Here is a 66339-nt window from a genome sequence, read left to right as displayed (position 1 = left end):
GGGGGGGGGGGCATAGTAAGACTAGTCCTATTTTCACCAGAACTGCAGGTAACATTTTGAAGTACTCTATGATAGTAGCCCTCCTCTGGAGTAGAGCCTCTCCCTGCTGTGTCTATTGTCCTTTGTGCAGAAAATAGTCCCATGCCTATGCATTGCACAGAATCTGTGATGTAGCCCTGCAAAAAGCAGAAACCAGATTATCTGGCTTCTGCACTTGCCTCTACCCTTTGCTGATGAAAGACATTTTGCTGGCACCTGCAGGGTCTTTTGTCCTTGGAGAGGCATTATACCTTTTTCCAAATGGACTCAGGAAGGGCAATGTTCTCTCCTAGTGTGACCCAGGAGATCTCTATAGCATGCTATGCACTCCAGGGTCAGAGCCCCCCTTCTCCCCAGGAGTGCACATCACATCTTTGCTGTGGAGAATGTTGCACACTTCAAAAACCTCAGATTTTGAGGTCTTCCCACTGCAGAAAACCTGGGACACCCAGTACCTTTCACTCCCCAGTGCATGGTTCAGAGAGGTTTTCCTCCTGTGCTAACCTGATGCCACTCTCTGTCATCCCCCCTTTCTTTCTCTCTCTTTTGTCTCTGAACAGAAAGTGTTCCCTCCCCTCTGTGGCACTGCAGATTTTCTCTCCTCCAATTCACTTCCACACACCTTGCACCTGCCACCCTGCCTCCCTCCAACTGTGGAGATCCTCCTGCCACTCTGCAGATTGACTTCATGGGTATTCCAAGTGATCTGACCTCAATACAGCTGTGTTTGTGGGATGAGAAGAGAGCAGGTTTCCCCTACTTTTCTGCCATTTTAACTCTTATCCTTGACTGTTAAGAGAAGTTTGATAGAAGAAAAATATTTAAAAAGATAACAAATTAAAAATACAAAAAATAAAATATAAAAATTTGCTCCTCTTTGTCCAGGAAACAAACAAACAAACAAGCAAAAAAAAGAAAAAAACAAAGGAAGATCAATTGTTTCCTCTAGAGCCAAAGATTTGCACCAATCTATGATTAGTAGACCTAGTACATGGAAAGTATTTGTGCTATTTATCTTGGTGGGGGTTGCTGGTGCTCTGATTCTCAGGCCTTCTTGCCCTAGGGGAGATGTGCTTGGAGGATGCAGAGGGGTGGAGCTTGGTGTAAGGGCTCTTGTACTCCCCTTGATGGCACTGTTTAGCTCACAGAGGTTGGTGTTGGTGGGCTAGGGATGGAAAACCTGCCTTCATCCTGTCTGTATCTGAGCTGTCTGCCAGTCAGGTTGTGCTGCCCTCCTGGGTTCTATCTCATGTTTCTAAAGCCCACACTTCAGACACCCCTGTAGCCTGGACTCAAGCTGATCCTCTGGGAGAGGGTCTTGCTGCACTGTGGCAGGTACTGACTTGTCCCAGAAAGCAATTGTGCAACTGCACAGTGGCAATAGCTCAGAGTTTATGATAAATTGCAACACACAGCCAGTACCAGTGTTTGCTGCCCTCAGCCAGCGTCTTTGTTCCTATACTGGTGAACAGGACAGCACTATGGTGCCCACCATGTCTTATGCTTGTGGAGAGGCCTTACCACCTCTACCAAATGTACTCCAACAGGGGAACCGCTTCTCTTTTTGTGACCCAGAGGATCCTCAGAGCTTGCTGCCATTTTCGGGTTTCTACCCTGCTTCCTCACCAGAGCACTGCCAGATGCTGACCTCCAAAACTTTAGACTCTGCACTCTGCTGTTTATACAAAACTGGTAGTACCAAAACCCTCTCCTTTTTCCATGTCAATGGTTTTGAGGAATAATTTTCTTGTGCAGTCCCCTGCGTGTGTTTTTACTCTTTTTTCTTCACTCTTAACTCCTCTTCATGATCGGGGATCCCTTTGCACCCCAATGCCCACAGCTCTTTCTCCCCCAAATAAACTCTCTGCAGTTTCTACCTTCTATGGATAGTTTTTTTTCTGTTTGTAGTTGTGCAGCTTTGCTAAGACTTCGGATTAATTTCTTGGGTGTTCACAATGATTTGATATTTATCTAGCTGTTTGCGGGAGGAGGAAAGCTAGGGTCACCCTACTCCTGTACCATCATAAATCTATTTTGAGCAAATCCCTGCCTGTGGTTTCCTCTACATCTTTATTTAAGGGAGAATTCTACCATCTGTCATTTTGTCTAGGTTTCTGTCTTTTGTGTGTTATGAAAACTTGTTATGTTTCTTGCTCCTGAGTGTAATGATATATTAAGAAAGGGTTATACACTGTCCAGAGCCTGGTGCTGCAGGAAGAGTTTCTGGTGTGTGCTATGTGCAACTCTGCTGCTGTGATATGGCTGCTCTTTCCCCCAGTTCAGTCCTTTGCAGAGTTCCTTCTTGCTTACAGTGGGATGTTTAGACTTTTAACTAGTTGTTCTTTGATTTGCTTGTTAAAATAAGACTGATTTTTTTAAGTTCTGGTCCAAAAAAAAGAGAGAGAAAAGGAAAAGGAACAACAACAACCCAACAAAAAACTTTAAGACAAAAGAAAGAAAGAAATAAAGAAAGCAAAAAGAAGATAAATAAATAAATAAATAAATAAATAAATAAAGGAGCCTGATCCAAAAAAATCAGAAAAGGAAATAAAACAAGCAAAGAAAGAAAGAAAGAAAGAGAAAGAAAGAAAAGGAAAAGACAGGAAAGGAAAGGAAAGGAAAGGAAAGGAAAGAAAAGAAAAGAAAAGAAAAAAGAACAAAGAAAAGAAAAGAAAAGAAAAAAGAAAGCCTGGTCCTATTTCCACCAGAATTGAAGCTGATGCTTTGGAGTACTCTGTGATAGTAGACTTGGCACATGCAGGGATGGGGTGGGGGGGCTGTGTTGGCCCTTAGAGGGAGAGGCCCACTGCACTGTCTTATAGTCAGACTTGCACCAGTGAAGATGTCCCTGCAGGGCACAGCAGGGTGGATTTGGTGTAGGTGGCTCCAGCCTCCCCTGGGGATGCTGTGTTGCTCATTGTACTGTGACTGTTCTCATGGGTGGGGGAGAAGGGAAAGATGGCGTCACCCCATTCTCTCTTCCCAGGGGAAGGTAGGTCTTGTCTGCTGATATTCAGGGGGGTCCTCACAGACCAGCGAACGATCTTCCCCTCCTGTGTTTCAGGCTTCCATCAGATCCCTGTCCTCAACCTTTCTGTGCCTGGGCCACCAATATGCGTGATGCCACACTTCTTTTGTGTTTGTTTTATCTCTGGTGTGCAGCCAGGATTCAAAACTTCAAATCTTAAAAACAAACAAACAAACAAAAAAACAGCAAAGCCTGGACCCTCTCCCTTTCTCTGGAGGAGAGCATCACAGTTCTGCTCCTGGTGTTGTTCTGTCCCAGAAAAGCAATCGCATGCTGCACAGGTGCCTGGAGTTTATGGTGAAGCAAGGAGGAAAGCTGAAACCAGGTATCCACCCTTTGCTTGTGCCTCTGTCCCCTGCTGTTGAAGCACCACTCAAAGGTACTAGCCTTTTTTTTTTTTCTTCAGAGAGGCAATATAGCTTCTTCCAAATGCATTCCAGGAAGGGGAATGTTTTCTCCCAGTGTGACCCAGGGGATCCCCACACCACACTGTCCAGTGTGTGCTCTCAGGCCTCTGGCCTTCTTCTCCCCAGGAACACTGCTATCCCCTTGGTTCTACTTGGGAGAATGGTGCAAACTTTCAAAGCCTCCAAATTTTGGCTCAACTGTTTGCAAAAACTTGTGATAGTCAGTTCCTTCCGATTCCCCGGTGAATGGTTTCGGGTAGTGCTTTTCTTGTGTGAACTCAATGCACTGCTCTCTTCCTCTCTTCTCCTCTCTTTGGAAAGGGCTCCCTCCCTTTTGTGGCTCCATGGATTTTCATTTCCCCTTTTCATGCCCCCTCACTTGTACCTGCCACATTTTCTTCCTCAAGACATGAAGATTGTTCTCTTAATTCTCCAATTGATTTCCTAGGTGTTCAAATGATTTGGTGTTGATCTAGCTGTGTTTGAGGAGCAAGGCAAGTCCAGAGTCCCCCTAGTACTCTGCCATTTTAACTCCTTCCCAGTTATAGCATTTTAAAATTTTGCCTTGACTAGTGTTTAGTTTAGTTTTTTTTTTTTTAATCTGTCATAAGGGTTTCTCTAGTGTCTTCTGTGCTTTTCTCAAGCTCAGCTAGTAGTATGATTATTGTTTTAACTTCTGGTTCAGATATCTTACTTATATCTGTGTTGATTAAACACCTGGAGATGACTTCTTCATATTCTTTCTTTTGGGGTGAATTTCCCTCTCTTGTCATTTTGTCTGGATCACTGTTGTGTGTGTGTGTGTGTGTGTGTGTGTGTGTGTGATTGTTAGAAAAGCCTGTTTGTGCCTTCTCCTGAAAATAAAAGCTATATTAAGAAGAGGCACACACACAAAAAAGGTAGCTAGATCTTAGATCTTATTTCCCCTATATCTGGGGCTATGTAGCACTCTGATCGGTAGACTTTGTGGGTTTAGAGGGGTTTGTGCTGGGCTTCTGGGAGTGGAGCCTGCCGTGATTCTCAGGTGGACTCCCTCAAGTGGAGATGCACCTCCTTCAGGGGGCTGACGTTCAGTGTAAGCAGCTCCAGCCTCCCCTTGGTGGTGCTGTTTTGGTCACTAAAGTTGGTCAGTGCTTATGGATGGGGAGGGGGGAGGGGAAATGGCATTGCCCCACTCTGGTGCACAGAGCAGGGAGTTGACACTCTTTAGGAAGTTCTCACAGAAGAACCAGCAATCACTTCTCTTATGTCCTCAGCTTCCACCAGATCCCTGTCTTCACCCTGCCTGTGTCCATTGTTCTGTCTGCCTACCAGGTAGCACAACACTCCTGTTTTATCTCAGACACATGGCTGTGTTTCAAAACTGCAAACTCCAAATTTTAGGGACCCAGACAACAGGGGCCCACAGTGATCCTCTGGGGGAGAGTCTTGCTACGCTTACTCTGTTTGCCAGTTTGTCCTAGAAAAGTGATCACATGACTGTGGATCAGTTCAGAGTTTATGGTAAAGCACAGGATAAGCTAGCACCAGGTTTGCTGTCCTCAGCCAGTGTCTTTGTTCCTATGCCAGGGAACAGGACAGCCCAGTGGTGATGCTGGTTCCTTTCGTCCCCAGAAAGATCATGCCGCCATTCCCAAATGCACTCCAAGGAGGGGAAATTTTTCTCCCTGTGCGACCCAGGGGATCCTTAGACCACACTGCTTGCTTATGGATCTCTGCCCTCCTTCCCCATGAGAGCACCACTAAGCCTCCTGAAGCATGACCTGGCCAAAAAGTGGACTACTAAAACTGCAAATTTTGTGCTCCCTGCTTATAATAACTTGTGGTAATAGATTCCTCTCCTTTTCCTAGTCAATGGTTTTGGGGAAGAGTTTTTCTTATGCAATCACCTGCATGTGCTTTCACTCTTTCTTCCTCTTTCTCTTTTGCTCCTCTCTCTATGATCAGGACTCCCTCCGTTCCACAGCACTTGCCCTTCTTTTCTCCACCAACTCAGCTCTCTGCAGCTCCTACCTTCCATGATGTAGCTGTTTTCCTACCTCTAGATGTGCTGTTTGTTCTCTCAAACTTCAGATCAATTTCTTGGCCATTCAATATGGTTTGATATTTATCTGGCTGTATTCACAGGATGAGGCATGCATAGGGTTCCACTACTCCTCTACCATATTAACTCCTCTAATCTAAAAATTTTTCCAAAGTATACATACAGATGGATACAGACACATGAAAAGATGCTCAATGTCACTCATTATCAGGGAAACACAAATGAAAATCACAGTGAGATAACCACCTCATACCTCTCAGATTGGTTACAATTAATAACACAGAAAACAGCACATGTTGGCAAGGGTATGGAAAAAGGGTAACCATCTTCCATTGTTGGTGTGAATACAAACTAGTGCAGCAACTTTGGAACACAGTATGGAGGTTCCTCAAAAACTTAAAAATAGAAGTACCTTACAACCCACTGATTGCACTACCAGGTATTTTCCCAAAGGATGCAAAAACACAGATTCAAAGGGGCACATGCACCCCAATGTTTATAGCAGCACTAACAATAACCAAAGTATGGAAAATGCACAAATGTCCATTGACTGATGAATGGATGAAGATGTGTGTGTGTGTGTGTGTGTGTGTGTGTGTGTGTATCTATAATGCTAAATGAAGTAATTCAGTCAGAGAAGGGCAAATGCCATATGATTTCAGTCATATGGAATTTAAGAAATGAAACAGATGAACTTAAGGAAAGAGAAAACAAGATGGAGACAAACAATAAGAGACTCTTTGTTTATTTGAAAGAGGGGGGGGGGAGAAGGAGAGAGAGACAATCCTAAGCAGATTCCATGCCCAACGTGAAGCCTGATGTGGGGCTTGATCCCAAGACTCTGGGGTCATGATCTGACATTAAATCAAGAGTCAATGCTCAATCAAATGAGCCATCCAGGTGTCCTGACTCAATTATGTAGAATAAACTGAGGGTTGCTGGAAGGGAGGTGGGTGGGGGATGGTCTAAATGGGTGATGAGTACTAAAGAGGGCTTTTGTTGAGATGAGCAGTGCGTATTATATGTAAGGGATGAAACACTAAATTCTATTCCTGAAACCAATATTACACTATATGCTCACTAACTACAACTTAAATAAAAACTTTTAAAAAAGAAAAAAAATGAAAAATAAATAAAGCTACGTTTCATTGTCACTAAAAAAATAAGAAAGAAAAATTAAAAAAAAATCAAACTAGAGTCATCGCAATTCCAGACTTCAAGTCTTTTTTAGAAAGCTGCAGTGATCAAAATAGTATGATACTGGCCTAAAAATATACGTGTAGATCAATGGAACAGAATAGAAAACGTAGAAATAAATCCATAAATATATTGTCAATTAATCTTTGACAAAGCTGTAAAGAATATCTAATGGGAAAAAGGCAGTCTCTTCAACAAATTGTATTGGGAAACCGGGACAGCTACATGTGAAAGAATAAAACTGGACCACTTTTTTGTATCATACACAAAAGTAAATTCATAATTGATGAACAACCAAAATGTGAGATCTGAAACCAGAAAAATCCTAGAAGAGAACACAGACATTAACTTCTTTGACATCCGTCCTAGCAACTTGTTTCTAGATACATCTTCTGAGGTACAGGAAACAAAGGGGAAAATGAACTATTTGGATTTCATTCAAGATAAAAAGCTTCTGCATAACAAAGGGAAGGCTCAACAAAACCAAAAGGCAACAATCAGAATGAGAGAAGTTATTTGTAAATAATATATCTGATAAAAGGTTAGTATCCAAAATATATAAAGAACTTATGAAACTCACTCAAAAAGCAAATGACCCAATTAACAAATGGATCAAAAGACATGAACAGACGTTTTTCCAAAGAAGACATCCAGATGGCCAATGGACACGTGGAAAGATGCTCCACATCACTCATCATAAGGGAAATACAAATCAAAACCACAATGAAATACCACCTCACAACCTGTTAGTATGGCTAAAATTACAACATAAGGAACAACAGGTGTTGGTGAGGATGTGGAGAAAGGGGAACCCTCTTTCACTTTTGTAGGGAATGCAAACTGGTTTGGCCACTACTGAAAATAGTATGCAGGTTCTTCAATAAGTTAAAAACAGAAGTATATGACAGATCATAGAAGCTCTATGATCCAGCATGTACACTACTATGTATTTACTCAAAGAATACAAAAATACTATTTCAAAGGGATACATGCACACAGAAATTTATAGCAGCATTATCTACAATAGTCAAATTATGGAAACAGCCCATATGCCCATTGACTTTTGAATGGAGAAAGAGGATATGTTATACTTATTTATATTTATATATAATGGAATATTACTCAGTTGTAGAAGGAATGAAGTCTTGCCATTTGCAATGACATGAATGGAGCTAGAGATCATTATACTAGGTGAAATAATTCAGTCAGAGAAAGTCAAATACCATATGATTTTACTCCTATGTGGAATTTAAGAAACAAAACAAATTAACAAAGTGAATAAAGAAAGGGAGAAGCAAGCCAAGAAAAAAGACTCTTAACTAAAGATAACAAACTTTTGGTTACCAGAAGGGAGGCAAATGGGGAGTGGGTTAAATAGGTTATTGGGATAAAGGAGAGCACTTGTGATGAGCACTGGATATTGTATGGTAGTGTTAAATTGCTATATTGTAAACCTGAAACAAATATTATACTGTATGTTAACTAGCTGTTAACCAAAACTTAAAAAAAAAAAACTTATGTGTAGAAAAAAAGAAACATATATAAGTGTTGGTAAATGTTATCATAGTCATTGTTGTCACATGATTAACTTAGTAAAATATGGCACAAAACTTGTTTAATAGAAGAAAGGAATAGAGTAAAATTTTAACCAAGGCTATAAAAATCTCCATTTGAAGTAAAAATAAGCTACAAAACTGACTTAAACCATTCTAAAACAGGATAACTAAAACCCCAATATGCTATGCCCTAAACTAAAATGATAGAACCATTTACTTTTATTTATTTGTTTTTGGCCAGAATAGTAGGAGCAATGATTTAAAACTCAGAGGGAGGGTAACAGTGGATGTTTTTATAATAGAAAAGGAGAGAACATACAAAGACACGGTCAGAAAGCCATGTGAAGACAAAGGTATAGATAATGTACCAGATGCCAAGGAAGGTAAGGACATCCATTACTGGTTAGGCCCCATCCTAATCCAGGATGATCTCATCTCAAGATCTTTTTTAAATAACATCTGTGAAGACACTTACTCCAAATAATGTCAAATGTTGAGGTTCTGAGTGGATGTATGTTTTGAGGGAGCACCATGAATCACACTAAGTGATGATTAAGACATTCAATACTGCGAGCAAAGCAAGAGTCTTTATATTAAAAAGAAAATTTCTCAATGCACTCTAAGGAGACATCTCAGAAAAGGAGATAAGACCTGATCTACTAAATGGGTTCACCATCTGGAACCCACCACTCTATCATTCCCCTCTTCCCTCTCTTTACCTCAGTCCATCTTTCCATAACTATTTTTTCTCTCTCATTTTGATTTAAACCTATTTCTCCCTTTATCCTAGGATACCCCTACTCCATATCTCTATAATCCTTAGTAGAACACAGTAGGGATATGATGTTTCTGGTGGTTGGTAAGCTGATTTATTCTGGAAAAGTATTAGCCTGTCATTTTTTTCTTCTTCCATTCCCCATTTGAGCTCATTCATAAATGGAGTCACAGTCTCTAGGACATGTATTGCCATATGAATAATAAAGTTCTTCCTTATGCCCTTTCTATTATCTGAGAAGGAGAGAGGTAGGAAACCAGGGTGAAGGGAGAGGTCTTTGTGTAATACCTCCCCAGGTTAAATTCTGACTTAGCTAGAGGTTATGAATATTTCCATTTCCTGATTCTGAGTAGAACAATCTTGTCAAGCAAGGAGGGTCTCAGATTTTCAACTGAACACTTACACAGGAGAAAATGGCTTAGCTAGAGATCCTACCTGTTAATTTGGAGAAAGGTTGGTTATGAACTAGATAGGTATTTATCTCCTAGAAAAGATAAGTCAGTCACCTACACTAACTTGCTAAGCAAGATATCTAATATGTCTAACACCAAAGTCCTGACCTCACATGAAACCTGTTCTTCTGTCATCCCTCCTTTCTCAGTTTATGTCAACACTGTTGTCCCATGAAAGCCAACACTTTGAGTCTTCCTTGACTCCTTTCTCTCATCTTCTACATTGAATCTAGAAGGAAATCCTTTTGTCTCTACTTTGAAAGAATGTCCAGAGTAACCCTAATTCTCTCCCTCTTTATCATAAGCACCCAGTCCATTGGCCTGTCCATTATGACTGATATGAACAAGTGTAGTAGCATCCCATCTGGCTTCTTGCTCTGCTTCACCTCATACGGCACTTCTAAAATCTACATTAGACTGCATTCTTCCTCCACTTTAACACTGAGTGAACACTGAAGCTGGCAATGGCCTATAAGACCCCACACATCAGGCACATTATTTATTACCCTTCTGACTTCATTTCTTTTTTTTTAACTTTCCTTTTTTTCTCACTATAATTCTTAATTTTAATTTTTAAAAATTTGCATCCAAATTTCTTAGCACATAGTGAAACAATGATTTCAGGAATAGATTCCTTAGTGCCCCTTACCCATTTAGCCCATCCCCCCTCCCACAACCCTTCCAGTAACCCTGTTTGTTCTCCATATTTATGAGTCTCTTATGTTTTGTCCCCCTCTCTGTTTTTATATTATTTTTGTTTCCCTTCCCTTATGTTCATCTGCTTTGTCTCTTAAAGTCCTCATATGAGTGAAGTCATATATTTGTCTTTCTCTGACTAATTTCACTCAGCATAATACCCTCCAGTTCCATCCACATACTTGTAAATGACAAGATTTCATTCTTTTTGATTGCCAAGTAATACTCCATTGTATCTATATACCACATCTTCTCTAGCCATTCACCCATCGATGGACATTCAGGCTCTTTCCATACTTTGACTATTGTTGATACTGCTACTATAAACATTGGGGTGCAGACTTTCCAGGAAGATGGCGGCGTAGGAGGACGCTGGGCTCACTGCGCGTCCTGCTGATCACTTAGATTCCACCTACACCTGCCTAACTAACCCACAAAACCACCAGAAGACTAGCAGAAGTATCCGGAGCCCAGCGCAGACGAGAGGCCCACGGAAGAGGGTAGGAAGGGCGGAGAGGCGATGCGCACTGCACGGACTGGCGGGAGGGAGCCCAGGTGGAAGGGCAGCCTGCCGGCCAAGCAAAGCCCCTGAGTCTGGCTTGCAAAATCGGAGGGGAGGACGGAGTGTGTTCCGACAGCAAGCGCGACTTAGCATCTGGGAGGTCATAAGTGAACAGCTCTGCTCAAAAATCGGGGAGGCTGGAGGACGAAGGGAGGGAGAGTTGCTGAGCCCCGCGACAACAGAGCTCAGTTTGGCGGGGAACAAAGGCGCTCGCCAGCGCCATCTCCCTCGCCCATCCCCCAGCCAAAATCCCAAAGTGAACCAGTTCCTGCCAGGGAACTTGCTCGCTCTGCACAAACACCCAACGCTGTGCTTCTGCGGAGCCACCCCTCTGGCAGCAGGTCTGACTCCCTCCTGCTGCCACAGGGCCCCTCCTGAAGTGGATCACCTAAGGAGAAGTGAGCTAAGCCTGCCCCTCCTGCCCCCATGCACCTTGCCTACCCAACCCAGCTAATACGCCAGATCCCCAGCACCACAAGCCTGGCAGTGTGCAAGTAGCCCAGACAGGCCACGCCACGCCACAGTGAATCCCGACCTAGGAGAGGGGAAGAGAAGGCACACACCTGTCTGACTATGGCCCCAGTGGTGGGCTGGGGGCAGACATCAGGTCGCACTGCGGCTCCGCCCACCAGCTCCAGTTATACACCACAGCATAGGGGAAGTGCCCTGCAGGTCCGCACCACCCCAGGGACTATCCAAAATGACCAAACCGAGAATTCCCCTCAGAAGAATCTCCAGGAAATAACAGCTAATAAGCTGATCAAAAAGGATTTAAATAATATAACAGAAAGTGAATTTAGAATAATAGTCATAAAATTAATCACTGGGCTTGAAAACAGAGAGGACAGCAGAGAATCTCTTGCTACAGAGATCAAGGGACTAAGGAGCAGTCACGAGGAGCTGAAAAACACTTTAAACGAAATGCAAAACAAAATGGAAACCATGACGGCTCGGATTGAAGAAGCAGAGGAGAAAATAGGTGAACTAGAAGATAAAGTTATGGAAAAAGAGGAAGCTGAGAAAAAGAGAGATAAAAAAATCCAGGAGTATGAGGGGAAAATTAGTAAGTGATACACTAAAAAGAAATAATATACGCATAATAGGTATCCCAGAGGAGGAAGAGAGACGGAAAGGTGCTGAAGGGGTACTTGAAGAACTAATAGCTGAGAACTTCCCTGAAGTGGGGAAGGAAAAAGGCATTGAAATCCAAGAGGCACAGAGAACTCCCTTCAGACGTAACTTGAATCGATCTTCTGCATGACATATCATAGTGAAATTGGCAAAATAAAAGGATAAGGAGAAAATTCTGAAAGCAGCAAGGGGTAAACGTGCCCTCACATATAAAGGGAGACCTATAAGACTCGTGACTGATCTCTCTTTTGAAACTTGGCAGGCCAGAAAGCATTGGCACGAGATCTTTAATTTGCTGAACAGGGAAAATATGCAGCCGAGAATCCTTTATCCAGCAAGTCTGTCACTTAGAATAGAAGGAGAGATAAAGGTCTGCCCAAACAAACAAAAACTGAAGGAATTTGTCACCACTAAACCAGCCCTACAAGAGATCCTAAGGGGGATCCTGTGAGACAAAGTACCAGAGACAGCACTATAAGCATAAATCATACAGATATCACAATGACTCTAAACCATATCTTTCTGTAATAACACTGAATGTAAATGGATTAAATGCACCAACCAAAACACATAGGGTATCAGAATGGATAAAAAAAACAAGACCCATCTATTTGCTGTCCACAAGAGACATGTTTTAGATCTGAGGACACCTTTAGATTGAGAACTATTTATCATGCTACCGGAAGCCAAAAGAAAGCTGGAGTAGCCATACTTATATCAGACAAACTAGACTTTAAATTAAAGGCTGTAACAAGAGATGAAGAAGGGCATTATATAATAATTACAGGGTCTATCCACCAGGAAGAGCTAACAATTATAAATGTCTATGCACCAAATACCGTAGCCCCCAAATATACAAAACAATTACTCATAAACATAAGCAACCTTATTGATAAGAATGTGGTAATTCAGGGGACTTTAACACTCCACTTACAGAAATGGATAGATCATCTAGACACACGGTCAATAAAGAAACAAGGGCCCTGAATGACACATTGGATCAGATGGACTTGACAGATATATTTAGAACTCTGCATCCCAAAGCAACAGAATATACTTTCTTCTCAAGTGCACATGGAACATTCTCCAAGATAGATCATATACTGGGTCACAAAACACCCCTTCATAAGTATACAAGAATTGAAATTATATCTTGCATACTTTCAGACCATAATGCTATGAAACTTGAAATCAACCACAGGAAAAAGGCTGGAAAACCTCCAAAAGCATGGAGGTTAAAGAACACCCTACTAACGAATGAGTGGGTCAACCAGGCAATTCGAGAAGAAATTAAAAATATATGGCAACAAACGAAAATGAAAATACAACAATCCAAACGCTTTGGGATGCAGCAAAAGCAGTCCTGAGAGGAAAATACATCGCAATCCAGGCCTATCTCAAGAAACAAGAAAAATCCTAAATACAAAATCTAACAGCACACCTAAAGGAAATAGAAGCACAACAACAAAGGCAGCCTAAACCCAGCAGAAGAAGAGAAATAATAAAGATCAGAGCAGAAATAAACAATATAGAATCTAAAAAAAAAGTAGAGCAGATCAATGAAACCAAGAGTTGGTTTTTTGAAAAAATAAACAAAATTGACAAACCTCTAAACAGGCTTCTCAAAAAGAAAAGGGAGATGACCCAAATAGATAAAATCATGAATGAAAATGGAATTATTACAACCAATCCCTCAGAGATACAAACAATTATCAGGGAATACTATGAAAAATTATATGCCAACAAAATGGACAACCTGGAAGAAATGGACAAATTCCTAAACACCCATACTCTTCCAAAACTCAATCAGGAGGAAATAGGAAGCTTGAACAGACCCATAACCAGCAAAGAAATTGAATCTGTTATCAAAAATCTCCCAACAAATAAGAGTGCAGGACCAAATGGCTTCCCAGGGGAGTTCTACCAGACGTTTAAAGCAGAGATAATACCTATCCTTCTCAAGCTATTTCAAGAAATAGAAAGGGAAGGAAAACTTCCAGACTCATTCTATGAAGCCAGTATTACTTGGATTCCTAAACCAGGCAGAGACCCTGTAAAAAAAGAGAACTACAGGCCAATATCCCTGATGAATATGGATGCAAAAATTCTCAATAAGATACTAGCAAAGCGAATTCAACAGCATATAAAAAGAATTATTCACCATGATCAAGTGGGATTCATTCCTGGGATGCAGGGCTGGTTCAACATTCGCAAATCCATCAACGTGATACATCACATTAATAAAAGAAAAGATAAGAACCATATGATCCTGTCAATCGATGCAGAAAAGGCCTTTGACAAAATCCAGCACCCTTTCTTAATAAAAACCCTTGAGAAAGTCGGGATAGAAGGAACATACTTAAGGATCATAAAAGCCATTTATGAAAAGCCCACAGCTAACATCATCCTCAATGGGAAAAATCTGAGAGCTTTTTCCCTGAGATCAGGAACACGACAGGGATGCCCACTCTCATCGCTGTTGTTTAACATAGTGTTGGAAGTGCTAGCATCAGCAATCAGACAACAAAAGTAAATCAAAGGCATCAAAATTGGCAAAGATGAAGTCAAGCTTTCGCTTTTTGCAGATGACATGATATTATACATGGAAAATCTGATAGACTCCACCAAAAGTCTGATAGGACAGATGCATGAATTCAGCAAAGTTGCAGGATACAAAATCAATGTTCAGAAATCAGTTGCATTCTTATACACTAACAATGAAGCAACAGAAAGACAAATAAAGAAACTGATCCCATTCACAATTGCACCAAGAAGCATAAAATACCTAGGAATAAATCTAACCAAAGATGTACAAGATCTGTATGCTGAAAACTATAGAAAGCTTATGAAGGTAATTGAAGAAGATTTAAAGAAATGGAAAGACATTCCCTGCTCATGGATTGGAAGAATAAATATTGTCAAAATGTCAGTACTACCCAAAGCTATCTACACATGCAATGCAATCCCAATCAAAGTTGCACCAGCATTCTTCTCCAAACTAGAACAAGCAATTCTAAAATTCATATGGAACCACAAAAGGCCCCGAATAGCCAAAGTAATTTTGAAGAAGAAGACCAAAGCAGGAGGCATCACAATCCCAGACTTTAGCCTCTACTACAAAGCTGTCATCATCAAGACAGCATGGTATTGGCACAAAAACAGACACATAGCCAATGGAATAGAATAGAAACCCCAGAACTAGACCCACAAACATATGGCCAACTAATTTTTGACAAAGCAGGAAAGAACATCCAATGGAAAAAAGACAGTCTCTTCAACAAATGGTTCTGGAAGAACTGGACAGCAACATGCAGAAGGTTGAAACTAGACCACTTTCTCTCACCATTCACAAAAATAAACTCAAAATGGATAAAGGACCTGAATGTGAGACAGGAAACCATCAAAACCCTAGAGGAGAAAGCAGGAAAACACCTCTCTGACCTCAGCCGTAGCCATCTCTTACTCGACACATCCCCAAAGGCAAGGGAATTAAAAGCAAAAATGAATTACTGGGACCTTATGAAGATAAAAAGCTTCTGCACAGCAAAGGAAACAACCAACAAAACTAAAAGGCAACCAACGGAATGGGAAAAGATCTTTGCAAAAGACATATTGGACAAAGGGCTAGTATCCAAAATCGATAAAGAGCTCACCAAACTCCACACCCGAAAAACAAATAACCCAGTGAAGAAATGGGCAAAAGACATGAATAGACACTTCTCTAAAGAAGACATCCGGATGGCCAACAGGCACATGAAAAAATGCTCAACGTCGCTCCTCATCAGGGAAATACAAATCAAAACCACACTCAGATGTCACCTCACGCCAGTCAGAGTGGCCAAAATGAACTAATCAGGAGACTATAGATGCTGGTGAGGATGTGGAGAAATGGGAACCCTCTTGCACTGTTGGTGGGAATGCAAATTGGTGCAGCCGTTCTGGAAAGCAGTGTGTAGGTTCCTCAGAAAATTAAAAATAGACCTACCCTATGACCCAGCAATAGCACTGCTAGGAATTTACCCAAGGGATACAGGAGTACTGATGCATAGGGGCACTTGTACCCCAATGTTTATAGCAGCACTCTCAACAATAGCCAAATTATGGAAAGAGCCTAAATGTCCATCAACTGATGAATGGATAAAGAAATTGTGGTTTATATACACAATGGAGTACTACATGGCCATGAGAAAGAACGAAATATGGCCCTTTGTAGCAACGTGGATGGAACTGGAGAGTGTGATGCTAAGTGAAATAAGCCATACAGAGAAAGACAGATACCATATGTTTTCACTCTTATGTGGATCCTGAGAAACTTAACAGAAACCCTTGGAGAAAGGGAAGGCTAAAAATAAAAAAAACTAACAAAAGAGGTTAGAGAGGGGGAGAGCCAAAGCATAAGAGACTCTTAAAAACTGAGAACAAACTGAAGGTTGATGGGGGGTGGGAGGGAGGGGAGGGTGGGTGATGGCTATTGAGGAGGGCACCTTTTGGGATGAGCACTGGGTGTTGTATGGAAATCAATTTGACAATAAATTTCATATATTGAAAAAAAATAAAATAAAATAAAAATAAATAAATAAATAAACATTGGGGTGCATGTGTCCCTTCGAAATAGCACACCTGTATCCCTTGCATAAATGTCTAGTAGTGAAATTTCTGGGTCATAGAGTATTTCTATTTTTAGTTTTGTGAGGAATCTCCATACTATTGTCCAGAGTGGCTGCACCAGCTTGCATTCCCACCAACAATGCAAGAGATCCTCTTTCTCTGCATCCTCGCCAACATCTGTTGTTGCCTGAGTTGTTAACGTTAGCCATTCTGACAGGGGCAAGGTGATATCTCATTGTGGTTTTGATTTTTATTTCCCTGATGATGAGTGAAGTTCAGCATTTTTTCATGTGTTGGTTGGCCATCTGGATGTCTTCTTTGGAGAAGTGTCTATTCATGTTTTGCCCATTTCTTCACTGGTTTATTTGTTTTTAGGGTGTTGAGGTTGATAAGTTCTTTATAGATTTTGGATACCAACCCTTTATCTGATATGTCATTTGCAAATATCTTCTCCCATTCTGTCGGTTGCCTTTTAGTTTTGCTGATTGTTTCCTTCGCTGTGCAGAAGCTTTTTATTTTGATGAGGTCCCAGTAGTTGATTTTTGCTTTTGTTTCCCTTGCCTCTAGAGATGTGTTGAGTAAGAAGTTGCTGCGGCTAAGATCAAAGAGGTTTTTGCCTGCTTTCTCCTTGAGGATTTTGATGGCTTTCTGTCTTACATTGAGGTCTTTCATCCATTTTGAGTTTATTTTTGTGTATGGTATAAGAAAGTGGTTCAGGTTCATTCTTGTGCATGTCACTGTCCAGTTTTCCCAGCACCACTTGCTGAAGAGACTGTCTTTATTCCATTTTATATTCCTTCCTGCTTTGTCAAAGATTAGTTGGCTGTACGTTTGTGGGTCCATTTCTGGGTTCTCTATTCTCTTCTACTGATCTGAGTGTCTGTTTTTGTGCCAGTACCATACTGTCTTGATGATAACAGTCTGTGGTATAGCTTGAAGTCCAGGATTGTGATGCGTCCTGCTTTGGTTTTCTTTTTCAAGATTTCTTTGGCTATTCAGGGTCTTTTCTGGTTCCATAAAAATTTTAGGATTGTTTGTTCTAGCTCTGTGAAGAATGCTCATGTTATTTTGATAGGTATTACACTCAATATGTAGATTGCTTTTGGTAGTATTGACATTTTAAAAATATTTGTTCTTCCAATCCAGGAGCATGGAATATTTTTCCTTTTTTTGTGTGTCTTCTTCAATTTCTTTCTTAAGCTTTCTATAGTTTTCAGTGTATATATTTTTTCACCTTTTTGGTTAGATTTATTCCTAGGTGTTTTATGGTTTTTGGTGTAATTGTCAATGGGATCGATTCCGTGATTTCTCTTTGCATAGGAATGCAACCGATTTCTGTGTGTTGATTTTATATCCTGCAACTTTGCTGAATTCATGAATCAGTTGTAGCAGTTTTTGGTGGAATCTTTTGGGTTTTACATATAGAGTATCCTGTAGTCTTCAAAGAGTGAACTTTGACCTCCTCCTGGCTGACTTCATTTCTTTGACTCTCCTTATTCACTCAGCTCGTCATGCTGTTCCTCACACCTGCTAAGCATGCTTTCACTCCAGGGCTTTTGAACATGCCATTCTTTTTGCCTGAATTATTTTTCCTATTGAATTCTGAATGGTTTGTTCTTCATATCTCTTGGCTTTTCACTCAGATATAGTTTTCACAGTGAGGTCTTCCCTGACCACACTATGTAAAACTGGATTTGCTATTCCCTTTCCCACTTTATTTTTTTCCATAGCAGTCTCTAACATATATTTTACTTGTTTGTTTATTGTTTTTCTCACTGGAATGTAAGTACCATGAAGAAAAGGTGTGGTTTTTTTTTTTCTCACTGTTTTAACTACAGTGCTTGGAGGAGAAGAATGAGTGTCACAGAGTGCTATTCATTAGACATTTGTTGAATGAAGGAACAAATGAGACACAGGTTCTGGGGAGTAAAGTAATCTGAGAAACACTACCTTTACATTACCTAAAATAGCACCCCACCCTTATAGCGATCATTCCTTATCCTCTTAACTTGCTAAATAAAGCAATACCACAAAAATGTGTTAAATAAACCACATTTTGACACATTACATACTACTTGTTTCTTGAGTGCCTCCTCTATTAGAAAGTGAGTCCATGAGAACAAGCACATTTTGTTCTCTGTTGTATCTGGTGTCCATGGCCTCACTGCATATAAGTGAAATGAACAATGACAAACTTGAGTGTAACATTGGCTGAGGATGTCACAAATTGTCATAACTTATATTTCTTATGTATATATTTCTTATATATAACTTATATTTTGTAACACACTTTACAATGTTAAATAACAAGAATTCAACCAAGTAAATTTTAGAGACCTGTTTAGCTTTATAAATTTATTCATGGATCAGGCAGCTCCACATGTAGCAAGTAGATGTGATGTCCAAAAAGCTATAGAGAAGGTTTTTAAAAGTAGAAAAAAGAAAATTATTAGCAAAGAATTTATTGTTGTAGGCAAGGTTGCCCTCCTGAGGGGAACAGAGAGTGTCTATCATTAAATTTCCTAAAACTGACTAACAAATCTCCCTGGTGACTGGTTAAAGGCTACATATCTCAGGGAGTTGAAACTGTATTCAAGTCCTCCAAGCATGCATTGTATATTTGCTTTGTAAATGAGTATTCTAAAGGAAAACTATCTTGTCCTTAAAGACAATGCTTCTTATCCCTGCATTCCTTGATGTTACTACTTGTGATTCCTGCCTATATGTTAGTCTATAATATTTGAGCTCTTACAAGATGTAAAAAGCATATAACCCTGTAAAAACATAATTTTCCAGAGCACTCCCTTCTTTGGGAAGATGGTGTTTCTTGGGCAGCTGTCTCAACTCTGGTTCAAATGAAACTTTCTTTTAAAGATTCTAAAAGGTTTGTTCATTTTGCAACTCACTTTTCTTTTCTGCCCTATTTGGGGGCCCCCAATCTGATGGTTACCAAGCCAAATTCCTCAGGACACAAGACATGCTTAGTAGATTTTGTTGTTTTTGCTAAATATCTGCAACTTTCAAGACTATAGTTCTTGGACATAAAATAAATTGGTATGCTGGAAGGTGTCATGCTTGAATCTAGAACTTAAGGATCCATTAGCTAAGCCTTTGGGTTTCTCAGACTTGAACTACTACCTAAAAGGGATGTGCCACTGGATGGAGGATTGTGCATGTTTTACAATATATCTTGTTGCATGGAGATTTTCTTGCAGTTGGCAGGCAAACTAGTGTGAACCTAACCCATTCCATGACCAACTTATCCTAACATAAGAGGCTTCTTGAAGTAGCAAATGATCTAATAGACTTTCAGTCCTAAACTCACACCCCCCAATTTTGCAGCTTTTTGGTCTTGGAAATGCCCGTTAGCAATAGCCCTTATCTACATAAAACAAGACGAACATCTGCACCTTTCTAATCTTTTTTTTAACCTTTATTTATTTTTGAGACAGAGAGAGACAGAGCATGAACAGGGGAGGGTCAGAGAGAGAGGGAGACATAGAATCTGAAACAGGCTCCTTAAAATGTCAATACTACCAAAAGAAATCTACATATTGAGTGTAATACCTATCAGCACAGAGCCCAACGCGGGGCTCGAACCCACAGACCGCAAGACCATGACCTGAGCTGAAGGCAGACGCTTAACTGACTGAGCCACCCAGGCGCCCCACGTGTGCACCTTAATGTATTGACAGTAACCACAAAATGTTAGTGCCTCCTGGTCACAAGAATGCCTTGTGTGCACACTATCACCAATTCCCATGGAAACTGTTGAGGTTTTCTACCCAGGCAATTGTGGTCTGAAAGGTTAGAGTTTGGCCCTGGCAACATCCTCTGCCAGCTCAGTTGGGCACCAGGCAAACATGGCAGATCAACTGGGTTCCATATTTATGGAAGCTCAGTTGCCTCTGGGAATATCTCCTGGCAGCTCAAGTTGATGTGCCTTGTAAAAGAATGCCAATTAGATTTGAAAGTTTGAATGCAGAAAGTGTGGAAGTCAGAACTGAGAAGAACTTACTTATAGCCCTTGGAAATGTGAGAAGGACGGGGACTTCAAAGCATTCATGGAGAGCATGCTTATTTATTTATTTATTTATTTATTTATTTATTTATTTATTTGCATTGTCCCTGAATGTTGCCAAAAGTTTGCTTCGAATGACACTGCTGATACCAAATCTGTTAAATAACAAAAACTCAACAAAATAAATTTAAAAATCTAATTGGCTTTATATATTGATTCATGAATCACACAGCATCCTGTCTGGAAAGTAGAGGGGAGTTCCAAAGGTCTACAGAAAAGGGAAAAAAAATTAAATGTTTTTTAATTTATTTTTGAGAGAGAGAGAGAGAAAGCATGAATGAGTGGGGTAGGGGCGGGGGGTGGGGGCAGAAGATCCAAGGTGGGCTCTGCGCTGATGTGGGCTTGAGGTCAGGAACTGAACCAAACCATGAGATCATAACCTGAGCTGAAGTCAGATGCTAACCAACTGAGCCACCCAGGCACCCTGGGAAAGGTTTTTAAAGATAGAGAGGAATTGACAAAAAGGAAATTATTGTCCATGAACCCATTATTTTAGACAAGGTTGTCCTCCTAAGGGGTACTGACGGGGTCTCTCAGTAAATTTCCTAGTGCTGACCAGGAAATCCCCATGTTGACTGATTAAAGTTTACATTTCTGCAGAGTTGAAACTGCAGTTAGGTTAGGTAATAATTGTTGGTTTACTGACTTCAGGCCTTAACTTAAGTGACACCATTTTGATTTTATTTTTACAAACAGTGACAAAACCAACCAAACAAAAAATATCTTCTGGAGAATTGCCAGGGTAGACAAGCAAATGCAAAACCTTTGCTACTTGACTCTCTTGGATGTTTAACATAGGTTGTTCCCAAGAATATTTGTGTTTAGACAGAGCCTTTGAGGCCAAGTCACCCTTTTCTGTGAAGTACGCTGTCCCATGTATCTCATAAAGCAGTAATTCTCAAGCTGTGAATGTAGAGGTGGGTTGGAGTAGAGGAGGAATTTTGCCTCCTTGGTGTTAAAAAGGAAACCACAGGCTCAAAATGTGTCACTTACATTGAGTTCCTACATTGGGGATTAATACCAATCTAATTGCAGATTTGGGGTGCCTGGATGATGACTTCGTCAGTAGAGCATGCAACTCTTAATCTCAGGGTTATGAGTTTGAGCCCCACATTGGGTGCGGAGATTTCTTAAAGAAAGAAAATAGGGGCACCTGGGTGGCTCAGTTAGTTGAGTGTCCAACTTCAGCTCGGGTCATGCATGGTCTTGCAGTTCTGAGTTCGAGCCCTGCATCGAGCACCGCATCAGGCTCTGGGCTAACAAACAGCTCAGAACCTGGAGCCTGCTTCAGATTCTGTATCTCTCTCTCTCTCTCTCTCTCTCTCTCTCTCTCTCTCCCCCTCCCCTGGTCATGCTCTGCCTCTGTCTCTCAAAAATAAATAAATGTTAAAAAAATTTAAAAAAGAAAAAAGAAAATAAATTGTAAACAAAAAAAATTTAAAAATTGCAATTTCAACCTCCCCCAGAAATGTAGTGTTTGTTTACTGGTAAGTCAGGAATTTTTTTGATCAGTGCCAGTTTTCCATAATAGGCCCTCTCCATCTCCCAAAGGCAGATGAGGTCAATTCCACAATAAAATCCCTTGCCTTTACCCACAAGGAAAGTGGTCTTTCTAGAAACAATCCTTTTCCTTTGCTAGTAATTTTCTTGCCCCACCTTTCTTCTATAAAAAACTTCAATTTTGTATAACTCCTCAGAACTTTCCTCCATTTGCTAGAGGGAATGCTCCCCAATTTGTGAATGATTTAATAAAACAACTTAGATCTTTAAATTTAGTCAAAAGAATTTTTTATTTAACAATGAGCATACTGGAGACAGTTTTAGTGGTCATAACAGGGTGTGGTGTGCTACTGGCACCTAACAGGTAGAGGCCAGGGATGTTCAAATATCCTATAATCAGAATTTTCAGATTTAGCAAATAAAAATACATGTAGGGTAGTGTCTCCAAATAAAATACAGGACTCTCAGTTAAATTTGAATCTTAAATTAACGCTGTTGTTTAGTTGAAAATCAAATTTAACTGGTCACCTTGTATTTTATGGTGACTCTACCCATAAAGCACAGGACAGACCCCCACAACAGAGAATTATACAGGCCAAAATGTCCAGAGTATGGAGGTTGAGAAAACTTGTCACAGACCTGTGGTTTTCAAAACCTACTTTGTATCAGGATCACCTCAAGGGATGTTGGGCCTGCCCTCAGTTTCTGATTCAGTAGGTTTGGGGTGGAACTCCAGGATTTGCTTTTTTACCAAGTTCCCAGGTGAAGCAGCTATTGGTCTGGAAAACTGTTACCCAAAACTAAGTTCACCTCTTGGTGGAAGTGGAGCCAAAATACACAACGAACCCAAAGAATAGGAAGAGTAAGAGTTTTACTTGCAACAGGTAAAGGGTGGTCTTTCCCAAGAGAGTCTCCTTGAACAACAAAATTGGGTAAATTTTAAGCTAAGGGAGCGTGCATACTCCTGAAAGGCTTGCACAATGGGGAAGACAACAAGGAATTAGGATAAAAGCCATCTTAAGTTGACTGTCTCCAGGTTGAACTCACAAGGTCCAACCAGGTGAGCATTATTAGTTCAATGGCTCCAGTAAGTCTTGTACCTGAGTGCTCAAAGTGGTTTAGATTCTGTAAAGTTAACTCAAGTATGTGTGTCAGGTCAGTCTTCACTTTTGAGTCAGCACTGGGAGTTTTAGCACTGATTATATTGTCCCTTACGTGACTAGGGTATCTTCTGGCTTGATAGCGGCTATTTGCGTTTAAATTCTTTCACAATATGGTCAGGGTCTTAAAATGACTTTTCTTATGTAGAGAAAGCGAAGTTTGTACTTTTCCAGAGGCCCCCCTAACTCATTCTGTTTACAGAACCACCATCCTAGATAGAAAAAAGCCTCCTGCTTTTGTGACCAGGGGCGAGAAAAGTGCCTAGACTAGCACGGGAGAGAGCAGTGTGAGCGGAGCAAACAGGAGATTCTTCGGACACTTCTGTAGCTCAGACCGGCTCGCGGAGCTACTTCCAAGGTCCCTCTAGGCTCTGCGGAGGCCCTGGCCTCTCTGTGGTTGCTCGGGTCGGGGCGTGGTCGGGGGCGTGACTGGGGCGGGACACAGAAGGCAAGCCCAGAGCGCTCTGGTGCCGGACGTTGCGCGGCCGCGACGCCCGAGGCGGGCGCTGCCCGCGCTTTGGGGTTCCCTGCCTCGCGCTGTGTCCAGCGCAGCTCAGCGAGACTTCAGCCCGCACGGCGCGCAGGTAGGCGTCGGCCCGCTCGCGTTGCGGACCGCCCTGGTTTGGGTTCGGGAGCGGTGGGGCCTGGCGTTGCGTTTTCTCAACGGCATCCCAGGCTTTGGCCCTCAGCGCCGCGCGCGGATAGTGGTTACCAGGGACTGGTATGGGGACAATGGGCTTCTGGGCTCCCAAGGCCGAACAGCGGCACTCCCGCTGTAGGGCGGGAGGCGGGCTGAGGGCGGTGCGGACTCAGCCAAGAGAACCTAGAACCTTTGGGCTGGGCGGGAATGCGCTGAAGCAGGATGTACGGGAGTTGAGTGGTCGCCACCTGTGGGCGGAGTCCCGGCTGCGGAGAGACCTGGTAGGGGGCGAGTCTCGGGCCGCGCTCCCTCAGGGGAGGGAGCACCCTCAGGGAGGGGTGACCCTGAGCGGGGACTTGCTGGGTGCTTCTGCCTGCCTCTGAGGTCGCGGAGTGCCTTTTGTTTCCTATTCTCCGTTTGATTTTGTAATGGGGAAGAGGAGGGGAGGGGGCTGGTGTCTCACAAAGGCTTTTCCCCAGCCGTTTTGCACGTGGCTCAACTTTGAGACATTTACATTTGTAAAATGTCTTATTAAAGAAATATTTTCGAAATAATTTCAGAATTAAGAAAAAGTTTAGAAACTAGTACAAATAATTCTCATTTTATTCACTTGGACTCCCCAAATGTTAACATCTAATTTAACAGAACCGCAAAACTAGGACACTAACATCTACAGGTTCTATTCAGATCAGTCTGTTTGTCTAGCCCATTTCTTTTCGGTGGTATAGGATCCAAGTCAGTATTTAGTTGCATTTAGTTGTCTTATTGGACAAATTTACATTTTAACCAGTAGAGGCTCTCTCCCCTTCAGAGTGGCATTGGAAGCACCAGATCTCAAATCAGAGGGTCTTTTCTTCCTCCCTGCCAGGCCCAATAGAGAGTGGCAGCTTTGGTCATCCTCTGTGCCTTGACCCATCCTGGTCCTAGCCAGCCTCTCTTGATTCTCCTTCTACTTATCAGGCCTATCTCCTTTTGTCCTCAAATCTTTGAAGATGCCCTCCTTGGCCATCTTCTCTTTCAGTCTGGGCATCTTCCCTGGGTGATCTCTTGTGGCTTTAAGGATTGTTGTGGTTTTGAGCAAACCCAGGTCCAGCCCAGGTCATTTCTCTGTCCCAGACTTGCTTAGCCTGTGGCCTACATGATACGTTTCTGGGTTATCTCAAAAGCGTTTCTGTCTCAATATGAGCATAAGGCACCTTGAGCTCACTCACATCTGGTCCTCTTCTAGTGCCCCCAATTTCTGTGAATGACATCACCTTACCCTAGCCACCCAGACACTCCTGGGGAAGGCATCCTTTGTCAGCTCTTCCCCCAGCTCTAGCCTGCAGTCAATACAGATTTGGTTACCTTTTTGAATTCTCCCTGGGCTGGCCCACTTTTCTCTATGGGAACCACCATCCTGCCTTTTGTCTACCTGTACTTGCTTTAGTGCCCTCAGTTGGCTGCACCACAGTCAGAATAAGCTTGTTAAAATGTCCAAGTGATTGTGTCGTATTCTGCCTATAATCTTTAAAGATATTCCTTTGCTAAAAAAAAAAAAAAAATAGAGGGCTTATTTCTCACAGTTTCAGAGAATCTTTATAAGTATATTTTGGTAAGGGTCAATCATATATCAAGAGTTCCTAGTTCTGTTCTGAATAAGTGACTGAAAGTCAAAAGGTGAAGATGAAAATGAAGGCCTGATAAGGTGGATTAGGTTCCCTGAACTATGGCCATTTGCTCATTTGTTCAGTTCGGCAAGTATTTATTGGGTGCATACTGCATGCCAGGAGTTGTGTTGGCTTCTGGGGATATAAAGGTGAATAAATTTACCAGGCAATTGCCTGGCCATGGGGGCACTTGGTGAGGTCAACATGCAGTAACTCTTGACTTAGATAAGAACATTGCAGGACATAGGGTGGCCTGAGCCTAGGCAGGGGCTCGGTAGGGGAAGGCTCAGGACCAGGCTGTTTAGTGGCCTTGATCTAATACCAAGGCCCCTGCAGTTGTGATCTGGGAAGGTTCTTGGCAGATTGTGAGGATGGGCCAGTGTCAGAATGACTGATTGGGGGCTGTCACTGAATGTCAGTGAGTGGAAGAGGACCGCCTAGGGCACAACAGAGAAAAAGGTAATGAGCTGAGCTGCTGAGGGTTAGCATGACTGTGAAATGGTAACCAGGTCACATTATCTGACCCCAAACTGGCCAGACGTGTTTGGATTTTATCAAAGTCATACTAAAGCACCCCTAATCAAACACAGGATTTCTGCAGCAAAATGTATGGATACCTACAGTTAGAAATAGAGATTGCAGAGAGCCTCACATCATTTTAGATTTTGCTGCCAGAGTTTGTTGGTACATTTTGAAGAATTGTTCAGTTTTCACAGCATTTTTGACTTCTGAGAATTGTGGGGGAGGGATTGTGGATCTCAAATGATAGCTAACACTTTTAGAGCCAGGCCCCTTGTATGTGCTTCACATGCCTTGACTCTTATCTTCACAGTGACCCCACTAGGATTGGTACCATGAAGATATCATTTTATAAGTGAGGAGATGTGGGCACAGACAAGGTTAGCGACTTACCCATTGTTACAGAGCTTGCCACTGGTGGCTCCATGGTCTACATTCTTACCAGGCTGCAGATTTGTGAATGGGAGGCGGGGAGAGGGGTTGAAGGACCAAGGTCTTTCTCCTACTGTTTAGACACCTAGCATCTATAGCCAGCCTGCCTGAGTGCTGAGGAAGGTCAGAGGAGAAGGGAGGTGGGAGGCCCATAGAGGTTATAGTCACATACTCAGATACACTAAGGGCTTGTGGGACTTGTTTCCATGATGCCTGCATCTTGTGTGGTTGGGCTGTAGGGGAATTTATATGCAGCGTCAAGTAGACCAGAGGAAGAGGTGAGGTGGTCAGAGATGCTGTGTGGACAAGCTGGGATGTGGGCTGGCTGGGCTTTGAGAAATAAGGATTCTGTAAAGAGACTCTTCATGAGACTATAGAGTGGGGAGATAACTGTTTTCTAATTTTCTTCCTCTAGTTGTGCAAGATACATGTGTTCTGGAACACCACAGAATACCTTCTGCCTGCCACTCCATCACCGCAGACAGCAGTCTTCCTGAGGGGCACAGAGTGGATCAACTCGCTAGTATTTGCTCACAGGTGTGCAAATATCCTTGTGCCTTTGTGTGTGTCTGTGTGAGTGTGCAAAAAATATATAAAATGCATGTGAACAAAAATAATGAAACAATGTTCAATATCCTGCTCAGTTTAAGAAATGGAACCTTATCCAAACCTTAGAAGTCATTTATCTGTCTGCTCCAGTTCATCTTTTGTCTTCAGAGGTAACCACTGTCCTGAAGTATCTTTTAATCATTTCCTTGCATTTCTTTATGGTTTTACCATGTGTATGTGTGTATTTCCAGATAATACATACTTTAGTTTTGTTTACCTTTTTGGTCCTTATAAAATGAATGCATGTAATGAAGTATGTGGGTTTTTTTTGCTAATGAATTTTTTTGCAATTCATTCAGTGGTGTGTGTGGCTGAAGTTCTTCATTCACTTTTTTTGTTGTATTTCATAATACAACAAAAAAAGGGAGATCCTTTTTTGTTGTCATAACTGGCAAGTGAGGTGCTACTGTCTCTAATGGGTAGAGGTCATGCATGCTGCTAAACATTCTGTAATGCACAGGACAGCCTCCCCATCTCCAGCCCTCCCACACACTGAAGAATTGTTTAGTCCCCAGTGTCATTGCTGAGGCTGAGAACTTTTGCCCTAGGGTAAATACTTGGGGTGGATTGCTGGGTGTGGGTTTGGGCATAGATACTAATGCACCTTTTACACTCCTTCCAGCACTGAGGCCTCTTGTATGACTCATGGTCCTCTCCAATACTTGATAATGTCTGCCTTTAAAATTTTTGCCAACCTAGTGAAGTGATGTGTGAAATGATACCTCAATCGTGATTGAAATTTTTATTTCCCTAACAGTAATGAGATTGACTGTCTTTTCATGTTTGCATGCTGTTTGTATTTCCTTTGAGAAGTACCTGCTGATATCCTTTTACCCATTTTCCTGTTGTGTTATTTGTGTTTTTCTTAATTGTTCCTCTGATTTCTTTGTATATCTCAGATTCTTTGGGTCTCTTAGATACTAATCCCTTATATTTGTTACAGATAACTTTTTCTATTTATGAGTTTCTTCTGATGAACTAAGAAGTTCTTAATTTAAGTGTGGTGTAATTTATCATTTTCTTTATGGTTAATACTTTCTGCAGAAAGATGTGGTTCTTGCTGGTCCCCAGGTGGATGTGACTGCCTTTGGGACCACATTCAGTCAAGGCTGCAGCTGAACCACAGGACTGCTTCAGGGACCACAGCTGGGACTAAGATTAGCTGGTTTGCCACTGGGGGATTGGATCGGTGTGTCTCCCACTGGTTCCCTGGACCTACCCTAGACTGTGGCAGAGAGAGGCTGAAACCATGTCTCAGGGCTGCTTCTGGGTCCACAGCTGACACTGAGGTCAGCAGGCCTCATACTAGAAGAATAGATGGGTGCTGCTGGGTCCCTGGGTGAGAAGGACTAAGGGCAGACTAGAGCCTGGACACGGGTGCTTTGGGATCCGTAGTCTGGTCCAAGGCTGGGGGACCTATTATTGGTGTGTGGACACTGTGGCTCTTCCTAAGTTCCTTGGCACATGGGATTGGTTGCAGGACTATGGCCAGGCAGGCCTGGAGCTCAGTCCCTAGGGTGTTGAGGCTGCCTTTGGTTTGTAGGCCACGCTGCATTTGGTGAACTTGCCACCGGAGTGCTGGCCTTTTTTTCAAAGAAGCTTTCCTTAGTCTTGGTTTACCCCAGTTTAGAAGCCTCCTACCTGGATCCCAAAGCACCTACAAAGGCACTTTTCTGTGGTTGGCTGCCAAATCATTGTGTAGGGAGACACAAGATAGGGACTTTCTGTTCTTCCATCTTGTTGACATCATTGCTGTTTAGGATAGACCAAACGTTGTCAGTTTTGCTGTTCAGGTCTCAGTAATTTTGTCTGCTTGATCATTAATCACTGAAAGAGGTGTATTGAATCTCTCACTACTGTGATGGAGTTGTCAGCTTCTGCAGTTAATTTTTACTTTATTTTGAGGTTGTTATTAAGTGCATAAAATTTAAAATTATTATATCCTTCTAGCAAGTAGGAGATTTTTTCTCTAGAAGTTACCTTCTTTTTCTCTGATAATTGTAAAAATTAACATAAAATAAAATTTGCCACATTAACTGCTTTTCACTAGTGTTAATATACTCAAATTGTTGTACAGCCAATCTTGAGAACACTTTTATCTTGCAACATTGAAACTCTATACCCATTAAGCATCATCTCCCCATTTCCCCCTCCACCCTCCACTGGCATTAGCAACCACCCTTCTACTTTCTGTTTCTATGAATTGGAGTAATTTAGATACCTCATATAAATGGAATCCTACAGTGTTTGTCTTTTTGTGATTGGTTTATTTAGCATAATATCCTTAAGTTTCATCCATGCTATAACATGAAACAAGATTTTATTCCTTTTTGAGACTGAATAATACTCCATTGTAAGTATATACCACATTTTCTTTATCTAGACATATATATATATATATATATATATATATATATATATATATATATTTAATTTTTATTTAAGTACAAGTTAACATACAGTGCAATATTGGTTTCAGGAGTAGAATAAAATGATCCATCACTTACATACAACATCCAGTGCTCATCATCACAAGTGCCCTCCTTATTACTCAACACCCATTTAGCCCATCCCCACCCACCACTCCATCAACCTTGTTTGTTCTCCATCATTAAGAGTCTCTTATGGTTTCCTTCCCTCTCTTTTTTTTTCCTCTTCCGTATGTTCATCTGCTTTGTTTCTTAAGTTGCATATTTGAGTAAAATTATGTGGTTATTTGTTTTTTCCTGAATGAATTATGTCACTTAGCATAAAATACTGTAGCTCCATCCACCTCTTTGCAAATGGCAAGATTTCATTCTTTTTGAAGGCTGAGTGATAATGTTCCTATGTGTGTGTGTGTGTGTCCATGTGTCCATTCTTTATCCATTCATCAGTTGATGGACGTTTGGGCTCTTTCTATAGTTTGGCTATTGTTAATAAGGCTGTGATAAACTTTGGGGTGCGTTGACCCCTTTGAATCTGTATTTTTGTATCCTTTCGGTAAATATCTAATAGTGCAATTGCTGGATGATAACGTAGTTCTATTTTTAACTTTTTGAGGAACCTCCGTACTGTTCTCCAGAGTGGCTGTACCAGTTTGCATTCCCACCAGCAGGGCCAAAGGGTTTCCCTTTCTCCACAATCGCGCCAATGCCTGTTGTTTCTTGTGTTGTTAATTTTAGCCATTCTGACAGGTGTGAGGTGGTATGTCATTGTGATTTTGATTCATATTTCCCTGATGATGAGTGATGGTGAGCATCTTTTCATGTGTCCATTAGCCATCTGGATGTCTTCTTTGGAAAAGTTTCTGTTCATGTCCTCTCCCATTTCTTTACTGGATTATTTGTTTTTGGGTGCTGAGTTTGGTAAGTTCTTTATAGATTTTGGATACTAACCCTTTATCAGTCAGATATATCATTTGGAAATATCTTCTCCTGTTCCCTAGGTTGTTTTTCAGTTTTGTTGATAGTTACTTCACTGTGCAGGATCTTTTTATATTCACCAAGGTCCAATAGCCCATTTTTGCTTTTGTTTCTGTACCTCCGGTGATGTATCTGGTAAGAAGTTGCTGTGGCCAAGGTCAAAGAGGTTGCTGCGTGTAATACAGCAAAATTCCTCTAGAATTTTGATGGTTCTCTGTCTCACATTTAGGTCTTTCATCCATTTTGAATTTATTTTTGTGTATGTTATAGGAAAGTGGTCTAGTTTCATTCTTCTGCATGTTGCTGTCCAGTTTTCCCAGCACCATTTTTTAAAGAGACTTTTTTCTATTTGATACTCTTTCTTGCTTTGTTGAAGATTAATGGACCATATAATTGTGGTTCCATTCCTGCATTTTCTATCTGTTTCATTGATCTGTGTGTCAGTTTTTGTGCCAGTACCATAGTGTCTTGATGATTACAGCTTTGTAATAGAGCTTGATATCTGGAATCGTGATGCCTCCAGCTTTTCTTTTCTTTTTCAGGATTGCTTGGCTATCTGGGGTCTTTTCTGGTTCCATACAAATTTTAGGATTCTTTGTTGTAGCTCTGTGAAAAATGCTGGTGGTATAGGGGCAGGGTATTGACAGGGATTACATTAAATATGTAGATTGCATTGTGTAAAATGTAGACATTTTAACAATGTTCTTCCAATCCATGAACATGGAATGGTTTTCCATTTCTTTGTGTCCTTTTTAATTTCTTTCATAAGTGTTCTATGGTTTTCAGAGTACAGATCTTTTACCTCTTTGTTTAGGTTTATTCCTAGGTATCTTACGGTTTTTGGTGCAATTGTAAATGGGATTGATTCCTTGATTTCTGCTGTGTCGTTATTGTTGTTTAATGCAATACATTTCTGTACATTGACATTGTATGCTCCAATTTTGCTGGATTCATTTATCAGTTCTAGCAATTTTTGGGTGAAGTCTTTTGGGATTTCTAAATAGAGTAACATGTCTTCTGCAAATAGTGAAAGTTTGACTTCTTCCTTGGTGATTTGAATACTTTTTGTTTCTTTTTGCTGTCTGATTGCTGAGGCTAAGACTTACAATACTATGTTAAATAGTATGGTGAGAGTGGACAACCCTGTCTTCTTCCTGACCATAGAGGAAAGGCTCTCAGTTTTTCCCCGTTGAGGATTGTATGAGCTGTGGAGTCTTTCAGATACGGACTTTATTATGTTGAGGTATGTTTCATCTATCCCTTTTTTGCTGAGGGCTTTTTTTTCAAGAATGTATGCTATACTTTGTCAAATACATTTTCTACATTTATTGAGAGGATCGTATGGTTCATGGCTTTTTTTTTTTTTAATGTGTATCATATTGATTGATTTGTGAACACTGAACTACCCCTGAATCCAAGGAATAAATACCGCTGATCGTGGGCAATAAATCTTTTAAGTCCTGTTGGATACAATTTGCTAGTATCTTGTTGAGGATTTTAGTATCCATGATCATTGGGAATATTGGCCTGTTCTCTATTTTAGTGGGTTCTTTTTCTCATTTTTGGATTAAGGTAATGCTGGCCTTGTAGAATGAGACTGGAAGTTTTCCTTCTATTTCTGTTTTTTGGAACAATTTGAGCAGGGTATATATTAACTTTTCTTTAAATGTCTGGTAGAATTCCCCTGGCAAGTTGTCTGGCCTTGGACTTTTGTTTGTCGGGAGATTTTTGATAACATTCAATTTCTTGGCTAGTTACGGGTCTATTCAAGTTTTCTATTTCTTCATGTTTTAGTTTTGGTAGTTTGTATTTTTCTAGAAATTTGTCCATTTCTTCTAGATTGCCCAGTTTGTTGGCATATAATTTTTCTTAATATTCTCTTAGAGTTGTTTGTATTTCTAAAGTGTTGGTTGTGATGTCTCCTCTTTCATTTGTGATTTTATTTATTTGGGTCCTTTGTCTTTTCTTTTTGATAAGTCTGGCTAGGGGTTTATCAATTTTATTAATTCTCTCAAAGAACCAGCTCCTCATTTTGTTGATCTTTTTAAATTTCTATACCATTTATTTGTGCTCTAATCCTTATTATTTACCTTCTTCTGCTGGCTTCAGACTTTATTTGCTTTTCCTTTTCTAGCTTCATTAGGTGTAAGGTTATTGTGTAACCTTGTGTATTGAGACTTTTCTTCCTTTTTGAGGTAGGCCTATATTGTGATCTATTTCCCTCTTAGGTCCGCCTTTGCTACATCCCAAAGGGTTTGGACTGTCGTGTTTTCATTTTCATTTGCTTCCATGTACATTTTAAATTCTTTAATTTCCTGGTTAATCCTTTTCATTCTTCAGTAGGATGTTCTTTAACCTCCAAGGGCTTTCCATATTTTTTCCTGTGGTTGACTTCAAGTTTCATAGCATTGTGATAGGACAGTATGAAGGGCATGATCTCAGTATTTCTGTACCTGTTGAGGACTGATATGTGACCTAATGTGATCTGTTCTGGGGAATGTTCCATGTACACTTGAGATGAATATGTATTCTGTTGCTTTAGGATGAAATGTTCTGAATATGTCTGTTAAGTCTCTCTGCTCCAGTGTATCATTCAAAGCCATTATTTCCTTGTGGATTTTCTGCTTAGGTGATCTGTCCATTACTGTCAGTTGGGTGTTAAAGTTCTCTATCAATGAGTTTCTTTATGTTTGTTATTAATTGATTCTTATATTTGGGAACTCTCAATTGGACCCTAAGTATTTAAAACTGTTAGATCTTTTGTTTTTAATTTTTTAAATGTTTATTCATTTTTGAGAGAAAGAGACAGAGAGAGAGAAAGAGCATGAGCAGGGGAGGGTCAGAGAGAGAGAGGGAGACATAGAATCTGAAGCAGGCTCCAGGCTCTGAGCTGTCAACACAGACTGCAACACGGGGCTCAAACCCACCAACCATGAGATCATGACCTGAGCTGAAGTCGGACACTTAACCTCCCCAAATTGTTAGATCTTCTTGATGGATAGACCGCTTAACTGTGATGTAATGCACTTCTTCATCTCCTGTTACAGTCTTTGGTTTATTTTTTATTTATTTATTTTTTTTTTTGCTTTATGTTTTTAAAATTTTTTTAAATTTATTTTTTATTTAAATTCAAGTTAGTTAAAATATATTGTAAAAATGATTTCAGGTGTAGCATTTAGTGATTAATTACTTACATATAACACCCAGTACTCATCCCAACCAGTGCCCTCCTTAATGCCCATCACCCATTTAGCACATCCCCCCATGCAGTATCCCTTCAGCAACCATAAGTTCCCTGTATATAAGAGTCTCTTATGGTTTGCCTCCCTCTCTGGTTTTGTCTTATTTTTCCTTCCCTTCCTCTATGTTCATCTGTTGAGTTTCTCAAATTCCACATATGAGTGAAATCATGATTATTTGTCTTTCTCTGACTATTTTGCTTCACATATACACTCTAATTCCATCCATGTTGTTGCAAATGGCAAGATTTTATTCTTTTTGATCACCAATTAGTATTCCATTGTACATATACACCACATCTTTTTTTTTAATATTTTTTAAAAATTTTTTATTTATTTTTGAGAGAGAGACAGAGTATGAGTGGGGGATGGGCAGAGAGAGAGGGAGACACAGAATCCGAAGCAGGCTCCAGCACAGAGCCTGACACGGGGCTTGAACTAATGACCTGAGCCGAAGATCCGATGAGAGATCATGACCTGAGCCGAAGTCGGACGCTTAACCAACTGAGCCACCCAGTCGCCCTGATATATACCACATCTTCTTTATCCATTCATCAGTTGATGGACATTTGGGCTCTTTCCATAATTTGGCTGTTGTTGATAGTGCTGCTATCAACATTGTGGAGCATGTGCTCCTTTGAATCAGCATTTTTGTATACTTGGATAAATACCTAGTGCATTTGCTGGGTCGTAGGGTAGTTCTGTTTTTAATTGTTTGAGGCACCTCCATACTGTTTTCCAGAGTTTGCATTTCCACCAAGAGTGCAAAAGGGTTCCCCTTTCACAGCATCCTCACCAACATCTTGTTACTGTCTTTGATTTAAAATGTAATTTGTATGATCTAAGTATGGGTACTGTGGCTTTCTTTTGACAGCCATTAGCATGATAGATGATTCTCCATCCCCTCACTTTGAATCTGCAGTTGTCTTTAGGTTAAAATGACTCTCTTATAGGCGGCATATTGATGGGGTCTTGGTTTTTTCTTGTTGTTGTTTTTAATCTGTTCTGACATCCTGTGTCTTTTGATTAGAATATTTAGTCCATTTACATTCAGAATGGTTATTGAAAGATATAAATTTAGTGCCATTTTGTTACATGTAAAGTTGGTGTTTCTGGTGATGTTCTCTTTTCCCTTCTATCCTTGTTGGTTTTGGTTTTTTTTTTCCCCACTCAAAGAGTCCCTGTTACTATTTCTTGCAGGGCTGGTTTAATGGTCATGAACTCCTTTAGTTTTTGCTGGTCTGAGAAACTCTTTATTTCTCCTTCTATTCTGAATAACATCCTTTCTGAATAAAGTATTCTTGGTTGCATATGATTCCTATTCAGCACGTTGAATATATCATGCTATTCCCTTCTCTCCTGTCAAGTTTCTGTGGACAGATCTGTTGTGAACCTGATATGTTTTCCCTTATAGGCGAAGGATTTTTTTGCTCTGTGCTTTCAGGATTTTTTCCTTGTGTGTATTATTTTGTGTATTTGACTATGATGTGTCTTCATGGTGGCTAACTTTTGTTGAATTTAATGGGAGTTCTCTGTGCTTCTTGGGATTGTGATGTCAGTTTTATTCCCCAGATTAAGGAAGTTTTCAGCTATAATTTACTCAGATAACCCTCTACCTTTTTCTCTGCATCTTCTGGGACTCTTATGTTTTGAATGTTATAACAGTTTAAGGAGTCACTGAGTTCCTAAAGTCTACATTCGTGATCTGAAACCTTTCTTTTCCTCTTCTTTTCAGCTTCATTGCTTTCCATAATTTTAGATTCTGTATCACTGATTCTCACCTCTGCGTCCTCTCTGTCATGGCATCCATTCAGGTTTGTATCTCGGTTATAGCATTTTAAATTTTGGCCTGACTAGTTTTTAGTTTTTTTGTCTTTGTAGTAATGGATTCCTTAGTGTCTTCTATGCTTTTTTCAATATCAGCTAGTACCCTTAAAATTGTTGTTTCAAATTCTAGTTCAGACATCTTATATCTGTGTTAATTAAATCTCTGGCCATGAATTTTTCCATTTTTTTCTTTTGGGATGGGATGAATTTCTACTTGTCACTTTGGAGGTCAAAAAAAAAATGAGGGAAAAAGAGAGATAGAGAAGAAAGCAGGCTAGATCTTCAGTGTGTTTTGGTCTCCTTGTTAAGAGACACTTGATCCAAAATAAAAAAGAAAAATAAAACAAATAGAATAAAATAATAATTTAAAAAATAAAACAGCGTGTGGGTGGCTTAGCCAGTTAAGTGTCTGACTTTTGATTTTGGCTCAGGTCATGATCTCACAGTTTGTGAGATCGAACTTCACATTGGGCTCTGTGTTAATATTGCAGAGCCTGCTTGGGATTCTCTCCTTCTCTGTCAGTCCCTCCCCTACTCACTCGTGCACATTTTGTCTCTCTTTTATAATAAATAAATAAACAATAAAAATAAATAGAAAAAGAATAAACAAAAATTCCTTTCTCTGTATTTATATATACATATGTATATATATGTATGTGTATATATGTGTGTGTATATACACACACATATATACACATACATATATATAAATCCAAAGGAAGCTAGATCCTGTTTCCCCTAGAGCTGAAGCTTTGTAGCACTTTATTATCAGTAGACTTGGTGCATGTGAGGGATTTGTGCTGATATTCTGGGGTAGGAGCTGATTGCTCTGATTCTCAGGAGGACTTCCCCTAGTCAAGTTGTACTTGCAGAGCACAGTGGGGTGAGGCTTGCAGTAAGCGGCTCCAGCTTCTACTTGGTGATGCTGTTTTGTTCCCTGAAGTTGGTCAGAGTTGAAGGGTGGGGGAAGAATGGTTTTTCCCTGCTTTCTTTTCTCTGGATCAGGGACCTCATGCATACTGCTCCTTAGGAAGCCCTCACAGATGATCAAAGAGTCACCCCTCCTTTGTTCCAAGCTTCTGTCAGATACCCGTCATCATCCTGTGTATGAACTGTCTGCCTACCAGGAGGCACAGCACTTCTGTGTTTTATCTGTGGCATGACTGAGTTTCAAAACTCACCCTGAGGTGCAGACTTCTGCTGATCCTCTGGGGGAGGGTCTTGCTGTGTGCTGTGGCCAGTGCTGGCAGTCCCAGAAAACAGTCATGTGGCTGCACAGCAGTTTGGAGTTTATGGTAAATCACAGCACAAAGCCAGCACCAAGGTTTGCTGTCCTCAGCCAGTATCTTTGTTCCTTTGCTGATGAACAGGGCAGTTCAATGGCTCCTGCAGGATCTTTTGCCCCCAGAGAGGCCATATCACCTCTACCAATGCACCCCAGACAGGGGAACTCTTTCTTCCTGTCTGATCCAGGGGATCTGCCTGCTCCTGGGTGTCTGCCATCCTTCCCCACCAGAACACTGCTAATGCTGCCAGGCATGACCACGGTGATGGCACTGATCTCTGAAACTTTAGACTCTGCACTCTGCTGTTTATAAAACCTCCAATATTAAAACCCTTTCCTTTTGCCACTCGGTGGTTTTGGGGAAGAGTTTTCTTGTGCAATCCCCTGCACATTTTCACTCTTTTTCTCACTCTTTCTCTCATTCTCTTTAACTCTTTGTCCACATTCAGGGCTCCATGTCCTTTGCAGCACCTGCAGTGCTTTTCTATCTTAAATCAGTTCTTTGCACCTCATACCTTCCTCAAGGTGGTCTTTTTTCTGCTTGTAGATGTGCAACTTTGTTCTCTCAGTCCTCAGATTGGTTTCTTGGGTGTTCATAATGATTTGATATTTATCTAGTTGTGGTCGAGGAAGGAGACAAACTTAGGGTCACCCTACTCCTCTGCATTTGTAACCTGGGGCCCAAGATTTTGTTCTTTTTATGGGTGAATAATATTCTATTGTATCACATATTTTTAATCCATTCATCTCTTCTTTTTATAGTTCCTAAGATATGAAGTTTTTTTTTTGATCTTTCTATTTATTTAATGTATGCATTTATAACTACAAACTTCTCTCCTAGAAATCATTTGCTGCATCCTATATGTTTTGATATATTGTGTTTCTTTTTTATTTGTTTCAAGATACTTTTTATTTTTTTAATATTTTATTTATTTTTGAGAGAGCGCAAGTGGGGAGGGGTGGAAGGAGAGAGGGACAGAGGATCTGAAGCGGGCTCTGCACTGACAGTAGCGAGCCTGATGTGGGGCTTGAACTCACGAACTGCGAGATCATGGCCTGAGCTGAAGTTGGATGCTCAACCCACTGAGGCACCCAGGTGCCCCTTAATTTTTTTTAATGTTTATTTACTTATTTTTGAGAGAGAGATAGAGCACATGTGCAAGCGTGCAAGCATGAGCAGGGGAGGGGTAGAGAGAGAGGGAGAGAAAGAATCCCAAGCAGGCTCTGTGTTGACAGCGCAGACTCCCAGACCCCGATGCAGGGTTTGATCTCATGAACCATAAGGTCATGACTTGAGCTGAAACCACTTAACCAACTTAGCCACCCATGCACTCCAACAAGATATATTTAAATTTTCTTTTTAATTTCTTCTTTAATTCATTGGTTGTTAAGGAGAATCTTGTTTCATAGTCAGTTCTTTACATATCTAGGACTTCACTGTCAAATGCACTGGCCGCTGGCTAGGCATATATGACTATCTACATTAAAATTAATTGGAATCACATAAAATTAAAAATTCACTTTCTCAGTCACAAGCCATATATCAGATGTTTAATAATCACAGGTGGCTCATGACTACCATATTAGGTACCAATGATACAAAACATTTCCACTATTATAATAACTTTCATTGGCAATCCTGATATAGAATAATAGTTGTTCACCAGGAGCAATTTTTACCCTATGGGACACTTGACAATATCTGGAAACATTTTTGATTTCTACAAATAAGGGATGGGTATTCTGGTTTCTATTGGATAGAGGGCTGGAGAGCTATTAAACATCCCATAATACACAGGACAGCGCCCCCCACAGCAAAGACTCATTCAGCCAATATGACAATAATTCTGATGGTGGGAAACTCTGCCCTACGATGTATTTTGATGTGAAGTGTGAGGTGGAGATCTTGTTGTTTTTCCCTCTGCTTAACCAGTTGGCTAGACACCATCCCTGTCCCTGTATACTCAGTCCATTTACTCTGCTGGTGAACCTTAAGCTAGAGATGCTTTTTGTTTTTGTTTTTGTTTTCCTTAAATGGTCTAGAAAGTCCTGTTGCCTTTCTACTTAAGACACAATTTTTAAAAATCAATTTTTGTTGCCTTACAGATTCTTTGACTTTGCACATAAAGATCACTCTGTGTTCCCAGTATATCATGGCTTCAACTTCAAGGTAAGTCCTGTTTGATGAAAGACTTTATGCAAGTGATTAATTCTCTTTGAAATGCCCAAGCCCATGACATTTTTAGCCCTTAGTCTTACTGACCTCACTAAGCATTTGGTCTCTAGAAGGAAAAAGTAGGAAGAGAGAGGAGACTGGGAGGATGGAGAAAAGGTGAGGCAGACAAGGTCGGGTGTGTGGGATAGGTGTGGCCCTGTAGTTCCAGTGTCTATACTTGATCTAAAAATGTGATTTACTTTCTGGGGTGCCTGGGTGTCTCAGTCGATTAAGTGTCTGACTTCAGCTCAGCTCATAATCTCATGGTTTGTTGGTTTGAGCCCTGCGTCGGGTTCTGTGCTGACAGCTCAGAGCCTGGAGCCTGCTTCAGATCCTGTGTTTCCTTCTCTCTCTGCCCTTCCCCCACTCACTCACACACACTGTCTCTCTCTGTCTCTCAAAAATGAATAAGCATTAAAAAAAATTTAAAAATGTGATTTACTTTCCTCATCTTTTAGTGCACAAGATGGTTGCTACTGGGGCTGCTTCAGTCCCTGCAAGCCTTCCCACTCCAGGAGTCTTTTTGTTTGTTTGTTTCAAGTTTTATTTAAATTCTAGTTAGTTAACATATAGTGCAATATTGGTTTCAGTAGTAGGATTTAGTGATTCACCACTCACAGATAACACCTAGTGCTCATCACAAGTGTCCTCCTTAATGCCCATCACTCAGTTAGCCCATCTCCCCATCCACCTCCAACCCTCCAGCAACCCTCAGTTTGTTCTCTATAGTTAAGAGTCTCTTATGGATTGCATCCCTCCTTTTGTTTTATTCCTTCTTCTATGTGCATCTCTTTTTTTTTCTAATTCCACATATGAGTGAAATCATAAGGTATTTATCTAACTGAATTATTTCACTTAACACACTCTACCTCCATCTACGAATTTGCAAATGACAAGATTTCATTCTTTTTAATAACTAATATTCCATTGTGTGTGTGTGTGTGTGTGTGTGTGTGTGTGTGTGTGTGTGTTTGTGTGTGTGTGTGTGTGTGTACACGACATCTTTATCCATTTATCAATTGATGGACATTTGGTCTCCTTCTATAATTTGGCTATTATTGATAATGTTGCTATAAATATGAGGTGCACATGCCCCTTAGAATCTGTGTTTTTGTATTCTTTGCATAAATACCTAGTAGTACAACTGCTGGTAATTCTATTTTTAACTTTTGAGGAACCTCCATCTCTTTTAGAGTGGCTGCACCAATTTGCATTCCAACCATCAGTGAAAGAGAGCTCCCCTTTCTCTGCATCTTCTCCTATATCCGTTGTTTTCTTGTGTTAATTTTAGCCATTCTGACAGGTGTGAGGTGGTATCTCATTGTAGTTTTGATTTGTATTTCATTGATGAGTGGTTTTGAACATCTTTTCATGTTTCTGTTAGCCATTGGGATGTCTTCATTGGAGAAGATTCTATTCATGTCCTCTGCCAGTTTTTTAACTGGATTATTTTTTGGGGAGTATTGCAGTTTATAAGTTCTTTATAGATTTGGATACTAACCCTTTATCAATCAGATATGTCATTTGGAAATATCTTCTCCCGTACCCTAGGTTGCCTTTTAGTTTTGTTGATAGTTACCTTTGCTGTGCAGGACCTATTTATCTTCTTCAAGTCCCAGTAGTTTATTTTCACTTTTGTTTCTGTGCTTCCAGTGATGTATCTAGTAAGAAGTGGCTATGGCCAGCGTCAAAGAGGTTGCTGCCTGTATTCTCCTCTAGGATTTTGATGGTTTCCTGTCTCACATTTAGGTCTTTCATCCATTTTTAATTTATTTTTGTGTATGGTACAAGAAAGTGATCCAGGTGTATTCTTCTGCATGTTGCTGTCCAGTTTTCCTAACACCATTTGCTGAAGAGTCTGTCTCTTCATTGGATATTCTTTCCTGCTTTATCAAAGACTAGTTTTACATACATCTGTGGGTCTCTTTCTGGGTTCTCTGTTTCACTGATCTTTTTGTCTGTTTTTATGCTAGTACCATACTGTATTGATGACTACAGCTTTGTAATACAGCTTCATGAAATCAGAAATTGTGATGCCTCCAGCTTTGGTTTTCATTTTCAATATTACTTTGGCTATCTGGGGTCTTTTTTGGTTCCATACAAATTTTGAAATTGTTCTAGGCCTGTGAAATATGCTAGAGTTATTTGATACAGATTGCATTCAATGTAAAGATTGCTTTGGATAGTATAGACATTTTTACAGTATTTGTTCTTCCAGTCCATGAGCATGGAATGTTTCTCCATTTCTTCAGTTTTCTTCAATTTCTTGCATAAACATTCTGTAGTTTTCAGTGGACAGATCTTTTGCTTCTTTGGTTGGGTTTATTCCTACGTATTTTATGGTTTTGCTATAATTGTAAATGGGATTGAGCCCTTCATTTTCTTCTGCTTCATTATTGGTGTATAGAAATTCAATCGATTTCTTTATGTTAATTTTATTTTACTAAAAAAAAATTTTTAATGCTTATTATTTTTGAGAGAGAGAGAGAGAGAGAGAGAGAGACAGAGCAAGCAGGGAAGGGGCAGAGAGAGAGACACAGAATTGGAAGCAGGCTTCAGGCTCTGAGTTGTCAGCACAGAGCCGAATGTGGGGCTCGAACTCACAGACCACGAGATCATGACCTGAGCTGTAGTCGGCCGCCCAACTGACCGAGTCACCCAGGCGCCCCTACATTGATTTTATATCCTGTGACTTTGCCAAATTCATGTATCAGTTCTAGCAGTATTTTGGTGGAGTTTTTTGAGTTTTCCACATAGAGAGTGTATCATGTCATCTGCAAAGAGTGAAAGTTTGACTTCTTTCTTGCCATTTTGGATGCCTTTCATTTGTGTTGTCTGATTGCTGAGGCTAGGACTTCCATTACTATGTTGAACAACAGTGGTGAGAGTGTACATCCCTCTCATGTTCCTGACCTTAGGGGAAAAGCTGTCAGTTTTTCCCCATTGAGATTGATACTAGCTGTGGGTCTTTCATATGTGGCCTTTATTATATTGCATTATGTATGTTCCTTCTATCCCTACTCTCTGGAGGATTTTTATCAAGAAAGGATGCTGTATTTTGTCAAATGCTTTTTCTGCATCAATTGAGAGGATCTTATGGTTCTTATCCTTTATTAATGTGGTGTTATGATGTTGATTTGTGAATATTGAACCAGCCCTGCAGCCCAGGAATATATCCCACTTGATAATGGTGAATAATTCTTTCAATGCATTGTTGGATTCAACTTGCTAGTATCTTGTTCAGAATTTTTGCATCCATGTTCATCAAGGAGATTGGTCTGTAACTTTTACAGACACCCTTTTTAGTGGGAACTTTGTCTGGTTTTGGAATCAAAGTAATACTGGCTTCATAGAATGAGTTTGGAAGTTTTCCTTCCATTTGTATTTTTTGGAACAGGTCCAGAATAATAGGTATTATCTCTTCTTTAAATGTTTAGTAGAATTCCCTTGGGAATCGATCCACCCTTAGACCCTTGTTTGTTGGGAGATTTTTGATTACTGATTGAATGTCTTTGCTGTTTGAATTTTCTATTTCTTCCTGTTTCATTTTTGGTAGTTTGTGAGTTCCTAGGAAATTGGTCCATCTTCCAGATTGCCCTGTTTGTTGGCATATAATTTTCATAGTATTCTCTTATTATAGTTTTCATTTCTGTGAGCCGGTTGTGATCTCTCCTCTTTCATTCGTGATTTTATTTACTTGGTCCTATTCCTTTTTCTTTTTAATAAATATGGCAAGGAGTGTATCAATTTTGTTAATTCTTTCAAAGAACCGGCTCCTGGTTTCATTGATCTGTTCTGTTTTTGTTTTGTTTTGTTTTTTTGATATCATTGATTTCTGCCCTAATCTTTATTATTTTCCTCTTCTTCTGGTTTTGGACTTTATTTGCTGTTGTTTTTCCAATTTCTTTAGGTATAAGGTTAGGTTATGTATCTAAGAATTTACTTCCTTATTTAGGAATGTCTGGATTGCTATATACTTTCCTCTTATGACTGCCTTTGTTGAATCCCAAAGGTTTTGGACAATAGTGTTTTCATTTCATTGGCTCCCATGTGTTTTTAAATTTCTTTTTTACTTTCTTCGTTAACCCATTCATTCTTTAGTAGGATTTATTTTTTTTTAATGTCCAAATATTTGTGGTCTTTCCAAATATTTTTTCTTGTGGTTGATTTCAAGTTTCATAGTGTTTTTGTCTAAAAATATGCATGGTATGATGTAAATCTTTTTGTACTTGCTGAGTGCTGATTTGTGACCCAATATGTGATTTTTTCTGGAGAATGTTACATGTGCACTGGAAAAGAATGTGTGTTCTGCTACTTTAGGATGAAATGTTCTGAATATAACTGTTAAGTCCATCTGGTGCATTGTATCAGTCAAAGCGATTATTTTCTTTCTTGTTGATTTTCTGTTTACATGATCTGTCCATTGTTGTAATTTGGGTGTTAAAGTCCCCTAATACTATGGTATTTTTATCAATGAGTTTCTTTCTGTTTGTGATTGACTTATAATTTGGTTGTTCCCAACTTGGCAGCATAGATATTTACAACTGTTAGATCTTTTTTGTAGATAGACCCTTAATTATTATATAATGCCCTTCCTCATCTCTTGTTACAGTCTTTGTTTTAACATCTAGTTTGTCTGATATAGGTATGTCTATTCTGGCTTTCTTTTAATGTCCATTGCCACGATAGATGGTTTTCCATCACTTTACATTCACTCTGCATATGTCTTTAGGTTTAAAATGAGTCTCTTGTAATTAGCATATAAATTTTTTTTTTTTTTTATCAATTCTGATACCCTATGTCTTTTGATTGGAGCATTCAGTCCTTTTACATTTAGAGTGATTATTGGAAGATATTAATTTCGTGCCATTGTGTGTCCTGTAGAGTTGGTGTTTCTGTTGATGTTCTCTCTGGCCCATTCTAATCTTTGTTGCCTTTGGTCTGATTTTTGTTTGTTTTGTTTTTTCTCCACTCAAAAGTCCTCCTTATGATTTCTTGCAGGGTGGTTTTGTTTGGAGAACTATTTATCTCTTTTTCTATTCTGAATGACAGCCTTTCTAGATAAAGAATTCTTGGCTGCATATTTTTCCTATAAGCACGTTGAATATATACTGCCACTCCTTTCTGGTCTGCCATGTATCTGTGGAATATCCACTGCCAGCTTGGTCTGTCTTCCCTTGTGGGTTAAGGACTTTTTTCCTTGCTGCTTTCAGGGTTCTTTCCTTGTCTGTGTTTTGTGAATTTGACTATGATATGCCATAGTGATGTTGGTTTTTGTTAAATCTAATGGGAATTCTCTGTGCTTCTTGAATTTTGATGTCTGTATCTTTACCCAGATTAGGAAAGTTTCAGCTATAATTTGCTAACATAAACCTTCTGCCCCCTTTTCTCTTTCCTTATTTTCTGTGATTCCTATGATACAAATGGTATTCCTCTTTAATAATTTATATTCTCTCAGTCTTGTATCATAGTCTTTTGCCTTTGTTTCCTTCTTTTTTCTGTTTCCTTATTTTCCATAATTTTATCTTCTGTATTATTGATTCTCTTCTCTGCTTTGTCTGTCTTTGCCAACAAGGTGTCCATTCAAGATTACATCTTGGTTATAGCATTTTTAATTTTGGCCTGACTATATTTTAATTCTTTTATCTCTGCAGAAAGGGATTCTCTGGCATCTTCTGTGCTTTTTTCAACTCCAACTAATATTATTATACTTGTGGTTTGAAATTCTAATTCACTCATGATTCTTATATCTGTGTTGATTAAATCCCTGGCCATCATTTTTTCATGTTCTTTCTTTTGGGGTGAATTCCTCTGTCTTGTCATTTTGGAGGCAAAAAAAAAAATAAAATAAAAAATTAAAATTAAAAAATTACAAACAAGATAATACAATACAAATCAAATAATGGAAGCTAGATACTAGGTGTGTTTCTTTCTTTTTTTTTTAATTTTTTTTAATGTTTATTTATTTTTGGAGAGACAGAGCATGAGCAGGGGAGGGGCAGAAGAGGGAGTCACAGAACTTGAAGCAGGCTCCAGGCTCTGAGCTGTCAGCACAGAGCCTGATTCAGGGCTCGAACTCACGAGCTGTGAGATCATGACCTCAGCTGAAGTCAGACACTTAACCAACTGAGCCACCCAGGTGCCCCTAGGTGTGTTTCTTTCTGCTTGTTGAGAGGTTGATAGAAAAGAGAGAAAAAAAAGGAAAACAAAAAACTATAAACAAAATTAAAAAAAAAATTTAATGTTTATTTTTGAGAGAGAGACAGAGCATGACTGGGGGAGGAGCAGAGAGAGAGGGAGACACAGAATCGGAAGCAGGCTCCAGGCTCTGACCTGTCAGCATGGAGCCTGACATGGGGCTCGAACTCACAAACCGTGAGATCATGACCTGAGCCAAAGCCGGATGCTCAACTGACTGAGCCACCCAGGCGCCCCTATAAACAAAATTTTAAATTGAAAAATACAGTTCTTAAGTAATAGAATAAAATAAGGAAAATAAAAAAAAAATAAAAAATTGCTTTTTCTGTATCCAAGAAAAAGAATGAAGGAAAAAAAAGATAAGCAAAAACAGAAGGAAAGAAAACGAACAAACAAATGAAGAAGCAAACAGAATGAAACCTGAATGAAGTACATTCATTTTCCCCTAGAATGAAATCTTCGTAAGACACTATAATTCATAGACTAAGTAGGTGGAAGGATTTGTCCTGGTCTTCTGGGGCATGTGCCTAGAGGGCACAGCTGGGTGGGGCGTGGGGTAACTGTTTCTGTTCTCCATTTGGTGGCACTGCTTAGCTTATGGGTGTCGATCAAGGAGTGCATCCATGCATGTATGCTTGTTAGTGGTGAGAATCACTTCACAGAGCTCTCTAGTGTCTGATGTGGGAATTTTTGCCCTTGTGGACATGCATTCAAGTGCCTCTCCTTGGTCTCAGGCCTCTATCTGCTCCCTGCCTTCACCCTGTCTGTGTCCAAGCTGTGTCCCTTCCAGGTGGCACCTCCCTCCCGAGTTTCATCTCACACAGAGCTGTGTTTCAAAACCCCTCACTTCAGAGATCCCTGTGGCTTGGACCCATGCTAATGCTTTGGGGAAGGGTGTCCACAGAAAACATTTGGACGATCCCACAGCAGCAGAGGCTCAGAGTTTATGGTGAATCACAGCACATATCCTGTACAGGTCATGTGCACTCTGGCATCTTTGTTTCAGTACTACAGCTACATGGTAGCTCTCTGGGATATGCCAGGAATTTTGCCCATGGGGAAGCCTATGGCTTCTACCAAGTACACTCCAATCAGTAGAACCACTTTTCCCCAGGTGGCACATGGACCCCTCAAACCATGCTTCCTGCTCCTGGGGATTCACCTGACTTACTCACCAGAGCACCGCCAAGCACTGAGCTCCAAAACTTCAGATTCTGTCCTATTATAGAATATAGCTATATATAGAATCCTGGTGGTATTGAAATCCCCTCCTTTCTTCCATCAGTGGTTTTTGTGAACAGATTTCTTGTCTAGTCCCATGCGAGTGTTTTCACTCTTTCTTTCTTTCTCTCCAGCTACTTTTGGGGGGAGTGCTTTTCTTGCATGATCCTGATGTGCTGCCTTCTCCCCAGTCCTCTCTCTGCAAAAATGGCTTCCTACCCTCTACGGCTCCTCAGCTTTTCTCCCCCCAGTCCACCTCTCCACACCATGTACCTGCTAAGTTCTCTGATTCAAATTATGCAGATTGTTGCAATAATTCTCAGATCAATTTCCTAAGTGTTCAAAATGGTTTGATGCTGATCTAGCTGTGTTTCAGGGACAAGACAAGCTCAGGGTCCCCTTACTGCTCTGCCATCTTAACTCCTACCTGTCTGGGAAACTCTTTATCTCTCCTTCTATTCTAAATGGCAGCATTGCTGGATAAAGTATTCTTGGCTGCATATTTTTCCCATTCACTTTGAATATATCATGCAACTCCCTGCTAGTCTGCCAAGTTTCTGCTGATAAGTATGCTAACCTTATTTGTCTTCCCTTATGACTTAGGGATTTCTTTTTCCTTGCTGCTCTCAGGATTTTTTCCTTAACTCTGTATTTTGCAAATTTTTCTACAATATGTCTTGGTGTTGCCCTGCTTTTGTTGATTATGGTGGGAGTTCTCTATGTGTCCTTGACTTGAATGTTTGTTTCCTTCCCCAGATTAGGGACATTTTCCACAATAATTTGCTCAAATAAGTTTCTGCCGTTTTCCTCTCTTCATCTGGCACTCCTGTGATACAAATGTTATTACGTCTTATGGAGTTGCTGAGTTCCCTATGTCTACATTCTGATCTAATGTTTTCTTTCCCTATTCTTCTCAGCTTTATTATCTTCCATAATTTTATCTTACATTATCACTTACTCATTCCTCTGCTTCTTCCATTCTCATGGTCATTTCTTAGAGTCGGTTTCACATCTCAGTTATAGCATTTTTTATTACTGTCTGACTAGTTTTTAGATCTTTTATCTCTGTGTTAAGAGACTCCTTGGTGTCTTCTATGCTTTTCTCAAGCCCAGCTATATCCTTATGATTGTTGTTTTAAATCCTGGTACAGGCATATTACTTATATCTATTTTGATTAGATCTCTGGCTATGAGCTTTTCTTATTTTTTTGTTTTGTGATCCATTTCTCCATCTTGGCACTTTGCTTTAGTCTCTGTTTTCTCTGTGTTAGGAAAGCCTGTTATATTTCCTGCTTCTGAGAGTAAAGGCTATATTAAGAAGATGCTATATACTGACCCCGGCTTGGCGCTCCAGGAAGTGTTTCTGGTGTGCAGTTTGTACACTCTGCTTTTGTGTTTTAACTGCTCTTTCCCTCACGTCAGTCCTCTGCAGTTTCACCTTGTCTGTACTGGGTTGTGTTTGGGCCTTGCCCAGTGTGTGGTGAGTTTTAACTCGGTGTGTTTTGGTCTGCTTGTTCAAAAGGCCAGATCCATTTTCCACTAGAGCTGAAGTTTTGCATCACTCCGTTGTCAGTAGACTTGGTAGGTGCAAGGGGTTTGTGCTCGTCTTCTAGCAGAGGGACCTGCTTCTGCTCTGGCTCTCAGGCACAATTGCACTCATGAAAAAGCACCTGCAGAGCCTATAGGGGCGGGTCTTGGAGTAAGTGGCTCAGGCCTCTAATGTGTGTGCTGTGTTGCTCACTTAAGTCTGTCTGTGCTGATAGGTGAGGAATTAATATAGTTTCAGCCCACTGTCTTCCTGCAGAGGGGCGTTTGCGCCCACTGATGTTCAGGAAACCCTCACTGAAGATCGAACAATCTCCCCTCCTGTGTCCCAGGAATCCCTCAGATCTCTCTGCCTTCACCCATTCTGTGTCTGAGCCTTTTGCCAACCCAGCATCATGGTCCTGTGCTGGACACAACCTGTGCTGAGTTTCAGAACTCCAAAGGGACCTGGCATGGTTGGCCCTGCACTAATCATCTGGGGTGGGGTCTCACTACACTGTGGCTGGTGCCTGCTTGTCTCAGAAGGGCAGTCACAGAATGTGCGGCCACTTGGAGTATGGTAAAGCACAGCGAAAGGCTGATTTTCAGGTTACCTGGTCTCAGCAGGTGTCTCTGCTCCTATTGGAATGAATAGGGTAGCTCAGTGGCACCCGCTGGCAGTGCCACCTCTCTCAAATGCACTGTAAGGAGGAGATCTGTCTGTCCCAGTGTGGCCCAGGGTATCTGTAGACCATCTGTCTTCTCCCAGGCCACTGCCCTCCCTCTCAACAGAAGCACATCTGTGCTGGTCAGGTTCTGTCTCTGGTCATGACATGGACTTCTAAAACTTCTGACTTTGAGTTCCACTGCTTGGAAAAACTTGGCAATAGTCAGCCCCAATTGTTTTGCTTCTCAGTGGTTTTGGGGAAGTGTTTTTCTTGTGCAGTGCCCTGCATGCACATGCTTTCTCACATGTGCTCTCTGTCTCTGAATCTCTTTCCTGTGTGATCAGTGCTCCTTACCCCCCACAGCACCCACGATTCTTTTCTCGCTAATCACTTCTCTGCACCTCCTCCCTTCCACAGTGTGGCCTCTTTTATCCCTGTAGTTGTGCAGTTTGTTCTCTCAGTCCTCAGATTCATTTCTTGGGTGTTTGGAATGGATTTGATATTTATCTAGCTATGTTTGATGGACAAAGTAAGTATAGGGTCCCCCTACTACTCTGACATCTAAATCCTGTCCTACTCCAGGAGTCTTAACAACTATGTACAGAAAGTTTTTGGAGGCATGGGGGCACACAGGAGCTTAGATAGTGGGAGTGGTGGAAACCCTGACTATATAGGCCTGGATCTGCTGCTCGAAAATAGGAGAGGCTGAGAAGATGGCAAGTTGTCTACTGACCCCTGAGAACCTCTCAGTCTGAGGTCCATGGGAAGTGCTTCAGATTTCCTATCCCTGAAAGCTGGGTTCCCTTTCTGGCATAGCATGAGAAATACCATGCCTTCCCTGAGGTCAGATCTCCTGTGCCCTAGTAGACTCTAGCACAGAGGCTGATGGAGTCCGTGTTCACCAAATGAGGTTGTAGTGAATCTCTAATGCAGTGAACTCTCAAGTCCAAGGGTAGGTCTGTAGAGAAATAACCTTTGTGGTAGAGCTTGTGTCTTCCCTCTGGTTTGAGATTCTTCTCATGTGGAGGTTGGGCCAGAGTGACACAGGGCAGCAGTAGAGCCCACCTTCCTTGCCCGTCCATTCTCATAGCCAGTGATGTGCGTCACTGCCCCTTCTGCATCCTACTAGAGGGCTTCCTGTGACAGCTGAACACTACTGAAAGTCCTCATTAGGTCCTATAGAGCCCTGTGGGTCCTGGTCCTGGCAGCCTGTGCTCTGCTCTCCTCCCTTTACTACATCTGAAGTCTCACTGACCTCCTTGCTGTTCACAGTTATCAAGTCCCTTCAGGCTCAGGGCCTTGTGCCTACAATTCTTTTTCTCTGCCTGGGACACCCTGTTTCTAGCTGTCTGTAAGGCCCCCTCCCTCTTTTTTCAGGCCACCTGCCTGGGAGCCTTCACTTATCATCCATCTAAAATAGTAACCCCAGTCCTACTCCTTTGCTACATTCTCTGCCCATTGTCCAGGATGGCCCCCATCTTGCATAGCTACTTGTGTGCTGAACTGTCATCTTTCACCTCCAGGTAGACAAGTGCTGTGCAGGTCAGGAGTGGAGTGTGTCCATTGCCAGTTACTGGGAAGTGCCTGCTCGTGGTTGGTGCTCATTAAATATAGGTATCTCTTGTCATCCATTTAGATCCTAGTGCACAGGGAGAGTTAGGATAGACGGGGTTTCCATGTTTTCTAAATCTGTTTGGCTTCTGAATTGCAACTAGTGTATAGTAAGATGTCTGATACTGAGGGAACCATCTGAAAATTTGTCTGAATCTGTTCAGGTCCTGATATTGGGTAGTAAGAGGTCAAGTAGGGAGAGCTTGGGAATTTGGGAGGGAGGAACCTTATATTTGCCAAATTAATAAGGGAAAGGGAAGACAAAGGTAAGACTGAAGCATGAAAGTAGAGCTGCTGGGACCAATGAATCAGAAGACATCAGTGGATGTCACTTCAGCAGCCTAGGCTTCCTTTTTGGTGGTTACTGTCATTTGGGTAATGACAGTGGCACCTGTCATTTATCAGTAAAGGGAATTCTGTATTCAAGACACATTAAGAAGGAAGGAGGTATGTAACATTTCTTTGTTGTTGTTACCTACTTTTTATTTAAATATAGTTAGTTAATATACAGTGCAATATTGGTTTCAGAACTAGAATTCAGTGATTTACAAAGTTGGCATTTTTTTCCCCTAAGATTTTATTTAAATTTAAGTTAGTTAACATATAGGTGTATCAGAAGTAGACTTTAGTGATTTATCACTTACATATAACACCCAGTGCTCATCACAAGTGCCCTCCTTAATACCCAACACCAATTTAGCCTATCTCCCACCATCAGCCCTGTTTGTTCTCTGTTGTTAAGTCTCTTGTGGTTTCTTTTCTTCTCCTTCTTCCCTCCATTCCCATATGTTCATCTGTTTTGTTTCATACATTCCACATATAAGTGGAATCATATGATGTTTGTTTTCTCTGATTGACTTATTTCATTTAGCAAAATATATTCTAGCTCCATCCATGTCATTGGAAATGGCAAGATTTCATTCCTTTTGATGCTAATATTCCATTGTATGTATGTATGTATATATATGTATACCTATACACCACATCTTCTTTTTTTAATTTATTTTATTTTTTTAATTTACATTCAAATTAGTTAGCATATAGTGCAACAATAATTTCAGGAGTAGATTCCTTAATGTCCCTTGCCCATTTAGCCCATCCCCCCTCCCAACCCCTCCAATAACCCTCAGTTTGTTCTCCATATTTAAGAGTCTTTTATGTTTTGTCCCCCTCCCTGTTTTTATATGATATTTGCTTCCTTCCCTTGTGTCCATCTGTTCTGTGTCTTAAAGTCCTCATATGAGTGAAGACATATGATATTTGTCTTTCTCTGACTAATTTTGCTTAGCATAATACCCTCTAGTTCTATCCATGTAGATGCAAATGGCAAGATTTCATTCATTTTGATTGCCTAGTAATATTCCATTGTGTATATATACATATACCACATCTTTATCCATTCATCCGTGTGTGGACATTTGGGCTCTTTCCATTCTTTGGCTATTGTTGATAGTACTGCTATAAACATGGGGTGCATGTGTCTCTTTGAAACAGCATACCTGTATGCCTTGCATAAATACCTAGTAGTGCAATTGCTGGGTCATAGGGTAGTTCTATTTTTAATTTTTTGAGGAATCTCCACACTTTTCCAGAGTGGCTGCACCAGCTTGCATTCCTACCAGCAGTGGAAAGAGATCCTCTTTTTCCACATCCTTGCCAACATCTGTTGTTGCTTGAGTTGTTAACGTCAGCCATTCTGACAGGGGTGAGGTGGTATCTCATGGTGGTTTTTATTTCTATTTCCCTGATGATGAGTGATGTTAAGCATTTTTTCATGTGTTGGTTGGCCATCTGGATGTCTTCTTTGGAGAAATGTCTATTCATATCTTTTGCCCATTTCTTCACTGAATTATTTGGTTTTTTGGGTGTTGTTGATAAGTTCTTTAGAGATTTTGACAACTAACCCTTTATCTGATATGTCGTTTGCAAATATCTTCTCCCATTCTTTCGGTTCCCTTTTAGTTTTGCTGATTCTTTCCTTCGCTATGCAGAAGATTATTTTGATGAGGTCCCAGTAGTTGATTTTTGCTTTTGTTTCCCTTACCTCCAGAGACGTGTTGAGTAAGAAGTTGCTGCCCCCAAGATCAAAGAGGTTTTTGCCTGCTTTCTCCTCGAGAACTTTAATGACTTCCTGTCTTACATTGAGGTCTTTCATCTATTTTGAATTTATTTTTGTGTATGGTGTAAGAAAATGGTCCAGGTTCATTCTTCTGCATGTCGCTGTCCAGTTTTTCCAGCATCACTTGCTGAAGAGACTGTCTTTATTCCATTGGATAGTCTTTCCTGCTTTGTCCAACATTAGTTGGCCATACGTTTGTGGGTCCATTTCTGGGTTCTCTATTCTGTTGCATTGATCTGAGTGTCTGTTCTTGTGCCAGTACCATACTGTCTTGATGATTACAGCTTTATAGTATATAGCTTGAAGTCTGGGATTGTGATGCATCCTGCTTTGGTTTTCTTTTTCGAGATTGCTTTGGCTATTCGGGGTCTTTCCTGGTTCCATACAAATTTTAGGATGATTTGTTCTAGCTCTGTGAAGAACGCTGGTGTTATTTTGATAGGGATTGCATTGACTGTGTAGATTACTTTGGGTAATATGGACATTTTAACAATATTTGTTCTTACTATCCAGGAGCATGAAATCTTTTTCCATTTTTTTTGTGTCATCTTCAATTTCTTTCATAAGCTTTCTATAGTTTTCAGTGTATAGATTTTTCACCTCTTTGGTTAGATTTATTCCTAGGTATTTTATGTTTTTTGGTGCAACTGTAAATGGGATCGATTCCTTGATTACTCTTTCTGTTGCTTCATTGTTGGTGTATAGGAATGCACCCGATTTCTGTGCATTGATTTTATATCCTGCAACTTTGCTGAATTCATGAATTAATTCTAGCATTTTTTTGGTGGAATCTTTTGGGTTTTTCATATAGAGTATCATGTCATCTGCAAAGAGTGAAAGTTTGACCTCCTCCTGGCTGATTTAGATGTGTTTTCTTTCTTTGTGTTGTCTGATTGCAGAGGCTAAGATTTCCAATAGTATGTTGAATAACAGTGGCAAGAGTGGATATCCTTGTCTTGTTCCTGACCTTAGGGGGAAAGCTCTCAGTTTTTCCCCATTGAGAATATTACCATTAACATTCATATATGACTTTTATGATCTCGAGATAAGCTCCTTCTATCCCTAATTTCTTGAGGGTTTTTATAAAGAAAGGATGCTGTATTTTGTCAAATGCCTTCTCTGCATCTATTGAAAGGATCATATGGTTCTTTCCTTTCTTTAATTGATGTGATGAATCACGTTAATTGTTTTGCGGATATTGAACCAGCCCTGCATCCCAGGTATAAATCCCACTTGGTCATGGTGAATAATTTGTTTAATGTATTGTTGGATCTGGTTGGCTAATATCTTGTTGAGGGTTTTTGCATCCATATTCATCAGGGAAATTGGTCTATAGTTAGTTCTCCTTTTTAGTGGGACCTCTCTCATTTTGGAATCAAGGTAATGCTGGCTTCATAGAAAGAATTTGGAAGTTTTCCTTCCATTCCTATTTTTTGGAACAGCTTCGAAAGAATAGGTGTTAACTCTTCCTTAAATGCTTGGTAGAATTCCCCTGGAAGCCATCTGGCCCTGGACTCTTGTTTTTTAGGAGATTTTTGATTACTCATTCGATTTCCTTATTGGTTATGGGTCTGTTCAAATTTTCTGTTTCTTCCTGTTTCAGTTTTGGTCGTGTATATGTTTCTAGGAATTTGTCCATTTCTTCCAGATTGCCCATTTTATTGGCATATAATTTCTCATAATATTCTCTTAGTATTGTTTTTATTTCTGCTGTGTTGGTTGTGATCGCTCCTCTTTCATTTTTGATTGTATTTATTTGGGTCCTTTCCTTTTTCTTTTTGATCAAACTAGCTAGTGGTTTATCAATTTTGTTAATTCTTTCAAAGAACCAGCTTCTGGTTTCATTGTTCTGTTCTACTGTTTTTTTGGTTTCCATAGCATTGATTTCTGCTCTAATCTTTGTTATTTCCTGTCTTCAGCTCGTTTTGGGTTTTATTTGCTGTTGTTTTTCCAGCTCTTTAAGGCGTAAAGTTAGGTTTTGTATCTGAGACCTTTCTTCCTTCTTTAGGAAGGCCTGGATTGCTATATACTTTCCTCTTATGACCACCTTTGCTGAGTCCCAGAGGTTCTGGGTTGTGGTGTTATCATTTTCATTGGCTTCCGTGAACTTTTTAATTTTCTCTTTAACTTCTTAGCCCATTCATTCTTTAGTAGGATGTTATTTAGTCTCCAAGTATTTGTTACCTTTCCAAATTTTTTCTTGTGGTTGATTTCAAGTTTCATAGCATTGTGGTCTGAAAATATGCATGGTATGATCTCAATACTTTTGTACTTGTTGAGGGCTGATTTGTGTCCCAGTATGTGGTCTATTCTGGAGAAACGTTCCATGTGCACTGGAGATGAATGTATATTCTGCTGCTTTAGGATGAAATGTTCTGAATATATCTATTAAGTCCATCTGGTCCAGTGTGTGATTCAAAGCCATTGTTTCCTTGTTGATGTTTTGATTAGATGATCTGTCCATTGCTGTGAGTGGGGTGTTGAAGTCCCCTACTATTATGGTATTACTATCAATGAGTTTCTTTATGTTTGTAATTAATTGATTTATATATGTGGGTGCTTTCACATTTGGAGCATAAATGTTTACAATGGTTAGGTCTTCTTGGTGGATAGACCCCTTAATTATGATATAATGCCCTTCTTCATCTCTTGATACAGCCTTTAGTTTAAAGTCTAGATTGTCTGATATAAGTATGGCTACTCCGGCTTTCTTTTGTGGACCATTAACATGATAGATGGCTCTACATCCCCTTACTTTCAATCTGAAGGTGTCTTTAAGTCTAAAGTAGGTCTCTTGTAAACAGAATATACATGGATCTTGTTTTCTTATACATTCTGTTACCCTGTGTCTTTTGATTGGAGCACTGAGTCCGTTGACATTTAGAGTGATAACTGAAAGGTATGAACTTATTGCCATTATGTTGGTTGCAGAGTTGGAGTTTCTGGTGGTGTTCTCTGGTCCTTTCTAGTCTTTGTTGCCTTTTTTTTTTGTTTGTTTATTATTTCATCTTTTCTCCCCTCAGAGAATCCCCCTTAAAATTTCTTCCAGGGCTGGTTTAGTGCTCACAAACTCCTTTAATTTTCTTTCGTCTGGGAAACTTTTTATCTCTCCTTCTATTTTGAATGACAGCCTTGCTGGATAAAGAATTCTTGGCTGCATATTTTTCTGAATCAGCACATTGAACGTATCCTGCCACTCCTTTTTGGCCTGCCAAGTTTCTATGGATAGGTCTCCTGCAAACCTGATCTGTCTTCCCTTGTAGGTTAAGGACTCTTTTTCTCCCTTGCTGCTTTCATGATTCTTTCCTTGCCTGAGTATTTTGTGAATTTGACTATGATATGCCTTATTGATGGTCAGTTTTTGTTGAATCTAATGGGGGCCCTCTGTGATTCCTGGATTTTTATGTCTGTCTTTCCCCAGGTTAGGAAAGTTTTCTGCTATGATTTGCTCATAACCCCTTCTAGTTCCATCCATGTAGTTGCAAATGACAAGATTTCATTCTTTTTGATTGCCGAGTAATACTCCACATCTTCTTTATCCATTCATCCATAGAGCTCCTCCTTTCTTACAGTGGAGAGTGTTTGGACCTTTAGCTGGGTTTGCTTTGATTTGTTCATTAAAATAAGCCTGGAAAAAAAAAAAAAACAAACAAACAAACAATAAAAAACCTGATCCTGTAAAAGAAAGGGAAAAGGAACAAAAAACACCAATCAAAAAACTATAAGCTGAATTCAAAGAGAAAGAAAGCTAAAAAAATAAAAGACAAATAAAAGAAAAAAGAAGCTTGACCCTCCCAAAAAGGAGAAAGGAAATGAAAATAGCAAACTAACAAACATATAAAACAGTATGAGCCTGATTCTAGAAGAAAAAAGAAAGAAAGAAAAACAAATAAACAAACAAATGGGGGGGGGGGGGCTGTGGTAGGAAAAAAGTAAACCTGGTCCTGTTTCCACCAGAACTACATGTGTCATTTTGAAGCATTCAATTTTCAGTACAGTTGGTACATGCAGGGTGCTGCCTATGGTGGTCTTCTGCGTGAGAGACTGACTGAAATGGCTCAGAGTCAGTCTTACTCCAGTAAATAAGCAGTTACCAGGCACTTTGAGGCAGGTTGTGGTGTAACTGGGTCCCACCTCTGCTGGGGGCTGCTGTGTTGGTCTCAGAAGTCCCACTGTGTTGGTATTGGGGGAAAATGACGCCACCCCAATCTTTGTCCCCAGAAAGAATCTCACATCCCCCACCATTCAGGCAGTCCTCACAGATAGTAAGGGCAGTCAACTTGCCCTGCACCACAGCTTTCTTGAGTTTTTCCTTGGTGTGCAGCTGGAATACAAAACTTGAAAACTTAATGGGCACAGCACTACATGGACCTGCTTCCCTCCTCTGGAGTAGAGCCTCTGCATGCTGTGTCAGATGGTTTTTGTCCCAGAAGAATAGTTCCTCGCCAGCATGTTGTGTGGAGTGTATAGTGTAGCACCACTGAAAGCAGCAACAAGGTCATATGCTATCTGCTGTACCTCTGTCCCCTGCTGATGAAACACCATTACCTGGCACCTATAGGTTCTTTTGTCCTTGGAGAGGCAATAAACCTCTTCCAAAAGTACTCCAGGAAGGGAATGTTCTCTCCCAGTGTGCCTTGAAGGTCCCTACACCAGGCTATGCACTCTGGGGCCAGCTCCTTCCTTCCCCCCATGACCACACACTACAGCTCTCTGCCAGAGAGTCACACACTTCCAAAACTTCAGGGTTGAGCTGCACACGCTGTTTGTAAACCACAAAACATAACAAAAACCTGTAATGTTCAGTACTTCTTGCACCCCAGTCTGTGGTCTAGAGAGATTTTCCTCTTGTGTGAACCCAGTGCTATACTCTCTCAACACCTCTCTCTTTCCCTCCCTTCTTTTCTCTTACCAGAAAGGGTTTCCTCCCCCTCTGCAGCACTGCCATTTTTCTATCCACCAATTCATATCCATGTACCTCACACCTGCCACCCTGTCTCCCTCCAACCATGCAGGTCCTTCTGCCACTCTGCAGATCGATTTCCTGGGTGTTCCAAGTGATGTGACCTCGGTAGAGCTGTGTTTGGGGGGTGAGAAAGCTCAGGGTTCCCCTATTTCTCCTCTATCTTACCTCCTCCCCCTGGAACTTCTCTTTAGAATGCCTCCTATCATTAAAATACTTTTGTACTTGAAAGAGTAACCTATGTTTGGAAAATTCCCTTAACTGGTACTGTGCCTGGTGGTACTGGTTCCAAAATGCGGTTCAAGCTCAGCTGGTCTGCAGTGGGAGCGCCCTCCTCTCAGGTGATGCTTTAACAGAGTTTTCTGCTGAAACACTGTGTCCTGTGTGACCTCGCTTTATTTCGTTTCCTGTCATTGCAGCAATCCCACTGTTGGGAGAGATGCCAGTTCAAAGCTGAAGTCCATGAAGCTACTTGAGGTTCTGAATGCATTGGAGGAGGAAGGTCCTAGCCACCGCAGGGAAGAGATCTTCATTGCGCCACCTGACAATGCCTCAGGGGATTTCACTGATGAGGACTCAGGTGATGAAGATGGCCAGCGAGGCTCCCATGTGCCCGGTAGTGTGCTGCATGCCTCTGTTGTACCTGAGGACTCTGGCACTGAGGAGGAGGATGACGACCTGCAGCCACCACCAGCCATGAAGAGGCAGAAGGCAGTAGTGGAACCTCAGCGTGTTTGGATCAAAAGAGATATCCAACCCAACTTCCGCAGCTGGACTCCATCAGATCCCCATATAGAGGATCTCAAAAGCCAGGAACTGAGTCCTGTAGGCCTATTTGAGTTGTTTTTTGATGAAGGAACTATTAATTTTATTGTTAATGAAACCAATCGTTATGCTTGGCAAAAAAATGTCAACCTTGGGCTCACAGCCCAGGAATTAAAGTGTGTTTTGGGAATTTTGATTTTAAGTGGGTATATATCCTATCCAAGGAGAAGGATGTTTTGGGAAACATCTCCTGATTCACATCATCATCTTGTGGCTGATGCAATTAGAAGGGACAGATTTGAACTGATCTTTTCATACCTGCATTTTGCAGATAATAATGAGCTGGATGAAAGTGATAGGTTTGCCAAGGTCAGGCCTCTCATTGTCCGAATGAATTGCAATTTCCAGAAGCACGCACCCTTGGAAGAGTTCTACAGCTTTGGTGAGTCCATGTGTGAATACTTTGGACACCGGGGATCCAAGCAGCTGCCAGCAGGGAAACCCATGCGTCTGGGCTACAAGATCTGGTGTGGGACAACCAGCAGGGGCTATCTGGTGTGGTTTGAGCCCTCACAGGGCACACTGTTCACCAAGTCAGACAGGGGCTTAGACTTAGGAGGTAGTATGGTGGTAAAATTTGTGGATGCTCTTCAGGAGCGTGGCTGTTTGCCATACCACATATTTTTTGACAAGGTTTTTACAAGTGTCAAACTCATGTCCATTTTGAGGAAAAAGGGGGTGAAGGCCACAGGAACTGTTCGTGAATACAGGACTGAACGATGTCCCCTCAAAGATCCCAAAGAACTTAAGAAAATGAAGAGGGGTTCATTTGATTATAAAGTTGATGAGAGTGAGGAGATTATCGTGTGCCGCTGGCATGATAGCAATGTGGTTAACATCTGCTCTAATGCTGTGGGCATAGAGCCAGTGGAGCTGACCAGCCATCATTCAGGAATAGCCAAAACACGGACCCAAGTCCATCAACCATCCCTGGTGAAGCTGTACCAGGAGAAAGTGGGGGGTGTCAGCCGGATGGACCAGAATATTGCCAAATACAAGGTAAAGATCCGGGGCATGAAGTGGTACTCAAGCTTCATTGGCTATGTCATTGATGCTGCCCTCAATAATGCTTGGCAACTACACAGGATCTGCAGCCATGATGCCCAGGTAGACCTCCTGGCCTTCCGGAGATATGTGGCCTGTGTGTACCTAGAGAGCAATGCTGACATGTCCTCCCAAGGGAGGCGAAGCAGACGGCTGGAAACTGAGAGCCGCTTTGACATGATTGGTCACTGGATCGTCCACCAGGACAAGAGGACTCGGTGTGCCCTTTGCCACTCGCAGACCAACACCCGCTGCGAGAAATGCCAGAAGGGTGTCCATGCCAAGTGTTTCAGGGAGTACCACATTCGGTGATGCAGAATGGACAGAGGGAGCCCTGTGGATGTTTGGTTTATAATGAAATGTTTACAGCTAATTTCATAAAGCAGATAGAGCACTTGTGTTTTATTTGTGTTGGAAAAACAACACCTGAATCGCTAATGATTTGGTCTTGTATTTTCTACCCACCTCCATTACAGTTATCTTTTTATTGTCTTCTGTGATACCTACATGTAACATAAATTAATATTTATATTGGTAATTATAGATGTTTGTAAATCTATAGATTATACTGTTACTTATTTCAAATAATGGGCCCCTGTGGGTGATTCCTGTGGGTGATAGATGAGTCCTAGTTAGGACAATCAAATAGAACCAAAAACTTTAGAGAAACTTTCATGAATAGTAAAAAGATTTTATAATTGTATACTATTGGTTTTAACATAAGATGAGACAATAGTATGTAAGTATGGTATCAATATGATGAAGGAGATTTTAATCATAGTTATTTCACTTTAACACTAGCAAGCTGTTTAGGAATAGATAATCAGCTTTGTGTTTATCCAGAGGGCTAGATTTGTAGACTTTGTATTTCCTTGATAAAAATATTTTCCTAATACAAGTATATCCTTATGGAATTCATTTTTATAACTAGTGTAAGATAGGTATCTGGTTTTTCCCCCTTAAGCAATGGTTTGCATCATTTATTAAAATATTTATATTTTCCCATTGATTTAAATTCTAATTTTATAAGGGGGGAGGAGTTAAGATGGTGGTGTAGAAAAGGGAACCTGGGCTAGTCTCAGTCCCTCAAACACAGCTCAATCAACATCAAATCATTTTAAACACCTAGGAAATTGACCTGAGGATTAAAAGAACAGTTTGCATAATTTGAGGGAGAGAACATGGCAGGTGTGGAGAGGAGATTTGGGGGAGAGAAAAGCCATGGTGCTGCAGAAGGGATGGGAGTCCTACTTGCAGAGAGGAGAAAGGGAAGTGGGGAGAGAGTACTGTGTCAGATTCCCATAAGGAAAGCAATCCCCCAAAACCACTGATGGGGGAATTGTGAGGAACTGAATATCCCAAGGTTTTGCAAACAGTGGAGGTGAAATTCTGAGTTTTTGGAAGTCTGTGCTGTTTGCTGTAATAGATCTGGATGGGCAGCAGTGCTCCTGGGGAGGAGGGGAAGCCCAAGAGCAGACAGTGGACAGTGTGGTGCAAAGATTCCTTTGGTCTCACTGGGAGAGAAAGTTCTCTTTCCCCAAGTGTATTTGGAAGAGACTATAATGCCTTTCCAAGGACAAAAGACCCAACTGGCACCTTTGAACATGTATTCAACAGCAAGGGACAGGGGCACATGCAGAGGGTGGATGAAGTGGTCGTAGCTTTTCGTTGTGCTTCACCATAAACTCTAGGCACCAGGATGGCCATGGGACTGCTTTTCTGGGACAGAACAGTACCAGATGCAGTGCTGTGAAGCTCTCCTCTGCAGTGGGGGAGCGGGTCTGTGCCTTGCCTGGTCCTTTAAAATTTGAGAGTTGAGAATCCCAGTTGTATGCCATAGATAAAACACTGGAGAGCTGTGGCACCAGGCAAGTTGATGGCCCAGGCACAAAAGGGTAAGGGGAAGAATCTGATGAACCGTGGGTCACAGGAGAGGAGATTGGTTGCTTGTCTGTGAGGGCTACCTGAACAGCTGCAGGTTCCATCTTTTCTGCCTGGGGAAAAGAGAGTGGTATGGTACCGTCTACCCCCACCCACCAGCCCATCACACCAGCCCATCATACACAGCACTCCTAATTGAGGGTACAGCTACTTATACCAAAGCCTGGCCCCCTGGCCCCTACAATGGTTATCTTATAGGGGCAGGTCTGATTGTGAGCCAGTGCACTGGGCTTTTCCTCCAGAGGAACAACACAGGCTCCCCCACATGCACTAAGTCTAATGATCATAGAGTGCTCCAAAGCATCAGCATCAGTTATGCTGGAAACAAGAAGAGGCCTTTTTTTTTTTTTTTTTTTTTTTAATCAGGCCTATAGTTTGTTTCCTTTTCTCATGTTTTGAAACTGACTTCTTTTTCTTTTTTTTATTCTTGAATTCAGCTTATAGTATTTTGTCTGTGTATTTGGGTTTCTTGTTTTTGTTTTTGTTTTTTTTTGATTGCTATACCTTTTTTTTGGATAAGGCCTTTTTGTTTTCGTTAATTTGTATTGTTTTTTAAATCGGGCTTATTTTAATAAGTCAAAAGCACACCTGGTTAAAGGTCGAAACACTCCCCACTACAGGTAAGGAGGAACTCTACAGAGGACTGACCTGGGGGAAAGAGCAGCCAAATCACAACAGGAGATGTATAGTGCACACACCATACACCAGAAACACTTCCTGAAGTACAAGGCCCTGGAGAGTGTATAACGCTTCTTAATACAGTATTATATCCAGGAACAGGAAGCCTAACAAACTTTCATAACACACCAAAAACAGAAACCTAGACAGAATGACAAGATGATTCTTCCACAAAGAAAGATCAAGAAGAAACCACAGGCATGGATTTGTTCAAAACAGATATAAGTAATATATCTGAAGGAGAATTTGGAACGACAGTCATAACTAGCTGGACTTAAAACAAAACATAGAAGGCTCCAGAGAAACCATGGCTGTAGAGGTAAAAGAGCTAAAAACTAGTCAGTCTGAGATGAATAATGCTATAACTGAGATCAAAACTGACTGGGTGTAATTACAACAAGGATGAAAGAAGCAGAGGATTGAATAGGTGATACAGAAGGTAAAATTATAGAAAATAATGAGCCAGAAAAGGAGAGGGGAATAAAACTTAGATCACAAATATAAACTTAGGGAACTCAGTGATTCTACAAAGTGCAATAATATCTATCTCATAAGAGTCAAAGAATAGCAGGGAAAAGTGAAAGAAGATTTATTTGAATAAGTTATAGCTGAGAAATTCCTTGATATTCGGAAAGGAACAGACATTCAAATCCAAGAGTCACAGAGAACTCCCCTCAAAATCAACAAAAACAGGTCAAAACCACGACATATAATGAAACTTGCAAAATGCAAAGATAAAGAGAATTCTGAAAGTAGCTAAAGACAAAAGGTCCTTAACCTACAAGGGTAGACACATGAGGTTAGAAGCAGACAAGTCAACAGTATCTTGGAAGGCCAGAAGGGAGTGATATGATATATTTAATGTGCTAAATGTGAAAAATATGCAACCAACAATACTTCCTCCGGCAAGACTATCATTCAGAACAGAAGGATATCTGAAGAGATTCTAAGAATCTGTAGATTCTTAGCAAAACTCCTTAGCAAAAGCTATAGGAGTTTGTGAACAATAAAACAGTTCTGGAAGAATTACTTTAAACTTTATTTAAATTCAAGTTAGTTAACCTACAGTGTAGTGTTGGTTTCAGGAGAGCCCGGTGATTGATCACTTACATATAGCATCCAGTGCTCCTCCCAATAGGTGTCCTCCTTAATGCCTATCACGCATTTTTTTAAAGTTTATTTATTTTGAGAGAGAGAAAGAGGGCAACATTGGCAGGGGAAGGACAGAGGGGGTGGGGGGAGGAATCCCAAGCAGGTTCCATACTGTCAGTACCCAGAGCCCAACATGGGGCTTGATCTCATGAATCATGAGATCATGACCTGAGCCAAAATCAAGTGTTGGACACTTAACCAATTGAGCCACCCAGGCACCCCTGCCTGTAAGCCATTTAACCCATCCCCACCAACCTCCCCTCAAGCAACCCTCAGTTTGTCTCTGTATTTGAGTCTTTTATGTTTCATCTCTCTTTGTATTTTTATCTTTCCCCCCCCTTCTCCCTTATCTGTTGTGTTTCTTAAATTCCACATGAGTGAAATCATATGATATTTGTCTTTCTCTACTGACTTATCTCATTTAACATAATACCTTCTAGTTCCATCCTTGCCTTATTGCAAATGGCAAGATTTCATTCCTTTTCATTGCCAAGTAGTATTCCATTGCATATATATACCACATCTTCTTTGCCATTGGTCAATTGAGGGGCATTTAAGCTCTTTCTGTAATTTGGCAATTGTTGATACTAGTGCTATAAACAATAGGGTGCCTGTGCCCCTGCAAATCAGCATATTTCTATCGTTTGATAAATACCTAATAATGAAATTGCTGGGTTGTAGGGTAGTTCTTTTTTTAGTTTTTTGAGGAACCGCCACACTGTTTTCCAGAATGGCCACATCAGTTTGCATTCCTACTGAGAATGCAAAAAGGTCGCCCTTTCTCCTCATCCTCGCCAATATCTATTGTTTCCTGAGTTGTTAATTTTAGCCATTCTGACTGGTGTCTCACTGTGGTTTTGCTTTGTATTTTCCTGATGCTGAGTGATGTTGAGTATCTTTTCATGTGTCTGTTAGCCATCTGGGTGTCTTGTTTGGAAAGTGGCTATTCATGTCTTCTGCCCATTTCACTGGATTATTTGATTTTGGGTGTTGTTTGGTAAGTTTTTTATACATTTTGGATACTGACCCATTATCTGATATTTCATTTCCAAATATCTTCTTCCATTCCATTAGTTACCTTTTAGTTTTGTTGTTTCCTTCACTGTGCAGAAGCTTATTTTGATGAGGTCCCCATACTTCATTTTTATTTTAATTTTGTTGAGGAGCCTCCATACTATTTTCCAGAAAGGCTGCACCAGATTGTGACTTTTCATGTGTCTATTAGCCATCTGGATGACTTCTTTGAAAAAGTGTCTGTTCATGTCTTTTGCCCATTTCTTCACTGGATTATTTGTTTCTTGGGTGTTGAGTTTGATAAGTTCTTTATAGATTTTAGATACAACCTTTCACCCGATTACACATTTGCAAATATCTTCTCCAATTCCGTCAGGTTACTTTTAGTTATCTTGATTGTTCCCTTTTCTGTGCAGAAGGTTTTTATCTTGATGAGGTCCCAATAATTCACTTTTGGGTTTGTTTCCCTTGCCTCCAGAGACATAAGAAGTTGCTGTGACTGAGGTTGAAAGAGTAGACCTAGACCAGCCGACTCCATTTTGTTCTGTGTCCTCCATCACTGGCCGACTCCATTTTGTTCTGTGTCCTCCATCTTGAGTGACTATGTCCCCAACATGGCTCCCTTTCCGGAAAAACCACGGAAAGAAATTCCTGCTCAAACCTCAGACCACGCCTCCTCCCCTTGAGTAACTTCCTGCTCACCCGTTCAAACTTCCCATTCAAACCACACCCAGCAACCTGTGCAAAGGGACTCTGACCCTTCCCCAGCCAATTAGCTAAGGCCACGACCATCACCCCCCCAAATGCCCCTAGATCCCTATAAAACCTTTGTGCTTTTGAAACACGCTCTCTCTCTCTCTGGCATCTCACCGCTGCGTCGATGCATTTAGGGGATTGAGCTCAAGCTAGCTCAAATAAAGGCTCTTTGCTTTTGCATCGGACTCGGCTCCCTGGTGGTCTTCGGGGATCAAGAATTCTGGGCATAACAAGGTCAAAGAGGATTGCTACCTGTTTTCTCCTTTAGGATTTTGATGGTTTCCTGTCACATTTAGGTCTTTCATCCATTTTGAATTTACTTTTGTGTATGGTGTAAGAAAGTGGTCCAGCTTCAGTCTTCTGCATGTCCCTGTTCAGTTTTCCCAAAACAATTTGCCGAAGAGACTTCTTTTTTTCCTTTGGATATCCTTTCTTACTTTTTGAAGGTTAATTGGGCATACATTTGTGGAACCATTTCTTTGTTCCCTATTCTGTTCCATTGATCTATGTGTCTATTTTTGTGTGAGTACCATACCATCCTGATGATTACAGCTTTGTAATACAGCTTGAAGTTCAGAAGTGTGATGCCTCCAACATTGGTTTTCTTTTTCAACATTACTTTGGTTATTTGGGGTCTTTTCTGGTTCAATACAAATTTTAAAATCATTTGTTCTAACTCTGTTGTTGCAGGAAGTATGGCCGGAGTCACAAAGATGAGTCCGCACACAAAGTGCAGTTAAGTGAAGGTCCTCATACTCCAGTCTGAATGAGGCCCTGACTCCAGAATGAAGCCTCTTTTTATTAGGATAATTCCTAAAGACTGTGTGCATAAAGTCAGCTAAGCAAGTGTGTTAATCAATCTAATAGTTTAGCTTTTCAAGGTTGAATTTCAAGTTAATTGGTTTCTATAACACTAGGAAGGGTCAGGTGTGAAGGAGAATCCGGCCCTGGGCAATGTTAATGACTCTAGGCATTCCTTAGGAGCCAAAGCCAAGCTGTAGCCACCTCGCATTCAGCTGTGTAAACATGTCTTAAGGCCTTGCACCTTCTCCAGCCCTTCCCTTTTGAAGTCTTTTCCTTTGATGCTTCTCTCCTGCATCTCCCACTCTGTGAAGAATGCTGTTATTTTGATAGGGATTGCATGAATGTGTGGGTTGCTATGGATAGTATCAACATTTTAACACTATTTGTTCTTCTAATCCATGAGCATGGAATGTTTTTCTATTTCCATTTCTTTGTATCTTCTTCAATTTCTGAGTTTTCTATAGTTTTCAGTGTACAGATCTTTAACTTCTTTGGATAAGTTTATTCCTGGGTATTTTATGGTTTTTGGTGCAACTATCAATGAGATTGATTCCTTGATTTCTCTTTCTGCAGCTTTATTATTGGTGTATAGAAATGCAACTGATTATGTTGATTTTATATGCTGTGACTTAGCTGAATTCATGTATCAGTTCTAGCAATTAATTGGTGGAGTCTAGGTTTTCCACATAGAGTATCATGTCATCTGCCAAGAATGAAAGCTTAACTTCTTCATTGCCAGTTGGTATGCTTTTTATTTCCTTTTGTT

General features: G+C 40.6%; 1 protein-coding gene across 2 annotated transcripts; it reads left to right on the top strand.

Moving 5' to 3' along the window:
• The first annotated feature begins 23684 nt into the window (after window positions 1–23684).
• Window positions 23685–59789, top strand: PGBD2 (piggyBac transposable element derived 2). Of its 2 annotated transcripts, XM_040465512.1 has the most exons (4): window positions 23685–23820; window positions 26892–27013; window positions 38947–39010; window positions 57779–59789. In XM_040465512.1, the coding sequence occupies exons 3-4, from the start codon at window positions 38994–38996 to the stop codon at window positions 59538–59540; spliced, it is 1779 nt and encodes a 592-aa protein (XP_040321446.1). In that variant the 5' UTR covers window positions 23685–23820; window positions 26892–27013; window positions 38947–38993; the 3' UTR covers window positions 59541–59789. The 2 variants fall into 2 exon arrangements, with proteins under 2 accessions (XP_040321446.1, XP_040321445.1); XM_040465511.1 differs by lacking the exons at window positions 23685–23820; window positions 26892–27013; window positions 38947–39010 and adding an exon at window positions 52376–52423.
• Window positions 59790–66339: the final 6550 nt, after the last annotated feature.

Source organism: Herpailurus yagouaroundi, unplaced genomic scaffold (genome assembly GCF_014898765.1).
Source record: "Herpailurus yagouaroundi ecotype Mexico unplaced genomic scaffold, PumYag 566, whole genome shotgun sequence".
Lineage (NCBI taxonomy): Eukaryota > Metazoa > Chordata > Mammalia > Carnivora > Felidae > Herpailurus > Herpailurus yagouaroundi.
The sequence above is the reverse complement of the archived record's forward strand: the minus strand, read 5'-3'. Positions and strand labels throughout refer to the sequence as shown.

Excerpts from the sequence above, each read along its gene's own strand:
- PGBD2 (XM_040465511.1), top strand. The coding sequence starts at position 52,401 with ATGACTTCCTGTCTTACATTGAG. Across the intron at positions 52,424-57,778 it reads ACTTCCTGTCTTACATTGAG|CAATCCCACTGTTGGGAGAG; the intron begins GTCTTTCATCTA and ends CTGTCATTGCAG.